The sequence below is a fragment of the Monodon monoceros genome, unplaced genomic scaffold (assembly GCF_005190385.1).
Source record: "Monodon monoceros isolate NGI ecotype Baffin Bay Population unplaced genomic scaffold, NGI_Narwhal_1 Super_Scaffold_21, whole genome shotgun sequence".
Classification (NCBI taxonomy): domain Eukaryota; kingdom Metazoa; phylum Chordata; class Mammalia; order Artiodactyla; family Monodontidae; genus Monodon; species Monodon monoceros.
This window is the reverse complement of record NW_021703778.1, coordinates 44,595,987-44,668,075: the sequence shown is the minus strand read 5'-3', so window position 1 is coordinate 44,668,075 and position 72,089 is coordinate 44,595,987. Positions and strand designations below refer to the sequence as shown.

Here is a 72,089-nt window from a genome sequence, read left to right as displayed (position 1 = left end):
CTCTTCCCGCTATAATCTTGCACTTTATTTACTGCTTATCTCTGCCCGGTCACTTTTTTTTCTCATCTATTAATGAGCCTGCATCTACTGGGCACCGAGTCTGTGCCCTGCAAGGCGTTGGGCGCTTTAAAAGGAGATGTTCTGGTAAGATCCCTGCCCTCTGGGAGGTCAGGAACTCACAAGACACCAACACCACCCCCACGAAACAGCTTTGAAATTAGATACAAGAGAGTTAAAAGAAACCCGCTAATTGAGTGTTGGACAGACCTGCCAGGCCGTTCTGTAGGTAATTGTGTTAAACCAGCTACTTCACTTGATGTCTCTGAATTTCAACTCTCCCCTCCCCCAAAAAACAAAAACAAAAACAAAACAAAAACAAAAACAAAAAAACCTGGGATTAAAATAATAAGCTGTTGCACAGATTCTGAGAAATAATTAATTTACATAAATTAGTAGTAGAATCAGAGAAACTGGAGGTAGATGGCAAATCTGGGCTTTTTTCCACTGTGCTCTCCCTGCTGCTACATCCCCTACCTGAGAGAGCAGAGGTAACGGAAAATAAAGCAGCAAAAAAAGAGGAGGAGCATTGGGTAGGAGAAATAGCAACCACACCTTTAAAGCCGACCAAGGATACAACTGAATTAAAATAGTAAATGAACCCACACAAAAAAGCTTTTTGCTTCTAACTCCTGCCGCAGTGGAGTTCCTGTTCTGTGGGTCCTGCAGCCTAACCACAGGTTGCAAATGACCAACAGCATTTTTCGGTCATTAAATGCTGCAGAAAGTGAAACATCGAAAGATCACAGAAATCTAAGCTCATCCCTCCTCTCCTCCCTCTCATGACAATACCTTCTTCTGTCCATCTTCCTTGTTTGTTTGTTTTTTTAATTGCCCAGACATGTTACCTGCTTCTTTGTAATATGTTCCACATGTAATATGTTTAACCAGTTTAACTTCACTGTATAACCACAAGCAGCACTTAGAACAGCAGCTAGACTCATATAGGTGGCTGATAAATTTTCAATACACTGTTGTTACATTTAAAAAGGGTTTGAACCAAGTCTTATGGGCACTGTCAGTGACGTCTCGCCTTCTTAATTCACATGAGCAACGAGATATTTGGCCTCTGAAGAAACAACCCTATTGTCAATATGATAATTGAGCATATGCTTGGTTGCATGGCAATGTAATAATTTCAATGTTTAAAATTTGAAATGGCAGATGTGTCTTCTAGGGGTCCGATGTGCTTTTTTGCTGTCACAGCTAATGTACCTGTCGTGCCTTCAGAAGCACTGCCATAGAGGTATATTAGCAACTGTGGTGCCTGTTTAAATGAGTCAGAGCAATTTAAACAGGACAAGTTACAATGTTTGTAGTCACCTGAAATCTCTGCTCAGGGGATTAAAGGAGTCTTCTGTAGAAGAGAGAAAACCCATCTGTAAGTGCAGAGGAGCAAGAACTCCAGCTCCTTTCTGGTCCTAGGAAATCAGGACAGACCTCCTTGTGTCATCCTAGCAGAGCTGGCCAGGCAGTCAGACCAGTCCAGCTCGAGTTGAAGGACTCAAGGCTAATCTTAGGAGTACCACTCCCTTGAATGTCCAAGAAAAAGGTTAGTTCTGCTAACGAAGGTATTAAGGGCTTGGCGCCTAGCATATCTCATCTTCATTAGTGCTTCTTATCATTTTTGGGCCAATAAAAGCTAAAGTAGAAAATCAATTGAGATAGAAACATAAATCTAGAACTATTAGGAGGTGAAACCAATGCCATGGTTAAGGCAAAATTTACTTCATGAGTCACGTGGCAAATGTTTAGTGTGCGATGTAAGGAAGAAGCATGTGTACTTTGTTACGTGGCATTGAGAAAATGGCATTTCTTTTATTGTCAGTGCAAATAGGCTTTGTCATTATATCTACTTGGTTAGGGATTTTTTTTCCCATCTTTTAATTGTCGTGGCAGATTATAGAAAGCATATTCCCTTTTCATAGTGGCAGTTGTGGAGAGACCAAATTTAGTGACTCACACCATACCCCAGCTCTGCCACTTAACTAGATGTGTGTTTTCCTGCAGGTGGCTAGTAGGGTTTCAGTTTCTTGAGCAAAGGAGTGACCCCAACAGAAAAGGAGTGTTACTTTCTAATTACTCAGAAAGAAGACTTATTATAAAACCTTTCTTTGGAAACCAAGTATTTAATTGTCTTATTAATAATAATCCTATGTAGCAAATTATTTAAAATACCTAAGCATATATTTAATACAAGCTGATTAGCTAGAAATATGCACAGGTACTAAGTTGCTAAAAGTTACACTTTTATGGATATTATGCTTTCTACAAGTGAGAATTTCTATGACCAGGATGAACATATGCTAATAGTTGCTTTTAAAAAGTTAAAATTATTAGAGACATGGAGGGTAGATCTTAAAAGCTTTAATCCCCTGTTCATCTGATGGGTTAAGCAGACCCAAATTTACCGCTTTCAGGTGAAGCTTGACCTGGCTCAAGGGTTCTCGCTTATCACCAACACGTCTGGTGATGTGAATTCCATCCATCTAGCTAAGTGCTTAGACCTTCTTCCAAAGTAAACCAGATCAGGAATGCATTTCACACTGTACATCATTGCTGTGGCTCCCTGTGGAATCACTTTTCTAGAATGTGCTCTACTGTGTTTCTACTGGTGATAGTGAAGAGCATCTTAGGATCAGCCCTGAGAAGTGGGTTGTTGAATTTACACTGAAAATGTTAGTCAGGGTCATTGTTTTTAAAATTACAGTGATCAAGCTAGAAGTTGTCCCTCATCTCAGGAATGCTAATCTAGACTTTCCCACAGCAGTCAGTCTGTTTGCATCCTCTGGGTTCCATAAGTAACTCAAGTGAATTTGTTTTCCTCTCTAATTTGACTGTGAGAATGCTCAGGGTGACCTATCTCTGTCAAATGTTCAGAAATGCTTTTTCATATGTTGTATAATAGAGTTATATTTTTCTAACTTACTGTCCTTAGTCTGAGATGAAACGAAAGGAATTTTCAAGGCCAGAGTATTAAGATAATAATTGATTTTTCCATGCAATAAGATGTACATCCATCGACACATTTGTCTGCATAACATCCACTGAGCAGCGACACCCAGGGCCACACACTAGCATGCTTACAGGGGCCAGGCTGGTGAGATCAATGTGTGACTGTGGCTACATTCAAGAAAATAGAGACTGTCAAAACCTGCAGAGCACATGCCCACCTAAAGGCATTCACATTCTATTCTTGTTAACTTCTCTGCTGACCAAAGCAAGCAGGTGGCCAGATGCCAGGTAGCCATTTGTGTCCCCTGATCAACAATGTGTCCGAGCTCTAAGATAAACACTGTGGATATAAGATAAATAAAATATGATAGCTTCTGCCCTCCAGGGATTCACATTTTGCTGTGGGAAAAGATATGTAAACAAATAAGCAGGACAGATTTTCAGAGGGAAAAGTCTCAGACAGCAGCACCTGCAGGGCCCAGGGAGTAAAGTACAGTGTCAGGTGCAGGAGACCAGGTAGAAAATATATAAGAGAATTAGCAGGAGCGGTGACTCCATGCAGCCCCAAGGGCTGAGAAAGGAGATCCTGATGGGTGAAGCCTAGCTCACAGTACTGGGATGAGCCCATACTCAACAGGCAAGAGAAGATCAATTCAGGGAATGAAGCCAGACCTGCTCAGCAATATTTCCATAATTGTTCACTCAAGTAATCAGAAAATTTAAATATAGATACGTAGAGAGAAATAATAACAACACTTTTGGTTGAAGACATTAACAAGTTTTGGACTTGAAGCCTCCAGTCTGTCTTTGTGACCTCCTGGGACATATAATTTGAATTAAGTTTTAATTCAGCCTCCAGTTACTGGCTGTTATGATGACCTACAAAGAAAATACAGAATCACTAATGAATGGATTGAAGAGTACTTAGGAAACACATGGGGCTTTATTACGTGCATAATAACACTATTTTCAAGCTGGCTTGGTATACAATTACCTGCTTTACTGATGTTTTAGGTACATCTATAGAATGACTATTGTTGCCACTTCCTGAAAAAATCTGGGCCCAAAATAGAGAATAAAACAGTAAGAAATTTGATCTCAAAATTAATTTCTTAGTTTCCAGTATACAGGTGTTAATTCTTTTTTATTATTGGGAAATACCTAACTATACTAAAAAATTATACATTCTATAAAGGACTTATTCTTTTGAAAAATAGCTTTGCTTAGTTTGAACTTACTATTAGGTTGATTTTAAAATGAAGAACGGGAAGGATAAAACCCTATCTGGTTCAACACAAAATATATTTTAGATCATTTAAAAGCCTGCCGATGCAGGGGACGCGGGTTCGTGCCGCGGTCTGGGAGGATCGCACATGCCGCGGAGCGGCTGGGCCCGTGAGCCATGGCCGCTGAGCCTGCGAGTCCGGAGCCTGTGCTTCGCAACGGAAGAGGCCACAACAGTGAGAGGCCCGCGTACCGCAAAAAATAAAAGAGTTCTTTGCAAGAATTAATGTTTTTTGTTAACATGCAGTATCTTTATAACATGAGCCCAAGATGGAAGTTACAATTATCTGTGTACAAAAAAGCATCTTTTTGTTCCATCGATGTATTTTTCTCACACAACATTCTGCTCATGGTTTCCTATACAGACCCCTTGATTCCCCATCTCTCCCATTACCTGACTGATTCTTTCCCTCTGAGTCTTAAACTCCTTGTGGCCAAATTCTATCCCCCTCAAAGCTCACATAAAATATTATCTCCTCTGTAAAGAATCCCCTCATTTCTCAACCCAAAACAATCCCTCTCTCCGGAAAACTCGCATAGCAATATCCTTATCAATCTTATAATGCTTCAATCAGGAACAATTGCCTCAGGGCTTCCCTGGTGGCGCAGTGGTTAAGAATCCGCCTTCTCATGCAGGGGACATGACTTTGAGACCTGGTCCGGGAAGATCCCACGTGCCGCAGAGCAGCTAAGCCCATGCGCCACAACTACTGAAGTCCACACACCTAGAGCCCGTGTTCCGCAACAAGAGAAGCCACTGCAATGAGAAGCCTGCACACCACAACGAATAGCCCCTGCTCGCCACAACTAGAGAAAGCCCGCGCACAGCAACAAAGACCCAACAGACAAAAATAAATAAATAAATAAATAAAATTTATATTTAAAAAAAAGAAAAACAATTGCCTCTATCTTTATAAAATACTTATTTTGGGTACCTGTCTTATCTTTCAAACATTCATTTGTTTCACAGATATTTCTGGAATATCTACTTTGTGTGAGGATAATCTATAGAATATAAGTTTTTATTTCCAATTCGTATATATACCCAATGTATTAGTTATCTATCGATGTGTAACAAATTACCCCAAAACTCAGTGGCTGAAAGCAAAAGACATTTATTGTTGCAGAGTTTCTATAGGACAGGAATCCTGACGTGGCTTAGATAGGTGTTTCTGGTTCAGGATCTCTCATGAGGCTGCAGTCAGGCTGTCTGCCAGGGATGCAGTCCCCTCAAGGCTGAAATGGGGCTGGAGAATTTCCTTCAAAACTCACTCACATGGTTGCAGGCAGACCATAATCCCTCGCCGTATGAGCTACTTCCTGGTAGCTGTGTGTCCCCCTGTCAAGGCAATTGGTAATCAAAGAGAGAAAGAAACAGACCAAGATGGAAACCATCATCGTTTCATAACCTAGTCTTGGAAATGGCATCTCATCACTTCTGCCACGCTCTCTACATTAGATACAAAAGTTCATCACATATACAGGGGGAAGGGATTACACAAGGGCATGAACACCAGGAAGTCAAGTTTATAAATTCAGAGGCTGCCTATCACGCCTAATTAGCACAACAAATATACAGTAAGTGTCTGATGAATAATCTATCTAGGGTTTGTTGAGATTCTTCAACTTGAAAGTTATAGTTGTCATCAAATTTGGATATGATGAAAATTTTTCAGTCATTATTTCTTAAAACATTTTTATGACCCTATTTCTTTTTTTTTGGAACATCCGTTCCATTCATGTGAGGCCACTTAATATTCTCCCACAGCTCACAAATGATCTGTTCATTTCTTTCTTCTTTAGGCTTCTATTCTCTGTATGTTTCATTTTGGATAGTTTCCATTTCTATACGGTCAGGCTAATTAATAATTTTTCCTGCAATTGTCTTATCTGCTGTAAATTCTATCCAATGTATTTTTCATCACAGATATTTTACATTTCATCTTGAGAATTTGTATTTTCATCTTTTGTATGCCTTTTATGTTTCTTATTATCATGCTTTCTGCTACTTTGTTGAATGTAGAGCATATGTTAATAATACTGTTTTATCCTACTTATCTACTAATCCTTATTTTCTGTTTCATTTCTGGGTTTTTTCCTATTGATTAATTTTCCTATCTGTTATGGGTTTTTTTTTCCCTGGCTTCTCTGCATGCCTAATAAATCTTGATTCAATGTCATGCAGTATGAATTTTATGTTGTTGAGTGCTGAATTTTTAAAATATTATTCCTTTGAATATCTGGGTACTTTTTTCTGAAATGAAGATGAGTTACTTAGAAATACGTTTATTCCCTTGAGGGTTTTTTTTCAAGCTTTGTTGGATGGATCCAGAACAGTCTCTAGAGTTATCCTCTCTGAGGATTCTAGCCCAGGTGTTAGGACAACTTTCCTTACTGTCTTAGGGTAACTTGACTATTCCTGGCCCTGTATTAGCTGCAAGGGTTGCTCCACCTACGCCTTCTGGTGGCTCTTTCCTGTTCTTGGCAGTTTCCTTATGCACATGAGCTAATCAGTGTTTGGCCAAATGCTTGAAGGGAATCCTTTGTAGATCCCTGTGTCTCTCCTGTCTTTCTCTTTTTCTCTTTCCCTATAGATCTTTCCTCTGTAAATTCCCCCCGTAAATGATGGCCACCTTGGCCTTCCTAATCTCGCCTTAAATCAGAGAAGCTCCAGGGCTCTGCTTGATCTCCCGTCCCTGGGCTGTGACCTGGAAACTCTCCAGACAGTAAGCGGGGACAATAAGAGGGCTTACCTCATTTATATCCTTTTCCTCAGGGATCATGGTACTGTGCTGTTTGTTGTCCAATGCCTGAAAAACGTTGTTTCATATATTTTGGTGGTTCTTTTTTTTCCAGGTATAGGAGAACAAATCTAGTTTCCTTTATTCCATCGTGGCCAGAAGCTGAAGTCCAGTCCTATAGAAACTTGATTTGATCTCAAACATATAACCTCTCAGTGACCTGTATGATATTTATTCTATACAAGAGAAGAAACTTGACTAAACATTTTTTATGGAAAATTTTATTCAAGACAAATTGAGGATTATAACCTGAGAACAGCCTCCAGGAAAGCTCTGAGAATAATTCCAGAAACTGGACTAAAATTTTAAAAAACTGACACTAGGAGTCAGAATATCTGAGTTGATAATTCTTCACCAAATTATAGTGTCATTTTTTTGATCAGTCAAATGCTTGAAGAAATTGGACCAGATCAAAGTTCTTAGTACTTTCACCCCAAAGTTTACTGTGTTACTATTAATTATTTTCAATTTGGTTACAATGAATATCTTACTGATTGCTCTGATAAGCGGGTCCAGCCCTCTTGTAAATGTCTGATGAACAATCTGTGTAGGGTTTGTTGAGCTTCTTAAACCTGAGAGTCCATCAGCACCCAGTCAGAGAGCAGATAGCCATGACATCAGTGTTGATTCACTGAGTTGATCCAATTTCAGCCAAAAGCAAGGAAGCAACATCTTAGCCTATACAGTCTCATTATGGGAAATAGTGTCTCTTTAAATGTAAGCCTTTATGAGTCTAGGGCTCAAATCTTATCAATCTTTGCCTCAGTTACTAAATAGTATCTTTACTTCTAACTAGGGTTCTTTTTTTTTTTATTTTTTTATTTCAGACTTCACTCAAGGCTTGCCACTCTGAATACTGGCCAATCTTTTCAATGTCAATCGGGCACATTTCCAGGTCCCAGTGACACCTAGCAAAACTTCTAGGTCAGGACCCTGCTTCTTATCCTCTTTGAAATATACCAAGAACATGCTGATTTTTTCTCAAGACACTTGGACAAGATCTCATTGCATTCTAGATTAATGTAACCTAAAGTAATTTGACCACCAAGTGTGAAGTCACTGAGCGACTTTGCCTTTCAAGGTAACTGGCAGATAATCAAAGATATGACTCACGCTCCAAAGCACTCACGCATCTTTCATTTGTAAGCCAAACAAAGGTGGAAATATATCATCAAAAGTTTTCTATAGAAGTGGCAGGTTCCTATTACTGTACTCAAATGAGTAACTCCAGTACATTCAAGCTGTCTTTGGCTAACAGTGTTCCTTTCCTTCCCAAATCCAGTCCAGTGGCTCCTGTTACACAACTGGACTTCACCACTTCTAAAGCCATTTGCAACTTAATATCAGTCACGCACATTTTCATTTCAAATTAGCTCTTTGTCTTGATTTATCCGTATATTTCCATGGAATTATTACTCAAGTTGATCATTCCTTTTTCTGTTTACCCAATATTTCCTATAATCTGAATGACAAAATTTCAAATTTGAGTCTCTAGAACCTTGTATTCTAACTTAGTTGTTTTTTTGACCCACTGTGGTCAATAACAATAGACTTATGCAATATACATAAGCAATAGAGAACAAAAACAATAATAAGCAAATAACAAATAGAAAATACTGGTATAAAATATAATCTTAAGTTCAGCTACTTATCAGCTAGTGACTTTGAGCAAATTAATTTCCCTTATGTGTGTTGGAATTACTGTCTACATCAGACTAGTGTAAAGGTAATAAATATTTTGAATATATCAGAGCCAAAGCAGATTCTCAATAAATTGAATATTTGGATATTATCATGATAATGATGATGAAGATGATAAAGCTCATTCTGTGTAATTCTTTTTTTCCTCAAATTCATTGTTTTTTTTCAACATTTTATTATGAAAATTTTCAAACATACAACATACCTGTAAGACTTACCATGAAAACCTGTGTATCTACCACCTAGATTCCACTACACATTTTGTTACACATCTATACAACTGTATCTCTCTGCCCATAGACCAATCTGTTTAGTTTTGGACACATTTCAAAATAAACTGCAGACATCCTTACACATTCCCTGCCATGTGTACTTTTAACTAGAGTTCTTTTTACTTTGACTAGAATTTTTTCTTTTGATATAAATCTTATATACATTCAAGTGTATAAGTATTGAGTACATTTCCTGAGGTTTTTTTTTTTTTTTTTTTTTTGCTGTACGTGAGCCTCTCACTGTTGTGGCCTCTCCCGCTGCGGAGCACAGGCTCCGGATGCGCAGGCTCAGCGGCCATGGCTCATGGGCCCAGCCGCTCCGCGGGATGTGGGATCTTCCCGGACCGGGGCACGAACCCGTGTCCCCTGCATCGGCAGGCGGACTCTCAACCACTGCGCCACCAGGGAAGCCCATTTCCTGAGTTTTGATTAATAACTACATCTCTGCAACCAAGATATAGGACATCTCCTTCACCCTCCAAAATTACTTCATGTCCCTCCCCAGTCAGTACTTCCCTCTCCACACACACACATGCATACACAAACACATATGCTTACACATACACACACACACACAAACATGCACAGACAGGCTGCCTTGGCTCTACCGTTTTCTTCATCACCAATTAGTTTTGCCTATTGTCTAGATACAGCAGTCCCCAACCTTGTTGGCACCAGGGACTGGTTTCGTGGAAGACAATTTTTCCACTGACGGGGGTGAGGGGGGATGGCGGTAATGCGGTAATGCGAGCAATGGGGAGTGATGGTGAGCGACAGGTGAAGCTTCGCTCACTCGCCCGCAGCTCACCTCCTGCTGTGTGGCTTGGTTCCTAACAGGCTGCGGACCAGTACCAGTCAGCGGCCCGGGGGTTGGGGATCCCCGGTCTACAACATCAAATAAATGAGATGATACATTTGTACTCTTTTGTGTAAAGGTCTTTTTTCACTCATAGTTTATGAGATTTCATCCACCCTGCCATGTGTTTCAGTAGTTAATCCTTTTGTTGCTGAGTAATATTCTATTGCACAAATACGTCACACATGTTTATCCATTCTATCAGTGGATATCTGACTGTCTCCAGATTGAGGCTTTTCTGAGAAAAGTTTCCATGAACTTGTTTGAATAAGCCTTTCAGTGGACATATATGTTTCTTTATTAGGTTCTTAGTTCGTAGGGATTAGATGTTGTTCCTTTCTATTTTATTCCCCAAATACCTACCGTAATGCTGAACAGAGAAGCGTACACACACACACACACTTAATTGCAAGACTAAAAGAAGAAAAGAAAAGGTGACTAGTTCTTTTGCTCCTCTATCCAAGGAAGGTCTTTTGTGAGCTAACAAGTATATAAATGTCAGATTTTTAATTTCTATAATTTTGTGAAAAATTACAGTCTTAACCCTGTAATGAATGGGTAAGCATACCCCCCCGTTTTTATTGAACATGATGATCCAGTATCATTGCTTAGTTAATAAATTTTATAAAAACACAGTTGACCTAATTGACAAGGATCCAAGAAGTCAACTAGCTGAAGCCATTAAAGTCAGAGGCCTTGTGCAAAATTTTAGGAACCTCAGGTTCAGAATGCTGGTCTCAGGTGCAATGCTAATGACACCCAGGTCCTCCTAAACTCAAAGTTGCATCATGCTTTTTTGTATTTTTCTTTAAAGTGCTCTGATGGGCTGTTTGAAGCAGAAAGCTGCCCTGATGCCATCCAGCTGGGACATGGAGTTGGTGCAGGATTTCAGAAAGAGTTCTGAGTCTGGAGGGTGGGAGTCTAAGTTTTAAAAGCAAGTCTGATATGCTTTTAACATGCCACTTTGGGAAAGCCCCTCAGCAACTCCCAGCAGCTTCAGTTTTCCAGTAGTAAATGAGGGCAGGGGGCTGAATGATCATTGAACTATGATGGTGATTAATGAAGGCAATTTTAGAATGTTATCACAAATGAACTAACTACACTCCATCCTGTCTTCTCTTTTGAATTGCCTTGGGATTTTTGATTACAACTTTATCTCAGTTCTCCAGTAATTGTAATGTAAGAGTTACTTTTATTGAGTGATACTGTGTGCTCGACCCAGGTTGCCATGCAAATTGCTCTCCCGGTCCCATGATCATGTAGGCAATACATGCAGGAGTTTGAACCTAGTCCAGTCTGAACCTAAAATCTGTGCTCTTAAGCATTACCTTTGGGTAATGCTTCACATAGGCCTTTGGGGACAGCATGACTGTTTGGATAGTTAGCAGGTATGCATTAAGGATTACTATTGCTAACGGTAAACTACCTCCGCTACAGCCTTCTCAGCATCCTTTAAATGGCAATGATTGCTTCTGGCTCTGTAGCCGCAAAGTAGCTACATTTCCTCCTAAGCAAAGACTGTCTGGGTTCTGGCTCTTAATGGATAAGGCCACAGCTGCCTCCCACAGGAAAATGCTGCTGACCTTACATTGGAACTTTCATCCTTCTTTACAGCTCTATGAAGACCTTCAGTAGGCAGCCCAATGTCTTTGTTGAATTTCATCTCAGTTTGCAAGATTTCTTCCTTGCATTTTTGAAATGCAGTGTCAATTTTATCTGATGAACATTTACTACACATCTTAAATCAGGATAGGCATTGGGAATGCAAAGATGAGTAAAATAATACGCACATTCTTATTAAAGGATAATTTTCCCCAAATGGTAAAATTGTGACTCCTATATAGATGTCAAGTGAACATGTGTTCAGAGATTTTATTTAAACCCTTATTAATGAGAGGAACCTGCTAAAATGTTACCACCAGTTCAAAGAGGAAAATAAAACAAAATAATTTATATGGGTGTTGGTTTGCAAACTGGACCCCATACACGGAGGGCAGGGAGCGATGGAAGAATGAGGCAGACTACACCAGATCGCTAGCAATTTTAATAAGCAAGAGAAGTTACACCGGAGGCTTGTCTTGGGAGGCTACAGAACCAGTATAGTATCTCCTTACCTGCCTGCCAGAATATTTAAAGTTTATATAGAGACTTTAATGGGACTCAGATAGTCTCAGCAACACCTTATTCTCTCAAGGCTACATCCTTGAAAATGTTTCCCACTGTGGGAAAGGTGGACAGAGCGTACATTCCAAAAACAGGGAAGGTATGAGGAGCCTCTCTTTGCCCAGGTCCAGCTCGAGGGTGACCTTGCAGTCACATCCACTCAATGACCTCCTCCAACAATGGAGTAAAAGAATATTGAAATGAATTTGCCAATGGATGCAAAACCACCTTTTCCAAAGGTAGAGAGGAGAGTGGTCCCTCCGCAAGACGGAATTAATTTGCACAACTATACAGAAGGATTATTTTGCATTGCTATGAATTATCTAAAAATAATCAAGTTATAAAGTAGTTTAAGGGCAATGAGAGGCTAAAATCAGATCTTCTGGAAGGATTTGCTCTAGGCAATGTATAATTTTCCATGGAAACACACCTTTTTCTCTGCACCTTAATGAAAAAAGATAGTAACATTTATTGAGTACCTGTGAAATGCTCCCAGGAACTTTGGAAGAGATTAGTTAGCAGTACCTAATTTGATTAAAGCACAGCTTAGAGAAATGTTTAGAGCCCCTGCTAGTAAGTTGGAAAGCTGAGATTTATTTATACTATATCTGATGATTCTAAAGACTACTTTTTAATTTATAGACTACTGCCTCACAAGGAAATCAAGGTGTAATGGACGGGACAGTTGCATAAAGAGTAATTATATGCTGTGTGTTACATTGGATATGTGTTTGCACAAGCAGGGGGCACAAAAAAAATCCAGTGTTACCTTTTCCCTTGTGTAGCTCTTTATGTCCCATAGATTTGGGAACTTACATTTTTCTAAAGACTTTCTTTTTTTTAATTCAAATTACTTGTTAGTTTCACCTGACTTTCCAACTTTTTTTTTTTTGGAAGCCAACAATGAAATTTAGAGCAAAAAAGGCCAAGATTTAAGAACATCATATGCTTAGATAAGTTTACCTATTTCATTTATTTACCCATCATCCTTGTCAGCTATAAATTTTCTTTTTAGATACTTGTTTCAACAAGGTACAAACATCCTTTTTCAGAATAATTTTTGAGCTTTTCTAATAACCTTTCTGTTTTAGGGTAATTTTAGATTAACAGAAAAATTGCAAAGATAGTACAGAGTTCCTGAACACCCTTCATCCTGGTTCCCTCATTGGTAACGTCATAAAATACTATGATACATTTGTCACAGTTAAAGAACTGACATTGGTAGTTACTATCTGCTAAACACCAGAGTTTAAATTTCAGCAATTTTTCCATTAATGGGCTGTTTCTGTTCCAGGATCTAGTCCAGGGTACCACACTACATTTAGCCGTCACCTCTCCCAGTCTCCTCTGATCTGTGACAGTTTCCTGGTTTTGACCTTGACAGCCTTGAGGAGTACTGGCCAGGTGTACTTAGAATGTCCTCCAATCTGGGTTGGTCTTTTTTTTTTCTTCTTTTGATTAGACTGGGGTCTAGCTGTTTTTGTTTGTTTTTTGTTTTTGGTGTTGTTTGTTTGTTTCTGGCACAAGTATCACCTAGGTGAAGTACCTTTATTGTCACATCTTATCAGGAGGTGTACAGTGTAGGGTGCATGATATCCAAATGACATCACTGGTGTTGTTAACCTTTATCGTACTGTAATTTCTCAGAACTTTTAAGAATAATTTTGGATCTTGTTTGAGGACTTCATCACTAGTATGAAGAGCACGAAGTTTAGGAGGTGGATATGGTTCTCTGCTACACGAGTCAACGACCTGGCATGCTCTACTGTCAATATCCTTCTCCAAACGGTAAAGGACAAGAAAAATCACCAGCCCTATTAAGTGGTGCTGGGTTTATCCTTGCACAACCCAGAGCAGGAGGAACACAGGCTTCCAGTCATCTGCAAAGAAGCTCTGCTAAGTCATGCCTCGTCCCTCCTATGGCAAGCCCTGTAAAGTGTGAGGGCATTTCTTACGCAAAGGCACAGCCCCATCACAATGACATAAAAGGCCTAGGTAAGTTTCAAAATTAAGGAGACCCAGCTGTGTCTCAGAGACTCAGCCTCCCCCAGTCCTTCTGGACTTATCCTGTGGTTTTTGATAGGTTTTATAGAAGTTTCTGTTGCCCTCTTTTCAAGAATAAAAGGATCACATCTCAGACAGACCCTCCTCCATGAATTCATATGGCAAAGGTATTTTCTAAAATACACGTACAATGGACTAAAAATAACCTCTTTCTTTTTAAGTCTTATCTTTTTTTCTTATATGGCTATACATAGGCAGTTTTGTTTATAGAGATGCCAGATTTTAAGGAAATAAATCTCTGTATGCATGGGTCTTTTCATATAAAACAGAGCTCTTTTATTTTTAGGTGAGTTTGAGAGGGGATAAGGAACAAAGAGAAGTAAACATATATTTTTATTTGCTTATTTTATGGGTGGGTTAAAATAGGCTATGCCTACTTCCACTTAGGACAAGTGCTAAAGGAGAGTGAATGCACCATATTAAAGGAATACACTTGAATAAATAAAGTTTGGCATTAGCCTGCTGTCTCCTACTTCCACTTCTCACAGGCTGAAGCCCAGGGGAGGGAGAGGAACAAGGATTTGCAAATGACAAGGATTTGTTGTCAGGGATTACAACTTAACTATGGAACACAAATCTCAGTGGTATCTATAGATGGGCTTTTGTTGTGTTTGCTGTTTTAATTGGAGAGTAGGAAGACTTGTACACATAGAACCATTTAACTAAATCTTAAAAAAAAAAAATGTTTAATGAGTCTACTAACTGGTTGAATTCCATTTCAGTTAGAGAGACTAACTGAGAAGGAATTGTCAAAGCACTCTTTCTCAGGACATTGTAAACTTTAAAATCAATTTTGTTCAACTGTATTAAATGTGTCATTATTAGAAATGGATACTACACTAGTATTTGTTGTAACTCTTACTTGAAAAAAATTGAGGTATGGTTGACCTGTAATACATACTATTAAGTATACCTATTAAGGTGTACAATTTAATAAGTTTTGATTTATTTATACATCCATAAAACCATCACCACAATCAAGGCAGTGAACATATCAATCACCCGCAATAGTTTCCATGTGCCCCTTTGCAATCCCTTCCTTGCTTTCTATAACTATAGATTAATTTACATTTCTTAGAGTTTATGTAAATGGAGTCATACAGAATTTTTATCTGGCTTCTTTCACTCAGTATTATTACTGCAAGATTCATCCAGGTTGAAGTGTATACCGATGGCTAATTTATTATTGCTGAGTTGTTTCCATGGTATGGATACACTATACTTTGTTTATCTAATTATTTGGTGATGGACATTTGAGTTCTTTCCATCTTACAGCAATTACAAATAAAGCTGCTATGAATATTTGTGTACAAATATCTGAAAGAATGTGGGCTTTCTTTTCTCTTGAGCAAATAACTAGGAGTAGAATGAATGGCTCGTATACCTGTATGTTTAATTTTTAAAGTAATTGCCAATTATTTTCCAAAGTGGATGTACCATTTTACATTCCCAATGGCAGTATATGAGCACTCCAATTTCTCCAACTACTTGCCAGCACTTGGTATGGTTTTAAATTTTAGCCATTCCAGTAGGTATGCAGTGGCATTAATTTGCATAGTCTTAATGATTTGTGATGTTTAGCATGTTTGCATGTACTAATTGGCCATTCATATATCTACCATGATAAAGTGTTTGAGAAATCTTTTGCCCGCTTACAAAATTGTGTTGTTTGTTATTGTTGGGTTTTAAGAATTCTTTATGTACATGTATTCTGGATTCAAGTGCTTTATCAGATCTAGGCTTTACAAATATCCTCCCAGTCTGTGGCTTGTATTTTTATTCACCCAACAGAGCAGACATTTCAAAACTTTGATGAAGTCAATTAAAAAATCATTTACTTATAATCATACTTTGATGGTGTATCTAAAAAAAAAGTATTTGCCTAATCCTAGGTCACAAAGACTTTCTCCTATGTTTGCTTCTCAAAGTTTCATAGTTTTAGGTTTTACATTTAGATCCATGATTAATTTTGTCTCAGGTTTTTAGTATGTGTTATGGACCAAAGTTATTTTTTTGTTTTTAATTTCACATACGTATATCCAATTTTTTCAGACTTTCCTTTCTCCACTGAATTGCTTTTGCAGCTTTGTCAAAAACCAATGCTGATCAACTATACTCCAATAAAAATTAAAAATTAAATAAAATAAATTAAAATAGGAAAAAATCAGTGGTGCATATATGTGTCCATATATCTATTTCTGGACTCTATTCTGTTCCATTGATCTATTGATCAACTTGTTTATCTTAATCTATTTGTTTATCTTGACACTAATATGGCAGTCTTGATTTCTGCAGCTTATAATGAGTTTTAAAGTCCCGTGGTGTTAGTGCTGCAAATTAGTTTTTCTTTTCCAAAGCTGTTTTAGATGTCTAGGTTCTTTGCATTTGCATATGAGTTTTAGAAGCAGCTTGTCCTTTTTCACAAAGAAGTTTGTGGAAATTTTGATTGGAATTGTGTTAATCTATAGATCAATTGGGGGAGAACAATAGCTTAAAAGTATTGAGTCTTCCAACACATAAATAAGAAAATATATCTCCATTTTTTTAGGCCTCCTTTAATTTCTCTCAACAAGGTTTTATGGTTTTCATGATACAGATATTATACATCTTTGGTTAGATTTATAACTAAATAGTTCTTTTTTTTTTTTTTTTTTTTTTTTGCGGTAAGCAGGCCTCTCACTGTCGTAGCCTTTCCCGTTGCGGAGCACAGGCTCCGGACACACAGGCTCAGAGGCCATGGCTCACGGGCCTAGCTGCTCTGCGGCATGTGGGATCTTCCCGGACCGGGGCACGAACCCGTGTCCCCTGCATCGGCAGGCGGGCTCTCAACCACTGCGCCACCAGGGAAGCCCTAAATAGTTCATTTTTAAATAATTGTAGATGCTATTGTTTTATAAATTTCAATTTTTGATTGTTTGTTGTCAGTATATATATACATATATATATACACACATTATATATATATATATATATATATATATATATATATATACACACACACATATAGAGTCAATTAAATTTTCCACATAGATGATCATACCATCCAGGAATAAAAACTGTTTGTTTTTCTGTTTTCCTTTTAAATTGGCTAGATTTTATTTCTCTTCTGGTTTTGCTGCACTGGAAAGAGCCCCCTGTTCACTGTTGAATATAAGTGGTGAGAGCAGTCATCTTTGCGTTTTCCCAGTCTTAAGGGAACAGCATTTAGTATTTCACCATTAAGTGTGATGTTAACTATAGAGTATCAGGTTGAAGATGTTCACTTCTGTTCCTGGTTTGCTGAAGTTTTCTTAAGCCAAGAATGGATTTTGAATTTTGTCAGATGCTTTTTCTGCATTTGTTGAGATTGTTCTGTTTTTTCTTTTTAAATTGGTTAACATGGCTATGTTAACCAACCAGTGCATTCCTGGGTAAACCCTCTTGGTCATGGTAGATTATCCTTTTTATATATTGTTAGATTCAATTTGCTAAACCTTGTTTTGAATTTTTGCATCACTGAGCATGAAGGATATTAATCGATTACCTTCCTTTCTTGTAATGCCTTTGTCTGGTTCTACTATCAGGGTAATGCTGACTTCATAGAATGAGTTGGGAAGTATTAGTTTTCTTTTGCTGCATACGAAATAAGTGCATGTTTCCTGGCTTAAAACAATACAATTTATTAGCTCAGCATCCCATTGTGGGCTGGCTGCATACTCTGCTCAGCATATCATGAGGCTGGAAGCAAGATATGGCTGGACTGGGATCTTACCCAGAGGCTTGGGGGGAAACCTCCACTTCCAAGCTCATTCTTGTTCATACGATTTAGTTCCTTGCAGTTGTAGGACTGATGTCTCTGCTTCCTTGCTAGCTGTCAGGCCACTCTCATCTCCTAGGGTCTCCTCATATTCCTTGCCACACACCCCCCTCTGTCTTCAAGCCAGCAACAGTGCATCAGATCCAATTTCTGTTTCAAGTCTTTCTCCTTTCCTCCTCTGTGACTTGCCTGAGAAAAAGCTCTACTTCTAAAGACCTGCCCAGATAATCTCCCCACCTTAAAGTCAACTAATCTGGGATGTTAATTGCATTCTGTCACAGTAATACCTGGATTATTTTTTGGTTGAATGACTGAGAGAAGGTGTGTGTACACCAGGCGCTGGAAATTTATAGGGCCACCTTGAAATTCTGCCTACTACAGACAGTTTGTGTTTATTTGTGCATTATTTCTTCCTTAAATATTTGCTAGAATGTACCAGTGAAGCCACTTGGGCTTGGAGTTTCCTTTGAAGAAAGGTTTTTAACTAAAATTTCAATTTTTCAAATAGTCAAATGATATATTTCTTCTTGCATGAGGTTTATTAGTTTGTGTCTTTCAAGAAATTTGTCTAGTTAATCTATATTGTTGGATTTATTGGCATAGTTATTTATGAATTTTCCTTGATATGCATTAAGGTCTGTAGAATCAGTTGTGATAAAATCTGACCCATTTGTCTCTTCTCTCTTTTTTTCACATCAAGTCTGACTGGTTTATCAATATTATATGCTCTTGATCTTCTCAAATAATTTCAGTTTCATTTATTTTCTCTATTTTCTATTTCACTGAGTTCTATTTTTATCTTTATTATTTTTTTCCTACTTACTTTGAGTTTAATGTGGTCCCCCTTTTTTCCTAGATTCTTAAAGAAGAAACATAGGTCACTGACTTAAGAAAGTTGTTCTGTTTAATAGAATTGTTTAGTACTATAAATATCACCCTAATGATATTTTATGGTATTCAACAAATTCTACTATGCTGTGTTTTCATTTTCTTTTACCATTTAAAATGTTTCCTAATTATCCTTTTAATTGCTTCTTTGACACATGGATTACTTAGATGTGTGTTACTTAGTTTCCATATTTTAGGGGTTTTCAAGAGATCTTTCTGTGTCTGAATTCTAAATTTATCATAGAACATGCTTTGCATGATTTGAATCTTTTTTAATTAATTGAAACTTGTTTTCTGGCCCAAATTATATCTTTATAAATGTTCCATGTGTGGTTGAAAAGAATGTGTATTCTGATGTTTTGAAGTGGATTGTTCTACATGTGTAAAATAAGTCAAGTTTGTCGATAATTTTGTTCAACTTTTTTACATCCTTGTTGATTTTGTGCCTGCTTATTCTATCAATTATTGAGGAAGGCATATGAAAATCTCTGATTATATTTTTTAATTTGTCTCTTTCTCTGCAATTTCAGTAGATTTTTACCTCGTGAATTTTATTTTATTTATGGATTTATTTTTTGGTTGCACCGCATGGCTTGCAGGATCTTAGTTCCCTGAACCCGGGCACTCGGCAGTGAAAGGGCAGAGTCCTAACCACTGGAACGCCAGGGAATTCTCTGAATTTTAAAGCTTAGTTAGATACATAAACATTTCATATTTTTTGTCCTCTTGATTGACATTTTTATCATTACAAAGTTACCTTATTTATTGCTACTAATATTCTTTGAAATTTACTTTGTGGGATATTAATATACCCACTCACTTTTTTTTAGTGAATGTGTAGTTTATCTTTTCCATTATTTTATTTCTAAACTATTTGCATCCTTTATAAAGTTAACTTCTCTTAGACAGCATATAGGTGGATCTTGCTTTTTTATCTAATCTAACATTTTGCTTTTTAATTGGAACGTTTGAGCTATTTACATTTACTGTGATTATAGATATAATTAGACTTAAATCTATTATCTTGCTATTGGTTTTCTATTTGTCCCATCTGTTCATTGTTCCCTTTCTCTCTTTTTCTACCTTCTTTGGGATTAATTGAATATATTGTGATTCTATTTTGTCTCCTTTTGAGTCATTAGCTGTACTATTTGTTTTGTTATTTCAGTCATCGCTTTAGGGTTTGTCTTGAACCTATCAACCACAGTCTACCTTCAAGTGATGTCACACCACTTTATATGTAGTGTAAAACCTATAATAACACACTTCCATTTCTAGCCTCCTGCCTTTTGTGCTATTTTTATACATTTTACTTAATAATAAAACTGAACAAAGGAAAAGGTAAGAAGGAAGAAGGGAGGGAGCCAGGGAAGGAGGGAGGAAGGAAGAAGGGAGGGGGAAAGGAGAGTGAGAGGGAGGGAGGGAGGGAGGGAGGGAAGGGAAAAGGAAAAAAGGAAGAACGGGGTGGGGAGAGAGAAAAAAAACAGAACTGTAATCACTTATCTATAATTACAAAACCCAAGAAGCTCTTCAAACCAGAAGATTTTCACAATACATTTTATAGCACTATCTGACCTAATCTTTGGTGGCAAAACCTGACCTGAAGTGACATGAGGCTAATTATGGCCTTTATCACTGTTAGTGTAATTATTCATACATCTTGCCACAGAAAGTTGTGTGGAAAGAGTTAACATGGCAGGCCTGAGACTGCTCTCCTTAGAAAGGCCTGCATGCAAGGTTCCCACTTTCCTGGGAACTTGGATTCAGGGGGTTGCTTCCATTCCATCACATATGAGTGACTCACTGTGCTAAACCATTCATAGAAACCATGTGGTATATGCCAAAAACCTGTCTTTTTCTTCCAGGAGTCTTGAATTTTGGTATGTACTAGGCTGAGGGTGTTTATGTGCCGAGTCCCCAGTAAAAACTCTGGTCACTGAATCTCTAATGAGCTTCTGTGGCAGACAACATTTCACATGTGTTGTCACAATTTGTAGCTGGAGAAATTAAGCACATCCTGTGTGTCTCTTCTGGGAGAAGATTCTTGGAGGCTTATGCCTGGTTTCCTCTGGACTTTGCCTCTTGAACCTTTTATCATTGCTGATTGTGCTTTGTGTCCTTTTGTTGTAATAAATCATAGCCATGAGCACAACCATATGCTGAGTTCTGTGAATCTTACTAGCAAATCGCTAGTCCTAGAGGTGTTCTTGGGAACACCTGACATGAAAGTGAATCTGATTGATTATGGAGTGCTTCTCTAGAATTTGCTGGGATTGTTATGTAGCATATGCTATATTGTCTGTATAATTTATCTAAAATCCGCAAATTCCAAATTCTGAATTCCAGTGTATGTGACCTGTGATTTTGGATAAAATGATTGTATAACCATGTCCACAAACACATATACAATAAAATATAAATAGTTTGCATATATAGTTGAGATAACCTACTGGTCCTTTCCAGGTAGAATAAACCATTATACCTTAAGCAGGGATGATGATTATAAAAGTGCTAGTGATGTAATAATAATAATAATAATAGCAACAACAACAGCTAATAGTTTTTAAGCTTTCATGCCCAAAGTCAGACACTGTTTACAACCTCCACAATAACTCAGCAAAGTACATATTATTATGATTCCTTGTTTTTTCTGTTGCAAATAAACTAAGGCTCAAAGAGGTTATAAAATGTGACCAATATCAAAAATTCACAAGGTTTGGAGACTGGATTTCAACCCAGGTTCGTCTGGCTGGGTGTCTGAGCCCTAATCACAATGCCACAGGAAGCGACTAGGCACTCTACAGAGTTCATTTCTTTATTTCCTTTCATTAGCTCTGTCTCCATCGCTCACAGACTCCCTTCTGGGATTTCCACTAGCCTGTGCCTCGAGCTTACTGACAGCATTACACACAGATCATTTGCTTTCCTCGGTGCTGCTCGTTGGCAGCAGAAAATGTGCTTTTGTGTTCCCTCACTGGGCTTTGTTCCTTCACCAGGTAATCACCACCATATGTCACATACCCTTTCACACAAGTGACCTTATGCTGTATTAAATAATTTCCTGAGTGCAGATAAAGGCAAAGTTGATCAAGCCCACTTAGAGGGAAAGAAATCAAGTCACATAACAGAGGAGAAAAGTAAGGGAATTAGAATGGAATCTAGAACTCAGGTCTTAAACGAGGCTAGGACTTGGCTGGCCAGAGGGATGGGTTTAAAATTGAGCTGCCTTCTGCATGCTGTGTACTTAATGTCCTGGGCTCATAGCTCTTTGGGAAGGTCATCTGTAGCTGGTGTGAAAAACATAACCATGGACTTATGGTGAAAGGCTCACAGAAGAGGAGACACTGAATTAAGAATCAAGAGATGTAGGTCCCGTCAGTGAAATTCTACTTCCTTTTGGTGTGACATGGGGCATGTCACGTAGCTTTACCACTGACAACAAAATAATGTTCTTCCAATTGACCTCTCAAGTCTCCTCCCACTCAAAAACTCTCTGATCATCCTAAATAAACTTTCTGGGTCAAAATAAGTCTCATAAGAGGCATCTGAAGAAAGAAAGGCTATTTTGTCAGTTGGATATTCTTCTTAAAGGACTATTATTAAAGTCAATATCTGGGGCAGGATTCCTAAGGGCCTCTCTATCCCCATGCTCTGAGGCTTGTGTTTTCTTCAAATGTCCTCCAATCTTTATGAGGTTTCAGAGGGTCTGAGAGAACAGTGTCAGAGTCTTAATGTTCTAGGAGACAGCAAGTTTGGTCTTGATTGCATCACTTAGAAAACAACAGACAGGAAATAAATCTGATTTCATTTTCTTTGGGGAATAAATTATTTTGTCCTTAGTAAGGACACTTTGATAAATATTTCAATATTTAAAACCGCATAAGGCTTTTTGTTTAATGGCTGCACCGGGGATTATCACCAAAGACACAGGAGGCAATAAATTACAGCTAAGAAAGCACTAGACTTGGAGAAAATGAGAGGGTTTGGATGCTCACAACATGGCTTATGAACTATGTGACATGAGGTGGTGACTTACCACCCTGAGTGACCCCATGCTCAGGTGAAGTCAGGGTGGAAGGGCCAGCTTTGCCCATCTTGCCGAGTTGTTGAGATGGATGAAGTGGGGTGTTCCATGGGACCTAAGTGTGGGTGCAGCCCACAGAGTGGGTCCCAAGAGGTTCAATTCTAATGTCTAAGTGCTACTTGGAAAGACCTTGAGGACAGGAATTATCACTGTTCTCATTTTTCTGCCTACAAGGTTACCTGTTTCAGTTTGGACACTGTGATGGTTAGTTTAATGCATCAATTTGACTGGCCATGGGATGCCCAGGTATCTGATTACACACTATTTCTGGGTATGTCTGTGAGGGTGTTTCCAGAAAAGATAAGCATTTGAATTGGTGAACTGAGTAAAGCAGATCACCCTCCCCAACATAGGAGAGCATCATTCAATCCTCTGAGATTCCGAATGGAACAAAAAGAGGAAGTTTGAATTCATTCATTGCCTGACTGTTGAGCTGGGATGTTGATCTTCTCTTGCCCTCAGAACTCCTGCTTCTCAGACCTTCAGGCCCAAACTGGAATCTATACCGTCAGCTCTCAGGTCTTCAAATTATACCACTGGCTTTCCTGGATCTCCAGCTTGTAGATTTAAGCCTCCATAATCACATAAGCCAATTCCTTATAATAACTCATATATATATCTATGTACATAAATTATATCTATCTATCTATCTATCTATCTATCTATCTATCTATTCCTCTATGGGTTCTCTTTCTCTGGAGAACCCTGACTAATACAGATGCTAAGCAGGAAGAAAAAGTCCAGAATAATCGATAATCAGCCAAGTAATGATTCAAGGAATTATTAATAATGCTGATGTTAATAACAGCAACAGCAAGTTAAATGCATTGAATGCTTACAACATGCATCCTGGCTCTTAGTCCTTTGGATACATTAATGTTTTAAACTTATTACAGTAACATAGGAGGTAGGTTACTACCTCTGCTAGTATCTGCATTGAACAGAGGAGGATACTGAAGTCCAAAGGGGTTGAACCCACAGCAGTAAGTGATAGAGCTACATTTCCAACTGAGGTCTGATTTTAGAGTCCATTTTGACAAACAAAGCAAGGAGCTAGACCCATAGCAAGAACAGGTATGGGAAGGAATCATACTCAGAAATAAGTAGGTAAAAACTTGATATTTAAAAATGTGAGAATTGAGAGAGTCTATAGTCCCACAAATTATCCTGATGTGAGGAAGCTAAATCCCAGGGCAAAGAGAATTTAGACAAAAAGGAGAATTGTACGGAGAACAAAATAGCAACCCTTCTCTTGGTCTTTCTGGTTAAGAGTTATTACCTTCTTGTTAGGGAGGGAATAAATATCTGTATCAGAACTTCACCATGGGGGGGACCTTCAAGATGGCGGGGAAGTAAGACGTGGAGATCACCTTCCTCCCCACAGGTACATCAAAAATACATCTACATGTGGAACAATTCCTACAGAACACCAACTGACGCTGGCAGAAGACCTCAGACTTCCCAAAAGGTGGGAAACAGACGCTCTTAGGTGACCTACATGCAGAGGCAGGACGAGATCCAAAGCTGAACACCAGGAGCTGTGTGAACAAAGAAGAGAAAGGGAAATTTCTCCCAGCAGCCTCGGGAGCAGCACAATCAACACAATCAACTCCACAATCAGCTTGATGTACCTGCATCTGTGGAATACCTGAATGGACAATGAATCATCCCAAATTTGAGGAGGTGGACTTTCGGAGCAACTGTAGACTTGGGGTTTGTTTCTGCATCTAATTTGTTTCTGGTTTTATGTTTATCTTAGTTTAGTATTTAGAGCTTATTATCATTGGTAGATTTGTTTATTGATTTGGTTGCTCTCTTCCTTTTCATATATATATATATATATATATATATATATTTCCTTTTTCCCGTTTTGTGAGTGTGTGTGTGTATGCTTCTTTGTGTGATTTTGTCTGTAGAGCTTTGCTTTTACCATTTGTCCTAGGGTTCTGTCTATCTGGTTTTTTGGGTTTTTTTCAGTATAGTTTGTAGCACTTGTTATCATTGGTGGATTTGTTTATTGGTTTGGTTGCTCTCTTCTTTCTTTTTTTATTACTTTTTTATTTTTTAAATTTTAATAATATATATTTTTTCTTTTAATAACTTTATTTTATTTATTTTATTCTTTCTTTCTTTTTTATCTCCCTTTTCTTCTGAGCCTTGTGGCTGATAGGGTCTTGGTGCTCTGGCCAGCTGTCAGGCCTGAGCTTCTAACGTGGGAGAGCTGAGTTCAGAACATTGGTCCACACCAATGGACATTGGTCCAGGACCAAATGGTGAAATATCAAATGGCAGAAGGTATCCCAGAGATCTCCATCTCAACGCTAAGATCCAGCTCCACTCAATGACCAGCAAGCTACAGTGCTGGATACCCCATGCCAAGCACCTAGCAAGACAGGAACACAATCCCACCCATTGGCAGAGAGGCTGCCTAAAATCATAATAAGTTCACAGACACCCCAAAACACACCACGGGACGCAGTCCTGTGCACCAGAAAGACAAGCTCCAGCCTCATCCACCAGAACACAGGCACCAGTCCCGTCCACCAGGAAGCCTACACAACCCACTGAAACAACCGTACCCAATGGGGCCAGACACCAAGAATAGTGTGAACTACGAACCTGCAGGCTGGGAAAAGGAGACCTCAAATGCAGTAAGTTAAGCAAAATGAGAAGACAGAGAAATACACAGCAGTTGAAGGAGCAAAGTAAAAACCCACCAGACCAAACAAATGAAGAGGAAATAGGCAGTCTACGTGAAAAAGAATTCACAGTAATGATAGTAAGATGATGGAAAATCTTGGAAATAGAATGGAGAAAATACAAGAAATGTTTAACAAGGACCTAGAAGAACTAACGAACAGGCAAACAATGATGAACCACAAAATAAATGAAATTAAAAATTCTCTACAAGGAAACAATAGCAGAATAACTGAGGCAGAAGAACGGATAAGTGACCTGGAAGATAAAAGAGTGGAAATAACTACCACAGAGCAGAATAAAGAAAAAAGAAGGAAAAGAATTGAGGACAGCCTCAGAGACCTCTGGGACAACATTAAATGCACCAACATTCGAATTATAGGGGCCCCAGAAGAAGAAGAGAAAAAGAAAGGGACTGAGAAAATATTTGAAGAGTTATACTTGAAAACTTTGCTAATATGGGAAAGGAAATAGTTAATGAAGTCCAGGAAGCACAGAGTCCCATTCAGTATAAATCCAGGGATAAACACACCAAGACACACATTAATCAAACTATCAAAAATTAAATACAAAGAAAAAATATTAAAAGCAGCATGGATATAGCAACAAAAATCATACAAGGGAATTCCTATAAGGTTAACAGCTCATCTTGCAGCAGAAACTCTGCAAGCCAGAAGGGAGTGACAGGACATATTTTAAGTGATGAAATGGAAAAACTTACAAACAAGATTACTCTACCCACCAAGGATCTCATTGAGATTAGACAGAGAAATTAAAACCTTCACAGACAAGCAAAAGCTAAGAGAATTCAGCACCACCAAACCAACTTTACAACATATGCTAAAGGAACTTCTCTAGGCAGCAAACACAAGAGAAGGAAAAGACCTACAGTAACAAACCAAAATCAAGTAAGAAAATGGTAATAGGGAAATAAATATCGATAATTACCTTAAATGTAAATGGATTAAATGCTCCAACCAAAAGACATAGGAACCCTCTTGCATTGTTGGTGGGAATGTAAATTGATACAGTCACTATGGAGAACAGTATGGAGGTTCCTTCAAAAACTAAAAATAGAACTACCATATGACCCAGCAATCCCACTTCTGGGCATATACCCTGAGAAAACCATAATTCAAAAAGAGTTATGTACAACAATGTTCATTGAAACACTATTTACAATAGCCAGGACATGGAAGCAACCTAAATGTCCACTGACAGATGAATGGATAAAGAAGATGTAGCACCTATATACAATGGAATATTACTCAGCCATAAAAAGAAATGAAATTGAGTTATTTGTAGTGAGGTGGTTGGACCTAGAGTCTGTCATACAGAGTGAAGTAAGTCAGAAAGAGAAAAACAAATACCATATGCTAACACATATATATGGAATCTAAAAGAAAAAAGGGTCCTGAAGAACCTAGGGGCAAGACAGTAATAAAGCTGCAGACGTAGAGAATGGACTTGAGGACATGGGGAGGGGGAAGGGTAAGGTGGGACAAAGTGAGAGAGTGGCATGGATATATGTACACTACCAAATGTAAAATAGATAGCTAGTGGGAAGTAGCTGCATAGCACAGGGAGATTAGCTCGGTGCTTTGTGTCCAGCTAGAGGGGTGGGATAGGGAGGTTGGGAAGGTGATGCAAGAGGGAGGAGATATGGGGGTATATGTATACGTATAGCTGATTCACTTTATTATACAGCAGAAACTAACACACGATTGTAAAGCAATTATACTCCAATAAAGATGTTAAAAAAAACCCCAAAACTTCACCTGTGCAGGCACACTTTATTTTGTGCTTCACTTTATTGTGCTTTGCAGATAATGCATTTTTTGCAAATTCAAGTTTTGTAGCCACCGTGGGTCAAGCAAGTCTATTGGTGCCATTTTCTGGACAGCTTGTGCTCACTTCCTGTCCTTGTCTCACATTTTGGTAATTCTCACAATATTTCATACCGTTTCAGTATTTTTTTATATGTTATGATGATCTGTGATCAGTGATCTTTGATGTTACTATTGCAAAAAGATCACAACTAGCTGAAGTCTCAGTTGATAGTTAGCATTTTTTAGCAATAAAATTAAGGTATATATGCTTTTTTTAGACATAATGCTATCGCACGCTCAATAGACTACTTTTACATGCACTGGGAAACAAAAGAAATATGACTCATTTTATTGCAATATTCATTTTATTGCAATGATTTGGAATGGAACCCGCAGTATCTCTGAGGCGTGCCTGTAAAGCCACTTTATGCTAGTCAATCTATAGTGAAGTATGTATGGTACCTAGTTCAGATGTGGGTTCGGTCATCCCTAATGAATCCTTTAGCTATCTTTGCACACAGCTCCTCTTCAAGATCTCCTCCAGGTTATGTGTAGATCCGGAGTTGGCATACTTTTACTGTAAAGGGCAAAATAGTAAATATGTTCAGCTTTGCAGGCCATGCAGTCTCTCTCACAACCACTCAACTCTTCCAGTGCAATGTGAAATCAACCACAGACAATATGTAAATGAATGGCTATGGCTGTGTTCCAATAAAACTTTATCTACAAAAGATAAGCAGCAGGTTGTTTGCCAACCCTTGGTATATGACGGGTATTTGTACTAGGTAAGGTGACCAACTCATCCCATTTTGCTCAGGACTGTTTCAGGTTTAGCAATGAAATTCCTATGTTCCATGAAATCCCTCATTCTGAGACAAAGCAGGAAGGTTGGTTAACATGGACTATTAGGTGGGTTCTATTTGTAATTTATAATTAAGTCGAGACGTAGAATACAGCAAATGTGATAAGAATCACTCTTTTTTCCCTAAAAAATGTTTTGGCTAAGCTTATATCTGTCAGCATAAATTTATAAATTACAAGTGCATTCTGTAACCCCCCACATATTATGTACATATGAGGACAGGCACCAGATCACAATATTCCTTTCTTCCACTTCTGTACAGGGATTTCCCACTTCCTCTCATAGTTAGTCCCATCTTCAGACAAAGCCGCAATCTGAGTGTTGGCAAGGTGTCTGAACATCTCAGGAGATAAAAGTGAAGTTATAATAGAATTGTCATTCTTGAACTAATTATAATATTATTGTTCCATGTTAGAGCAAGCCCCAGAGAGTCTGCTGAACTTTGGGGGATAAACAAGAGAGCATCTTCAGCGATTGAGGGAATACAGAGAAAAAGCAACCCCAGAGCACTAATGGACTGTCTCCAGCTATGCTAGTGGGTGTGCCTATTTCTTCTTTAATAGAGATGTCCAGGAGTTTTAGTTGTACTTAGTGAGAGGAACAGGGAAAAATACATCTAGTCTATCTTCCCCAAAGTGGAAATACCCCTTTCCACTGTTCTTATAATTGAAAAATAACTCCTGGTCTAGAGAATAGAAGCCTAATTTGAATCAAAATGTCATGACTCACTGCTTAATTCCCAGACTGAGTTTCCCTTGAGGACAGGTTTTGGAAAAAAAGAGTAAGAAGTACACATATTGGATCTTTCAGGCAACTTTCCTGAAGCTATTTATCAGGGTTATTTTTCCCTTAGGAAAGTGAGATACTCAGACTTTTTGAGGATCACTGGACACTAGCTATATGTTACACCAATTCTTGGGAACTCCATGGAACATGGTTTTCCACTGGTCAGAATATCGTCTTACAGGGGTCCATGGAGGTTTGATCCACAAATGCCTCTCATAGTTCTAGTCGGTCACAAACCCTTTTTGTCATCAATTATCTGGTTCATGAGCATAGAGTTGCTACATACATCCTCTATCCTGGATAAACATGCTTTCTATATTTAATATAAGGTCTATTAAGGTAGGAAGAGCCAAGTTGAGGCTCCTGAAGCTCTCTAGCTACAAAAATAATAATGCAAATGTATTACAATTTCTGTGGAGAAATTCCTACTATAAAAATTCTTGAAAGATACAGGGATAGTGATTACTGTTTTATTTTTACTTAACTCTCAAATTTGGCCAGAGTCAGTTGGTCTTGGACTGGTCTTAGAGAATGAAAATTAACCTAAGCTTAGCAGGTGGTGACATCAATCGCGTCTACTATTTGGAAGTACTCTTTTTCCAAGAGCAAATCAATAAAAGTCCTCCTATTGAGCCACTGGAATACAGTTTATTTTACCTAGCTAGATACCTTGCATTGTGTCATCACCATCTTAGCTCAGAATTATTTCAACTGTTTGGCACTTGCCACAATTTAATATACAGAGACATGACTAGCTTACCTTCTCATAAGATATCACATAGGTCAAATATATTGGTGACATGAGCTCCTAGAATCCAAAGAGAAGCAGGTTCTTTGGCCTTAATAAAACTCATGTATATCATGGAGTAGGAGATTAATTCTGTGAAAATATAACAGCCTTCTATTTCATGGTCAGAGATAGGTTGGAATATTTTTTTTCCAAAGTAAAGGACACATTATTTCACCTTGAACTGTGTACTATTAAGAACATATACTTTATTTGGATGGATATTTAAAGCTAATAATTGAATAATCAGAAAGATTTCTGTAAGTTGATTGAAACCCCATGTCCTAAACCCCAGGACCTATGAATGTGACCTTATTTGGAAAAAGGGTCTTTGTAGATGTAATTAAGTCAAGGATCTTGAGATGAGATCATCCTGGATTTAGGGCATGCCCTAAATCTAAGGACAGTGTCCTTATGAGAAAAGGGAAAGATATAAGCAGACACAGAGGGGAAAGCAGCATGAAGACAGAAGCAGATATTGGAGTGATATATCTACAAACCAAGGAATGCCCAGGACTGCTGCAACCACCAGAAGTTAGAGAAAAGCATGGAGTGGATTCTCCCTCAGAGCCTCCAGGAGGAACCAACCCTGCTGACACTTTGATTTTTGACTCTGGCCTCCAGAAATGGGAGGGAATAAATTCCTATTGTCAAGCAACCAAGGCTGTGGTAACTTGTTACAACAGCTGTAGGAAACTAATACAATGTCCCAATCTGAATTGGGCCCAGAACAAAAGAAGTTTCCCTAGACAGTCCAGATTGTAGTTTAATCAGATCCAGTGGATGGTACTTAAAATTTTGGAAGTAGATCAAGGTATTATATGAGACTATGACAATCTCCAGTAGGGGAATCTCAGACCACTGGGGTTTTGTAGAGTTATTCTTCAGCAAGAAGTTATTCTCCTTTACAGAAAGAGCTTTTGTTTTGCTATTGAGCCTTGATAAAAATTTATCTGGTTATACAAAACCAGCTGACCATAGGCCCTGAGTTACTCATTAGGATCTGTGTGTTTATTCCACTTAGCAAAACAGCGTCATGTAGAATTACACAAAGGTTAGGTCTCAGCAGGCCCTGAAGGCACAGTTAAGTTGTATCAGGATATGACTCATATCTCTCATATACCTACTTTTGCCATACCATATTAAGCCAAATTCTCAATTGGTCAATGTTTAGGCCAAAAGAGTAAGTGACTTCTTCAATTTGCAGAAGCTACTAAACACTCCCATCCAAAGCTGTGTCATAGAGATGAAAACAAATCCTGATTCAGCACAGCCTAAAGTGACAGGAGAAAGCACACATTCTCCTGAGACACAGAAAAAGGAGCCCATGATTTTGTTTTTGCTTGTAAACTGGATTACAGTGAGGGTGCCAGCACAATGCTGAAAAAAATTCAACCAACAGCACAGAAAAATATAGAACATCAGAGAGTATAAGTGAAGAATGTCATGAGAGAAAAAGATCAAAGGGAGGAAGGAAAGGATAAAGAAGGCTTGAGAAGAATGTGAGAGGTCCCAATGGGAGAAAAAATAAAAATGACATTCTATGTACCTCAACATAATACAGACCATATATGACAAGCCCACAGCTAACATCATACTCAGTGATGAAAAACTGAAATCTTTTCCTCTAAGATAGAAACAAGACAAGGATGCCCCCTTTCACCACCTTTATTTGACATAGTATCGAACACAGTATTAGAAGTCCTAGCCAGAGCAATTAGGCAAGAAAAAGAAATAAGAGGCATCCAAATCAGAAAGGCAGAAGTAAAACTGCCATTATTTGCAGATGACATCACAAATAGAAAACTCTAAAGACTCTACCAAAAGACTATTAGAACTAATAAACAAATTCAGTAAATGTGGAGGATACAAAATCAATATGCAAAAATCTGTTGCATTTCTATACAATAACAGCCAACTATCAGAAAGAGAAATTAAGAAAATGATCTCATTTATAATTGCAGCTCAGTTAACTCATTCCAGGTGGCTTTCTTGGGGGAATGCCTGATAATTTTTCTGAAGGAATTCCTGGAGTAGAAGGGGGCATGGTAGAAATGATAGGAGTGTCTAGGCTTAATAAAAATAGTGATGCTGAAGTTCTTAAAGCTATGCCAGCTCCAGAAGTTATGAAGACCTTCCAGGATATGGCCCAGAACCTTACAGAGAAATTGAAATAACAAAATAATCCAATGATTACCATAATGTATAATATTGGTATTCCCACCAGATCTCCTTGGTTCCTTTAATTCTACGGTTTGGAGTCAGGGCTTTAAGGAGATTTTGCTCTCAATAACCAGCACCTGTACCTCTTTTTTCAACAGACTGTCCTTGGTAGGTTCTGGGAATTTCCTTGCCTCTAAGCCAATGACTGATGATTTTGGGAGTTGGAAAGCTCTATGGCCCTTGCCTTGGGTCAAGCCAGGGCTGAGGTGCAAATTGCACCCCAGAGATCTTTGGGATAAACTGAACTGATTCTCTGTAACACTTTGCCTGAAACTATGTCCTTATTTGGCTTCCTCCCCTTCCTTTTCCTTCTTTCATCACTTTTCCACAAGTTTTCCGTTGGGATTACTTCATAAATCTCCTGTACTATGCTGACTTAGAGTCATATTTTGGGGTGGTTGACCTAAGACACTTATCAATATGTTCAGTAAATGGCCAGTTAAATTTGGAAGTCAAGCCTAATGCCCTTAATCAAATAAAGCTATTGCTGAAAGAAAAACAACCCAGATCACTTAAATTAAGTTCAGAATAATACAAACAGCAAATATTTGGCCTTCTAATCAAGTAAGTTGGGAGACTTTGAAGATGACCCTTACAGCCTGCCCCAAAGCTGCAGGAACATTTTAAAACTGATTTGCCATTGGGCTTTTCAAGTATGCTTTCTTACTAAGAATTATAAAATTTATACAATTATGATATGTGAAAAATATTTAAAACACCAATGAATGCAGATGGTAATTCACAGATTTTTTTCTTTACTGATGATTTTGTTGGTTTCTTTAAATCGGTTGCTGTATGAGTTTTCTAGGGCTATCATAACAAAGTACCACCGAGTGGGTGGATTAAACAATAGAAATTTATTTTTTCATAGTTCTGGAGGCTGGAAGTCCAAGGCCAAGCTATCAACAGGTTTGACTTTTTCTAAGGCTCCTCTCCTTGGCTTGCAGGTAGCTGTCTTCTCACTGTGCCGGCAAGTCCTTGGTGTTTCTTTGTGTGTTCAAATTTCCTCTTCTTATAAGGACATCAGTCATATTGTATTAGGCCCACCCTAACTGCTTCATTTTAGCTTACTCACTCTTTAAAAGGCCTTATCTCCAAATACATTCACATTCTGAGGTATTGGGGGTTAGGACTTCAACATAAGAATGAGGGGCACAATTTAGTCCATAACCATTGCCTATGGCATAAGAATTCGAGTGTGAAATATTTCTTGTTCTACTTTGAATAGAAAATGGTTTAATCAGAGAGAGGCATCTATTATTCATTATTTACATAGGTAAAGCCAAAGTTTGGCTTAAGGCTCTGGAGTTATTTTGATTTGTTATTAAACATTATTTTGTTAAAAATATTTATTTTGATAATAAACAGTAGGGGTCCCTTGTGTAGGATTTGAGTGGGGATTTAAATTACCTGGTGGGAATACAGCCATCTTTTTATTATTTTATATTACATAAGCCTCCATGAAGAAATCAGGAATAGGCTGGCTGATAATTAAAATCTTACCATGTGGTAAAGGGTATCACTTTATAGTTATACAGTAGGGTTGATTTACTATCAAGTAATATCATCTCTGTTTCTAGCCAAAATATAACTGAAGCATTTTTTAAAAAAGAACAAGAAAGTTAGTGAGAGACAGTTGAAAGACTGTTGTAACTCTACACATGCAGGACCACCAGGCGCTAAAATACTCATGTATGACATTTTGGGTCGCCCCAATGATTAAGCACCCCGCAGTTACCTAAGTGTGGCAGAAAGCAAAGAAGACGTGGAGTAGTGGGCTGTGGTGTGGTAAGCCATCAATATTACCTACAGTCCAGGCCTGTTGCAAAGAAAATGACTAGAGCCATTACCCAGAATTTTCTTCCTCATTGTTCCACATAAATGTTTTAACTAACTTCCTTATTTTTCTGTTTCCACCAACATTGCATATGCATTTGTAATGTCAACTGAAAAAAAACCGCACAACCTAAGAATTGAGAATTATGTTCTATTTGGTGGACAAAAGTGAGGACTTAAGTCTGTGTCAGTCTGAAGAGGTAAGGGAGGAGCCAGGATATATAGGACTTTTTGCAACAAAAACCAAGTAGTCAGATCACCAAAAGGTTACTGTTAATTAAAGAAAACCAGACATCTCAAGTCAATGAATTTAGCACTTTTCTGTGCATGGGAAGATACAATAGTCTGGGCTCATTGAAATCATTCCTCTGATATGCACCTCAGCTATATGGGGCCAGTATCCTGTGTTTTTCCCATCCTGAGTCTCTTCAGGGTGCACCATTAAGGAGTGGCTACAGTGGCTGATGGCTTGATGGCAGGCATCCTGTTTCTATCCTGAGTTCCTTCAGGGTGCACCGTCAGGCCACTGTAATGTGATGGCTTGATGACTGCAACATCTTTTGTTTACTGATGTGGCAGGCAACATTTTTTCACTCACAGTAATTATTTTGTGGTTTTTCAATGTATCAGAATAAAATTGCTACAAAACCAAAAAACGAAAACAGGAATAGATGTTAGCCACAGGTCTTGGGAGCTTGATTAAAAAGGAGAGGTTTTACTGCCATGGTCTGGGGAGTAGAATATTTTTCGTTGTAAAAGGGTGAGTTGTTTTTAAGTTAGGCAGAAGCCTTTTGCCTTTGTGCATTTTGTTTTGCTTTTGTTTTTGAAGTGCAGGTCTGGGAAATGGTAAGGCGGGATGTGGTGGATATGTTTCTCTTGTTTTGGCTACTCATGATTGTAAGAACCTTACATTTTGAGGGAATTTCACACTGGGTGTCCTGGTAGGACACCAAGTATGTCTCAGCTCTGCCTGCCAAAGCAGAAGGGTCAAGTACATTTGAAAGTCATGGCAGTGAGGGAGTGGGCAGGTGATCGAGCTTTAGCCAATAAGATACATGCCACCAGGCTTTTGAATCTTGGCAGCACAGTTGCGGGTTTCAGAGTTTTGAGTTGACAGTACCTGTGGAAGGATAACACTTGTACTGTCAGTTTGCATGTCCAAGTGGCAGCCGTGCCAGTAGCAGTGGTCTAACCTAACTTCATCCTATGGTTTGAACTTGCATGTATTTTTTTTTTTTTTTTTTTTTTTTACGGTATGCGGGCCTCTCACTGTTGTGGCCTCTCCCGCTGTGGAGCACAGGCTCCGGACGCACAGGCTCAGCGGCCGTGGCTCACGGGCCTAGCTGCTCCGCGGCATGTGGGAGCTTCCCGGACCGGGGCACAAACCCATGTCCCCTGCATCGGCAGGCGGACTCTCAACCACTGCGCCACCAGGGAAGCCCCCTGCATGTATTTTTTGAACTCAGTGTTACTTGGTTTAGCCCTTTTCTGAGCCTGGCTATCTGGTCTTCCTATGAATTTTGATAGTTGCTCCAAATCCTTCCAAATACATTGCTGTTTGCATGAGTTAGCTAAATTCTTCTGCTATGGTTTCTAGCAATATATTTGACTAATAAACTCTCTTTTAACATTCATTCTCTCATCTTTCCCTCCTATTATACCAAGTAGGAATAATTGGCTAATTCTCCCATCCGGGCCTAGAAATCTTTCTTTTCTACCTTTTCTGGAATTTTCTCACTTTGAGTGTCCTCCCTCCCATACACGTTAGCAAGTGTTGATGCTAACCAACACCTCCTGTTGGTGCTTTCCTCTGCCCTTTGGTATAGGGCAGTCTTTTGGCCCACCCTCTGTGTCTTTGACCTCATTCCTCTGTCTTCATCACTTCCTCATCCTTCCTGTTTACACCCATCTCAGGGCTTCTTCTTCCTTATTCACAAACTCCCTTGTTTATTAAATTGTATATCATCTAAAGCACCTGTTCCAAATGTGATGTCTTTGGCTAACTGCAGCCCTGCTCCAAGGCTCAGCCCAAGACTGGCTGTTCCTCTGTCTCAAAACTCCATCCGAAACCATTCTGTCTCATCAAGATGTCTCTTTAGCTCTGGACCCAACCTCTCTCTTGTGTATTTCAACATAGTTACCATCCTTTCTACAAATATTGATTGTATCATTGTTACCCTAATCCATTTGTACTGAAGTCTCAGAAGCACCTTTGGTACATTCCTAATGCCCACCAAGCTTCACCTTCAACATTTCTCATCTCTATTCCTTCCTTTTCATCTCTCTATCACTTCCTTCTTTCAGACCATCTTCATTTGACATTAGGATAATTTCTAAAACAATTATCTTTCTTTTAATGACCTTTGCTCTAGTTTTTCTTGCACACAGACAATAAAGATTAACGATCAAAAATACAATGAACACAATATGAATATTTAATAATTAGGTACTCATTTACCTTAAGATAAACATTACCCTTTTTCAAATTATCATCATGTTATTCCAGCATGAATTACTTTGTGAGAAGCTGATCGCTAAGCACCAAGTGTGAATTGATTCTCTCTCTGATACTATTGGGCATAGTAGAGGGATTTTTTGGAAGTCAAAATTTTGTTCTATAGAGAACTTTGTCTTATTCAGAGTCAATGGCTAAGACATGCCCCCATAGCTATGCAGCTGGAGTTTAGAATTGGAAAGGACCTTGAAGATTATTTAGGTCAATTGCCTCAATAAGTAAGAAAACTGAAACATAAAAATGGTAAAGTCATTTGTCAAAAGCAGAGCTACGGGAGGAGGCAGGGAAGGACGCGAGCGGCGCGCCGCGGCGGGCTGGGCGCTCGGAGGCCTTGGAGCCCGGCGCGGAGCCCAAAGTTTGCGCGCAGCCGCCGGGCGGCGGTGCGCGGGGGCCGGGACAGCCCTGCGCGCCGCCCTCGCCCCGCTGGCACCGCCCCGCCGCGCCGAGGGTCGCGGGCGGCCAGGCGGAGGCGGCCGGGAGCGGCGCTGCGGCAGCTTTGGAGTTGGGCGCCATGCTGAGCCCGAGGAGGTGGCTGCTGGGGACGACGGCCCCGTGACCGTGACCGGCCGCCGCTTCTCACCTGGGTCCTCTCGGTCCAGCCAGGCGGCCACCAGACACCCAGAGCCCCAGAAAATCCCCGACAGGTGCCGCGGCCCAGTCTACGCGATTTGAAGACGGCAGGAAGGAACCGATGGCTTTAGCGGTCGGCCCAGATTCCTTTCTGCACCATCCATACTACCAGGACCAGGTGGAGCAGACATCTCCTCGCCGTCCTGGAAATCTGGCAGGACCCGGCTTCCCAGCGCCGCCTCACCGGCTGGCGAATCACCAAGGCGTCTGCAGCAGGAGGACCAGCAGTTGAGGACGTCGTCTCCGCCGGCCATCCCCGACCCCTTCCCCGAGCTCTGCGGCCCCGGGAGCCCCCCCACTCCCCACCCCTGCGCTCACGCCGGGCTCCTTACCTCCTGGCCCGGCTGCTGCAAAGCAGGATGTTAAAGTCTTTAGCGAAGAGGGGACGAGCAAAGTGGTGGAGATTCTGGCGGACACGACAGCCAGGGACCTGTGCCAGTTGCTGGTTTACAGAAGTCACTGTGTGGACGACAACAGCTGGACTCTGGTGGAGCACCACCCGCACCTGGGATCAGAAAGGTGCTTGGAAGACCATGAGCTTGTGGTCCAGGTAGAGAGCAGCATGGCAAGTGAAAGTAAAGTTTTATTCAGGAAGAATTATGCAAAATACGAATTTTAAAAAAATACCACGAATTTCTTCTCAGAACAGATGGTTACCTGGTGCCAGCAGTCAAACGGCAGTCAGACCCAGCTTTTGCAGAATTTTTTAAACTCCAGTAGTTGTCCTGAGATTCAAGGGTTTTTGCACGTGAAGGAGCTGGGAAGGAAGTCGTGGAAGAAGCTGTACGTGTGTTTGCGGCGATCCGGCCTCTATTGCTCCACAAAGGGAGCTTCAAAGGAGCCCAGACACTTGCAGCTGCTGGCCAACTTGGAGGACAGCCGCATCTTCTCCCTGATGGCCGGCAGGAAGCAGTACGGTGCCCCCACAGACTACGGCTTCTGCATAAAGCCAAACAGAGTCAGGAACGAGGCCAAGGAGCTGCAGTTGCTCTGTGCCGAGGACGAGCAGAGCGGACGTGCTGGATGACGGCCTTCAGGCTCCTCAAGTATGGAATGCTCCTTTACCAGAACTACAGAATCCCTCATCAGAGGAAGGCCGTGCTGTCCCCCTTCTCAACTCCAGTGCACAGTGTCTCTGATAACTCCCTTGTGGCCATGGATTTTTCTGGGCAAACGGGAAGAGTGATCGAGAATCCGGCTGAGGCTCGGAGTGCAGCCCTGGAAGAAGGCCACGCCTGGAGGAAGCGAAGCAAGCGGATGAATATCCTCGAGACCCAAAGCCCCCTCCACCCTTCCAGCCTAAGTACAGTGATTCACAGGACGCAGCACTGGTTTCACGGCAGGATCTCCAGGGAGGAGTCACGCCGGATCGTTAAGCAGCAGGGGCTCGTGGGTGGGCTTTTTCTCCTCCGTGACAGCCAGAGTAATCCAAAGGCATTTGTTGGGCTTCCCTGGTGGCGCAGTGGTTGAAAGTCCGCTTGCCAACACAGGGGACACAGGTTCGTGTCCCGGTCCAGGAAGATCCCACATGCTGCGGAGTGGCTGGGCCCGTGAGCCATGGCTGCTGAGCCTGCGTGTCCGGAGCCTGTGCTCTGCAACGGGAGAGGCCACAGCAGTGAGAGGCCCGCGTACCACAAAAACAAACAAACAAAAAAACACAAAGGCATTTGTCCTCACATTGTGTCATCATCAGAAAATTAAAAATGTCCAGATCTTACCTTGCGAGGATGACAGGCAGACCTTCTTCAGGCTTGACGACGGGAACACCAAATTCTCTGACCTGATCCAGCTTGTTGACTTTTACCAGCTGCACAAAGGGGTCCTGCCTTGCAGACTGAAGCACCACTGCATCGGCGTAGCCTTATGACCTCAGGTCTACCTTGGCTGCAGGCTGGAGGACGCTGACACTGGAGTGAAGAGGTCTGTGCATCATTCAGAACACACGTCTGTCTGCACCTTGGGGCTCGAAGCAAGATGGGTGTGTTCGGCGCTGACCGACCAAGATCGACTGGTTTGTTGGACTTGACGATGATTTGCTGCTGCAGGTCCAGCAGGGCCGCGCCCCTCTCGCTGGCCTCATCGGGGAGGTTGGAAGACAGCAGACTCGAGAATAAACTGGAATGATGTTCTTGGCTGGGCCATGGAGGAACACAAGCTGGAGAGAAGTGATTGGAAATAAACTCTCGCCCTGGAATAATCTTGACAATTAAAACTTATATGTTAAAAAAAAAAAAAAAAAGCAGAGCTAAAATTTAACTCCCCGCCAGTTGCCTCCCATTCCTTTATTTATTTTTATTGTTTAAATTGTGTTTTAAAAACACATAACATAAAACTACTTTTTGTCTGTTTCTCTTTTTTCTGTTTTTTGATTCTATTTGTTCATTTTTAATTGAATGAAAGATTCTTTAGGTTCTATAGTGCTTTACAATTTTCAAAAGTCTCACACACATGATTTCATATAGTCCCATAATAATCCTTCTTTTTTCCCCCTACCCCTATATTGCCCCTTCCCCCTTCCCTCTCCCCACTGGTAACCACTAGTTTGTTCTCTATGTCTGTGAGTCTGCTTTTTTTTGTTTTATTCACTAGTTGTATTTATTAGATTCTACATATAAGTGATATCATACAGTATTTGTCTTTCTCTACCTGACTTATTATACCTAGTATAATGCCCTCCAAGTCCACGCATGTTGCCAAAAATGGTAAAATTTCATTCTTTTTATGGCTGAGTAGTATTCCATTGTATATGTATATACATATATATGTGATATGTACATACATATATATGTGATACATATATGTGATATATATATGTATATATATCACATCATCTTTATCCATTCATCAGTTGATGGACACTTAGGTTGCTTCCTTACCCTGGCAATTATAAATAATGCTGCTATAAACATTGTGGTGTATGTATCTTTCCGAATTAGTGGTTTTGTTTCTTTCAGATATATACCCAGGAGTGGAATTCCTGGGTCATATGGTATTCTATTTTTAGGTTTTTGAGAAAACTCCATACTGTTTTCCACAGTGACTGTACCAATTTACATTCTCACCAACAGTGTACGAGGATTCTCTTTTCTCCACATCCTACCAACATTTGTTATTTGTGTTTTATTTTAAGATAGCCATTCTGACTGGTGTGAGGTAATATCTCATTGTGGTTTTGATTTGCATTTCCCTGATGAGTAGCGATATTGAACATCTTTTCACATGCCTGTTGTCCATCTGCATTTCCTTTTTTGGAAAAACATCCATTCAATTCTTCTGCCCATTTTTTATCGGGTTGTTTGGGTTTTTTTTGATGTTGAGTTGTATGAGCCATTTATATATGTTGGATATTAACCCCTTAACCATCAAATCATTTGCAAAGATTTTCTCCCATTCAGTAAGTTGTTTCCTTTGCTGTGCAAAAGCTTTTAAGTTTAATTTGGTCCCATTTGTTTAGTTTTGCTTTTATTTCCTTTACTTGGATCCAGAGAGATATTGCTGTGATTTATGTCTAAGAGTGTTCTGCCTATGTTTATCTCTAGTTTTATAGTACCTAGTCTTACATTTAGGTATTTAATCAATTTTTAGCTTATTTTTGCATATGGTGTTAAAGAATGTTCTAGTTTCATTCTTTTACATGTAATTGTCCAGTTTTCCTGGCACCAGTTATTGAGAAAACTGTCTTTTCCCCATTGTATGTTCTTGCTTCCTTTGTCGTAGATTAATTGAGCATAAATATGTGGGTTTATTTCTGGGCTCTCTATTCTGTTCCATTGATCTATGTGTCTGTTTTTTTTTGCCAATACCATAATGTGTTGATTACTGTAGCTTTGTAGTATACACTGAAGTCAGGGAGCGAGTGATTCTTCCAGCTTTGTTCTTCTTTCTCAAGGTTGTTTTGGCTATTTGGGGTCTTTTGGGTTTCTATACAAATTTTTAAATTATTTGTTCTAGTCCTTTGAAAAGTGTCATTGGTATTTTGATAAGCATTCCATTAATCTGTAGATTGCCTTGGGTAGTATAGTCATTTTGACAAATGATTCTTCCAATCCAAGAACATGGTATATCTTTCCATGTTTGTGTAGTCTTCAATTTCTTTCATCAGTGTCTTATTGTTTTCCAAGTACATGTCTTTTGCCTCCTTAGGTAGGTTTATTCCTAGGCATTTTATTCTTGTTGATGCAATGGTAAATGGGATTGTTTCCTTAATTTCTCTTTCTGCTAGTGTTGTTAATGTATAGAAATGCAACAGATTTCTGTGTATTAATTTTGTATCCTGCAACTTTACTGCATTCACTGATGAGCTCTAGTAGTTTTCTGGTGGCATCTTTAGGATTCTCTATGTATAGTATCATGTCATCTGCAAACAGTGACTGTTTTACTTCTTCCTTTCCAGTTTGGGTTTATTTTATTTGTTTTTCTTCTCTGATTGCTGTGGCTAGGATTTCCAAAACTGTTGAATAAAAGTGGTGAGAGTGGACATCCCTGTCTTGTTCCTGATCTTAGAGAAAATGCTTTCAGCTTTTCACTGTTGATTATGATGTTATCTGTGGGTTTGTCATATATGGCCTTTATTACATTGAGGTATGTTCCTTCTGTGCCCACTTTCTGGAGAGTTTTTATCATAAATTAATATTGAACTTTATCAAAACTTTTTATGCATCTATTGAGATGCTCATATAGTTTTTATTCTTCAGTTTGTTGATGTGGTGTATTGAATTGGTTTATTTGTGGATATTGAAAAATCCTTGCATCCCTGGGATAAATTCTACTTGATCATGGTGTATGATCTTTTTAATGTATTGTTGCATTCAATTTGCTAGTATTTTGTTGAGGATTTTTGCATCTATATTCATCAGTGATATTGGCCTGTAATTTCTTTTTTTGTGGTATCTTTGTCTGGTTTTGTTATCCAGTGATGCTTATCTCATAGAATAAGTTCAGAAATGTTCCTTCCTCTGCAATTTTTTGGACTATTTTCAGAAGGATAGGTGTTAACTCTTCTCTAAATGTTTGGTAGAATTCACCTGTGAAGCCATTTGGTCCTGGACTTTTGTTTTTTGGGAGTTTTTAAAATTACTGATTCAGTTTCGCTACTGGTTATTGGTCTGTTCACATTTTCTGTTTCTTCCCAGTTCAGTTTTGGGAGATTATACTTTTCTAAGAATTTACCTGTTTCTTCTAGGTTGTCCATTTTATTGGCATATAGTTGTTCATAGTAGTCTCTTATCCTCCTTTGTATTTCTGTGGTATCGGTGGGGACTTCTTTTTAATTTTGATTTTATTGATTTGGGCCCTCTCCCTTTTTTTTTTCTTGATGCATCTGCTAGAGGTTTATCAATTTTCTTTATCTTTTCAAGGAACCAGCTTTTAGTTTTATTGATATTTTCTATTGTTTTTCAGGTCTCTATTTCATTTATTTCTACTCTGATCTTCATGATTTCTTTCCTTGTGCTAACGTTGGGTTTTGTTTGTTCTTCTTTCTCTAGTTTCTTTAGGTATAAGATTAGGTTGTTTAAGTTGAAAAACAGCCAGGAGAATAATACTTCCCTGGTTGTTTTAAGAATTGAAAAAGCATATAAAATATCTTCTCAAGCTATTTTACTATAAAGTGATGTGGATCACAAGACCAAATTAAGTTAGAAAAAAATCAACTAAAATGAGTTTGTCATTTGTCTGTAAGCATGGCTGTATGGAAGAAATAGAGGCCAGAATAAAATCGGAAAAAAGAGAGGGAAGGATTCATTTACTCAGCTGTATAGATTTATTTCAAGTAAACTTCTAGGACAGTGCTTTTCAAACTTTAGTATGCATCACCTGAAGGGATTGTTAAAACACAGATATTTATCACCCTCCTCTCCACCTTTCTGATTCTATAGTTTGGTGTTGGTGCCAGGATTTTTCATTTCAAAGAAGATGAGAGTAATGTTGAGACTGATGATCATAGTACCAAAATCTGGGAACCACTGCCATGACAGTGATTCTCAATGTTGATTGTACCTTGGGATCACCTGGGGAGCCTTAAAAGATACTGGTGCCTGGGCCCCACCCTCAGAGCTTCCGATTTCATGATCTGAATATCAGGAGTTTTAAAAGTTTCCCAGGTGATTTTAATGTGCAAAAGTTAAAAATAACTTCCCCAGGGAATATCAGTTCTGATATATATTTTAGAAAAGAGGCATTCAATTATTCATACAATAAATATCAATTGAATATTCACTATAACCCCAGCCCTATGCTAGGTGCTTGGGATACAGACATAAATAAGGCAGGGAGAAATACTGCCACCATGATACCTAATGAAACGACCAGCTATCAATGAACGTACGCACAGACAGTTGCTAAGGACTGTATGTGGAGGGCAATGAGGTTTAAGTGAGAAAAGGCTTAAGGACCAGAACTTAGTTTTGAAGAATGAGCATGTTCTATGGGCAGAGAACAGGGGTAAGAACATTTCAAGGAGATTCCTGGTTTGGGAATGGACACTGTGTTCACAGGTGTACTCAGGTAGCCAGAGCCTGGCATAAGTGGTAGGTAAGGAAGTAAGGGAAGTGGTCTAGAATCAGGTTTACATGCTCAGACTTCATTCTATGGGCCTTGGAGAGGTAGCTGAAGATTCTAGGAAGAAAGTTATACAAATAGATTTGATCACCAGCTACATCAAGAGGCTGGAAGATCTACCTGAGAAATGTATTCCAGATAGAATAATCTCTATTTTGAGATTATATCTAGAATATTCTCCAGATAGACATAATCAAGACACCAGAACATCCTAGAAAAATAGAATGATCAAGGCACCGCTTCCTTCTCTTTAGCTGACGTCCAAACTTCTGATTTGACTTTTGAAGGAAAAGAAGGATGCTTTTGTTTCCCTTCCAAGTCTACCTGTTTTGGACTTTGAAAATATGGGTAGAAAAAGAGTTAATGGGGAGAAAGAAGACACCAGAAAACAGGAAAAGAGAGGGAAATGGGACAGAAATGATACTGATGTTTGAACCAGCACAGAAGTGGTTGATTAAAATTAATGCTGTGAAAACAAGTTTCCCATCTGTTCCTGGTCCTCCTTTGAAACCCGTACCCCAGGACGGCCAAAGGCCATATCCAGTGGCCTGCACTGCCCCCTTCAGGCAGAAGTGCTGAAACAGTGACAGTGACTCTCCGCCTGAATTTTATCCTTGGCTTTGGACATAACCAGAATATGCCTTGTATCCCATCTGCTTGACCTCAAGGTGGGCCATCATATTATTTCTTAGTTCTTTATATGTCCATCTAGCTTTTAAATGACTATTTTTCATGAATCTTAAAAGGTACTTCTTTCCCCTACATTTTTACATTTCTGAAATCAGAATGTGTCTTGGAATTGTCAGTTTAATTGGCAGATTTATTTTCCTTTGTGATACATGAAGGTGCATCTTACAATTGATGTCATCTTATACTTGGAGAAATGTGGCAATATTTAGTTTGCATATATCAGAGTTGAGGCCAGGTGGAAAAGATGTGGTTTTCTGAGTGTGAAAGATCTGCTGTCACCTTGAATCTCTAATATTTCCTCTTTCTTAAGTTCTGTATCTCTACTATTTACTAGTTATTGGATTTTTGGCAAGTTAATTATCTCTTTGAGTCTCGATGTCTTCATCCTTAATATTATGTATCTTATATGGTTTTGTGAGAATTAAATGAAATAGTATATACAGTCCTTGAATGGTTTCTACCTAGTACATTAAAGTACTCAATAAATAACTATTATCATTTCCAAATTAAATTCTCAAAAACCAATAACTGCTCCTGCTACTATTGAAAAGTATCCAGACAAAAACACTGTTCATTCTCAGAATGTGCTATTGAATCCCAAATGCAATCTGTGTGGTTTAATCCTTGGAATTTATGAGAACTACTGCTGAGCAGCTTGCTTTATGTTGATAACAAAAGGCATGAGAGTGCAGATGGAGTCTATGGGGGCATTCATTTTAAATGCACGGATTTGGATGTTTAAAGTCTTAAGCTGAACTTGGCTATCTTTGCCCACTATAATTCAAAACCTCTTGCCACCAAACTGTGTTTTTCCCTGTGCCCTTAAAACTAACCCACCTGATTTCTGCTTTATTCTGATAAATCTGGAAGTGCAGAGCCCAGACTTTTAAGTAAAACTGCTTTTCCAGCATTTAAGGCAGCCGAACAAATGAAATAGAAATTGACAATGATAGCAGGTGATGCTATCACTGTCTGCTGGATGCTGTTTGTAGCTTTCCCTAGCAATCACAGGATAAAATAAAGCCCTGCGTTGGAAGGCAGCTTCTCTAATTGCTGCCACGGGACACAAGCAGCCTGGTCGTGAAGCCTCCGTTAGCTCTGCAGGAGGGCAGCTCTGCGGAGCACCCCGATGGGGACAGAGCTTATAAAGATGTCTTGGAACAGGCTCTCATGTTTGCCAAGTGGCTGCCCCTTGAACTGTCTAATATCTCTTCTTTCTTAAATGATATGAAATTGTACAGTTCAGGCTCTTAGCACAAGTCCCAAGGAGAGAGAAGCAGCAATAGAAAGGGGAAGAAATCAAAGCTTTTCATGGTGGCTGTCCCACGCTTTCTCTTCCTGGTACATCATTGCATTCCCGCAGCTTGTGTTTGGAGGAGGAACTGAAGGGGGAAAGATGGGGATTGTCAAATTCTCCCCCTGCCCAGTCCTGCATCTCTATGTCAACCTGCGTCTATTCCTGGCCATTGTGCAATTTTATATCCACAACTTTTTAATGTAGGTATTAAGCTCATTTTATACATTGGAGTCTCAGATAGATTAAGAATCTTGCTAGTATGTAATAAAGTCATGGTTTTAATCCAGCTTGATGGGACATCAACACCTGTGTATGTGTGTGTGTGCTTTTTTCCTTAATTGAACAGTCCTGTCTTACACTTTCCCACTCCAAACAGAAACCACACCTGCATCCATATCCACCCTCCCCTGTAGGCATTTTTGCAGATAGAATACATGTTTATACTATTAAATTAATTATGTTAACATCTGCTAATTTATTTATGCTCTGGAACGGCCTGGTGAGATAAAACCATTGGGCCCATTTATAAATGACCCCAAAGGAGTGAAGAAACTTGTTCAAGGTTAGAGAGATCATACATAGGGAAGCTCATATCCTAGCCCAGATTTTACAGTGACAAGTCCCACATGTCACTAATAAGGCACAACATTCTAATTTTCATGCATAAAAGGAACACACAAACATATAATTTCTAGGAATACCATATTTTGGTGGCCAAAAAGGCTAATATTTTAAGGTTCCTTAAAGGTTTATAATAAGCAAGGATGAATTGGTGAGTGGAGAGAGATGGTGATAATTATTTAATAAACTTTGAAATTCCTTTTCACCCAATTTGTGTTCCGATTTAGCAATTTATTTACACCTCTCTGAATGTTTTCCTTCATCTGGATTAAAAATTATGAAAATTTTAATTAAGTACTCCATGAAATTTTGATGGGGCATCTAACAGGTCCCTGAGGTCTTGTGGGACTCTCTTTTCCCATCTGCTATGATAATGAAATCATAGAAACAGCTGGAAAATGTGTTTAATATACTGCCCTGATCAAGGCTGCTGGGGTATCAGGAGGAGAAAATTTATCATGGCGTTTTTTTGTAGATGTTTATGACAGGGGCAAATCACTATGTTCTTATACTCTCTGAAATACCGATGTGGGCAGTAAAAAATGACATTACCTAATGGCCTCCTACTACCATGTTCTTCAAGGAGAGGCCAAGAGTGTCATGGGAAGAGCTGGAAGAAGGATGGGCAGTCAGAGACCTAGCATTGAATTCCAGTGTGTCCTCTAACTGGGATCGTGAGGTCTGGTACTTTCTCTTCTCGTTGGTAAAGCCAGTCCAATGGTCTTGACATTGTAGAACAGTTGTGAATATGAAATGAGATAATATTTGGGACAAGCTAGAGCATTTATTCTTCAGAACAACCCCACTTATCATCCCCATTATACAGAAGAGGATAGAAGAGGCTCGGGGAGAATAAAGTCTCTGCTAAAGGCCACATGACTCTAAGTACTGGAACAAAAATTAGAACCTGGACATGGTGGCTTAATGCCCATGCCATTTCCATGCTCCGTGCTAGTTGAAATGCCCCATCCGTCCTTTGATATTCTTTGCTCTCTTGGAAAATTCTGATTCCTAATGAGGTCTTCGGAGCAGATTTTCCATCGAGACGTGGTGGGTGACCCATGCTGGTTACCCGGCCAAATGCAGTACCCACAGCAACTGAGTACATTGGCATTTGCATTTATGTTTCAGCCTCTCCCGAGTATGGCAAGTGTAAATGACAGCCCCAACCTCAACATCTCTGGCAAAGCTTATAGTATCTAGTGGTTGAACCAAAAAACTGAAGACAAGTCCTAGGGGACCCATACTGAGCTCTTCCATGTATGTTTCCCATGACAGAACTGACGCCGGCTCTTGAAGCATCCACAGTCATCCCACTGGCACTTAACAGGCAGAAATGTGTTACAGACGATGGCAGGAGATAGCTGTTCCATTTGGTTTGAGAAACATTTATCTTTTGTTTGCATTAGATTACATAAATATTCTTAAGTATGAACTAATATTAAGGCAAATTATGCAAATCCTTTGTGGCAGAAGGCAGTGTAATATTACGTAAATAAATATATTTACGTAATGAATTCTATTGTCTAGCATCATATCATCTATTGATCCAGTTATGCACACGTATTTTATATATGGTTGTCTAGTATCATAATCTAATAGACACGTATGCACACAGAGACAGACACAGACACACACACACATAGGTGCCGATGAGGCTTGTTATCTGTTTGATTTATAACAGAACTAGAAACCAAAACAAAATTGTCCTTCCTCTTTCATGAACTGTGTGACTTCCTGGAAATGAGCCTCAGAGGTTTCTGCAGCATAGATAAGCAAAGCAGCAGATCCTGTAAATAAAGGGACTGCTGGAAATTGGGGTCCCCTGAGCAGCATGGACATGGGGCCTGAGTGAGAGTCTGGGCTCCCTGACACTAAGATCCTAAGGGGATGCTGAGGGAGACCATGGGCCTTAAGGGTCCCTGAGGCTGGGACTTCTCAGGGGCACAGGGGCTTACTCCAGGAGCCTCAGTGGGAGGTGGACAATGCCTCTGCTTCCACTCTACTAGCCTGTGGGGCAGGGTGGCGAGACACTGCATCATCTCCCATCCATCCTAGAGCCCTTGCCACATGGGGACTTGAAAGGGGGTACCTGAGTCACAGAATGCTGACACAGAAACATTGCAAACCATCTTAGGAGCAGCCAGGGGGAGGAAGACAAGAAAAAATAAAGAATGCAAGTTGAAAATACGTATCAGATAAAGTCACAACTTAAAGACAAAAATCAAAGATAGATACAAGATTTAAATTTAAATTTAAATGCTTATATATTGGGAAGCTACTGGAACTTGAGCTTCAGCCCCTAACTTGAACGTAAGCCCCTCTCTTGCATGGGCTGCTTCTAACTCCCTAGGAAAGACCCCACCATTGTGCCCATAGGGTCATAAAGCAAAGTTTTTTTTTAACCACCAACAGTTAAGTCCACTCTCTCTTCTCCCCTACAGCAAGCAGCCCGCCCATTTGCCCAGGAGGGACTGAAGCTGAATCCAGCCTCTGTACCCTGACACCGAATTAAATCTCAGAGACAGAGTTTTGGGTGAAGTAGAAAAGAATAGCCTTATTGCTTCGCCAGGCAAAGGGGCCACAGCAGGCTAATGCCCTTAAAACTGTGTGTCCTGACCTGGAGGGGGTAGTGAGGAGTTTTATAGTAATGGTTCAAAGAGGGCGTGATCAGCTCGCGGACATGCTTCTGATTGGTTGGTGGTGAGGTAAGTGGGCGTGAGCATCACCAACCTTCTGGTTCCAACTAGTCTGTGGTCTATGTGCTTGTGGGCAGCGCACAGTTAACTTCTCCTACCTGGCGGGGGATTCAGTATCTGCAAAACAGCTCAAAGATATTGTTATGTGTATCCCTTGAGGGGGAACCAGGACCCTGCCCAAGGCTGCACTATTGTTTCTTTTGACTGTTGCTCGCTTGTCTCCGCATCCCCTCCCTTCCCTTATTAGCAACTGTTTGAACCTTCCCCATTGGAACTCAGGGAAGGTCATGGAGGCTGAATGAAGCTTATTTCCCCCTAATCAAGAAATGGGGGACACAGAAAGGCTTTTGTACCCAGGAGTCCAACAGGGTCCTGCCTGATATCAGGACTGAAAGAGCTACAGGGACCTGGACATTTCAGTGCTAAAATCAGCAAAGTTCCTGGCAAACTGGGACGAGTTGGTCACTATATTTTTCACTCTTCCTTTTCTTTCTACATCTTTCTTATCAGATGGCACTGGGAAAAAAAAAAACAAAACACAATGGTTTATGGGATCTGGCAGAGGGGAGTTTGAATAGGTTGAAGTTTATTTAGTTTAGGCTTAGTGGGATGTATGTCTGTGATTTGTAATTATTTTGTGTTAAGTTATTGGTAATCGGCCCAATGTAGGTAGGACCAGCCTCCAGGAAGCTAACACTGCCTACCACACTGACCCTCTCAGCATTTTCTCACTAGACACGGGACCACGGCTTGTACCACACTCTAATCACATCCCACTGTGCCTGGCAACAAAGAACAAGGGGAGTGGAGGAGAAACAAGGTTTGGAATATATGGAGCCAGAACTCGATGTGTGGAAACTTCTTCAAATCATCAAACATCAGTATACAATTGATGGTGGAAGACGGGATTTTCACTGAAATATCAAATATAGTCAAAATGATAGTTCTCTCTTCTCAAGCGTTGACAGGAGAATACAGTGTATATGATTACAAAGGCACCGTATTTTTTTTAATCATTGCTAGAATTGAATGAAATGCGTTTTTTCAGATTTTCTGTTTGAAATCACAGCCATGCAGTGGTCCTATAGTGAGGATACTTGTGTCTGAATTCATGTGGTTTACATATCTCAGCTATCAGTAATAAAACAATTTTTGATCGACTCTACTAACAGGAAGACTAACTTTCCTTTTTATTCTCTCTGTAAAAAATATTATACAATGACAATAATATTGAGAGGTGATCAGAAAATGTGAAGAAAATATGTAAGAAAATAAAAACACTATAGAGAAATGTTAAGCAGTCAGTTACTATTGTCACCTTTCTGGATTTGGGGAATGTTTGAGGAATTTGTCAACATATTAAAATTTTTATTCTGTTGTGATTTCTTTTCAGGTTTTGAACAAATATTCAACTTTGTATCTAATTTCATGTTTATGTTTGCATTTTTTCTTAAAAAGTCTTTTAACAGTTAAAATTATACGAAATTTATTCTTCAAACCTGGCTCTTACCCTGACAAAAATGTATAAAAACCCTTCAAGAACATATAGGAGGAACTTCCCTGGTGGCGCAGTGGTTAAGAATCCAACTGCCAATGCAGGGGACATGGGTTCAAGCCCTGGTCCAGGAAGATCCCACATGCTGTGGAGCAGCTAAGCCCACGTGCCACAACTACTGAAGTCCACGCGCCTAGAGCCCATGCTCTGCAACAAGAGAAGCCACCACAATAAGAAGCCTGCCCACTGCAACGAAGAGTAGCCCCTGCTCACTGCAACTAGAGAAAGCCCGTGAGCAGCAACAGAGACTCAGCACAGCCAAAAATAAATATAAAAAATAAAAGAAAGAACGTACAGGAGTCTGTGTACATTTAAGGTGCTAGAATCCTTTTTGGGCAATATAGAATCCTAAAAGTATTAAAAGAAAAGATAAGCAAATTTCCCTCTATAAATATTAAGTAAAAACATTTATATGGTAAAAGATGATTTCAACAAAGTCAATAGAAAAATAATAGATTTGGAAAAATATGTTTGCAACCCAGATAGCAGAGAGAGTGTTAATATCCCATCTATACAAACAGATGTTGAAATTGATAAGAAGGGAGTACACAGACTAGTAGGAAAAAAATGTCAGAGGATATAAAGAAACTGTGCTTTTTTTAATCACATGTATTAGGCCAGAAAACACATTTCAGCAATTAATACAGCTTTAATATCATACAGCCCCCAATGTCTGATAACAATAAGAATTAGAAAATGATGACAGAATAACCAAAAGAACCTATGTACCTGGAAACACGAAACACACATCTAAATGTTACTGAGTCCAAGCTTGGTCTGCTCACTGCACCACAGACCAATAAATCGGGGGGCGAGTTGTTGAGGCAAGGAATAGCAACTTTATTCAGAAAGCCAGACTTCTAAGAAGATGGCAGACTAGAGTCCTAGAGTATCATCTTATCAGGGTCTGGATGCTAGTTTCTTTTATAGAACAGAGAGGGGAAGGAGGTGAGGAAGTAAAGTAAAAAGGTCATAAGTCTTACAAAATAACTTCTGGTTTGGCCAGCCTCAGGGAGGGGATGCGTTAATTCTTCTTTCCTGCAGCCATTCACAGGTGGACAGGGTCAGGATGTTTCCCTGTGAGCTGAACAACGGCACTTTGATTTAACATTCAGGCAGAGGGGCAAGGTTCCCCAAGGCAGACCATTTCGTATGCTTATAGCTACAGACAGCATCCTTTTAGTGATTATATAACAAAAGCAATGAAAAGCAAAGGTTAAAGTAAAAGAAAGGGATCCAACATGGAGTCCGATTTTGTTTTTCCCTGTTACATAAATAGCTCATGGGTCAAAGATTTTATCATGGAAATTAAGCAATTATTTAGAAATGGGCAATAATGAAAATACCTCATATTAAAAGTTGTGGGAATGTACATAAAGGTAGAATCTTTATTGGAAAAGTAAGACAGAATGAATGAGCTAAGTGTCTACCTCAAGGAAAATTTTAAAGGATAACTTACCCAAAGAGATCAGAAGGCAGAAAAAAAATATGAGTACAAATTAATAAAATAGAACACAAAGATAATTGTTCAAAATTCAAAGGTGCTTTATTACTTTACATTGATTAATAGAATGGAAAATTCTGATGCAACTGAGCAACAAAAGAAAGAAAAGGTACTATTAAACAGTATTAGGAACTAGGGAGGGGTCACAATTAGATACAATTCAGGTAATAGTAAGAGCACACTATGAATTAATTTATAATAATTAAAAACTGAGATAAATGTATTACTCTTTAGAAATTATCTATTTCTTGTTATATTTATCCAATTTTCTAGTTATATATAAAATTTACAAAAAATGTGATTCAAGAAGAAGTAGAAACCAGAATTGATGTTTAACCATTAAAATTTTTTAAATTCAGTAAATAAAACTTTATCCCCCAAATAATAAAAGTCGATCTGCTGGGTCAGATGTTTCAGCAGGTAATTTCTGCAAAAATCAAGAAATAAATTATCCCCATTCTATACATAATATTTCAGAGAGTAGAGAAAAGAAGGAAGGCTCCTGAACTCATTTTCTGAAGGTAATAATAACTTTGACACCAAGCTATAAAGAACAGCGGTAAATCTGTTTGCCAATATGGTAGTCTCAGGTTATGTCTAGAAACCAAATACCTTAATTAAAAAGACATTGTACACCAATAGAGCATTCAGCTTACATGCAGTACTGAAGTTACCTTAGCTCAGGATTGGCAAACACGTTTCTTTCTTTTGCCAACTCTGATCTGTTTATTGTGGGCTGCCTGGTGTGTAGTGATGAGAACAGATCTCACTTGGGAAGAGCACAGTTACTGAGGTTTGTAGCAGGTTTGTATCAGGTGGGAACCCTTCCACAGATATGTGCCATATTTCTCCTGATTTCTCACCTTGAACGTTTTCCTATGGTATGCTAAATGTCCTGAGAACTGAAAATACAAATGCAAAATCTCATCTTAAAAACTGTCTATTTAGTAATGAGTGAGAAAAGAGGTATCTATTCATAAATAATTGAATGCATACCACATGGCAGGAACTTACATAGGTATTAAAAATTCAGATATGAAGAAAGCAAGAAAAATGTCCTCGTTTGTATAGTTTAATCCTGGGAGTGAGGAGTGGGGAAAGACTCAAAAAATAAACACCAAAACTAAATACACTATATTGTGTATTAGAAGATGTTAAGTGCAGATGGAAAAAAAATAAAACAGCAGATAGGGATTCTGTGTGTGTGGGTGGGGAGAGGATTGAAACTAACCAGGATAAAAAACTAGGGGTCAGAATACTCAGAATACTCCATTTAGAAACGGAATAGTTATACACCTGAACCCCCCATCCTTTGTTTTACATGACACCTCCATCACGGTGCATTTTCATGGCCTCTCAGAGGTCCAAAGTCACTGAAAGTATCCCTCTCCATCCCCAGAATAAATTAACATGTAAAATACCTGGTCTTTTTTTTTTTTTTTTTTTTTTTTTTTGCGGTACGCGGGCCTCTCGTCACTGCGGCCTCTCCCGCCGCGGAGCACAGGCTCCGGACGCCCAGGCTCAGCGGCCATGGCTCACGGGCCCAGCTGCTCCGCGGCACGCGAGATCCTCCCGGACCGGGGCACAAACCCGTGTCCCCTGCATCGGCAGGCGGACCCTCAACCACTGCGCCACCAGGGAAGCCCTACCTGGTCATTTTTAAAGAAAATCCGTATGGGCCACAGATTCTAACCAATTAAAGAACCTACAAACAAAAACACAGCAATTAAATCCCTGCTTTCCAGATGCAAAGTTATTCACCTGCTGGGTTGCAATCTTTCCAGACTAGCAAAACTGGGAAAGTATCCCAGGGCTACCACCTGACACTCAGGAGACCGCTCACCCAGAGAACCTCAGGGGAATCCAGTGGAGAAGGGCTGAGATGCAAGGTAATGCAACTCAAATCCCAAACTCGGACTGTTGAATGGGGGAGAATTGAAGACAATTTCTCCAACAAAAGGACATAAAATAAGAGAAACTGTTCTCTCCAAGCAGAACAGACAGTATGAAAAAAAAGGGAACGTTCCCCAGAAATGCCTTACATTCAGCAGGTGCCCACAGAATTCACTTAATTTCAATAAAATGTAATCAATTGGTTACAATTACTCTCCTGAGGCAGGTTTTTGCCTAGCTCAAATAGCTCAAGCCCAAAATAGAACAGAAATCCTTCAGGAAATTTTTGTCACCTAAAAATTGCCTTCTAAATCAGGGTCATGGTGAGGATTCTAAGAATAAATGTTAAAATGAGGAAAACTACTCTTTTAAAAAGCAAAGTGTGAATACAAAGAGGTGGATGGGATTTTTGTGCCTGGAATAAGATAGATTGCTTTTTGTAATGGGCTTCTTTGTGATTCAGTGTTTTGGGTTCATGGTTAACTTAATAAAATAGATATAAATTAAAATGTCCACAATAGTTCTATGCCGCTCACATGGCAATGGTCAGAATTTGACTGAAGACTGTCTTCATCTCCAATTTCTAGTGATGAGTCAAGTGCGAACCATATCAAAGTTGGTCTAAATAACTAACAATAACTAAGAAGATGACCCACCGGGTACACCTATTAGTAATGTTCTTTTACCTAGTTAGTGTACCTCACAATCTTTTTTGATCTCTACAATGATCTTTCAATGTAAATGAACTCATGAACTTCTGAAGGGAAAATGAGTCCTTTTGCTCAAGAGGCAAGTTCGTAAAATTGTCATTTATTTAGCAAAGGAAAGTCCTGGGATCAGAGGCCAGGTCTGTTGGTCTCTGTCTTGAACTGTGTGAGCAAAGGGCTCTATTTCTTTGTCTGATGTCATTGTCCCCAAGAGCAGCGGTGCAGACTATTGTATGACCAGGATGAATCTGCAACAAAATGAGAGGAAAAAAATTCTACATAATGCCAACTATTTTTTAAACTATTTTTTTTTAATTCTGATATTTTTATCCTGAAATTAAAGAAATAGTAGCAAGTAAGAGGGTTTTTAATGTGAGTGTATGTCTGTACTTGACACAATTTGAATCTGCCTCTTATTTTCATCCTCTAGGGTTTTTTTTTTTTTTAACATATTTTACTGACAAAATCCAAAGTTTAGGAACAACTGACCTAAAAACATTCATCTCATTCTTTGTTCTCCTTTCAGAACACTAGACCAGACCTCAACTATGAATGATCTAAGTTTTGCAGAAAGTCCCCCCAAAATTAGTAGGATGAAAGATCAAATAACACATCAAAAAGTCCAGTTACATCAGTGTGTCAGAGTTTTAAAAAGTTGACTTATATCCAGTGAGAGGTGTGCTTTTCCACTAGTCTATTTCCAGGGCAGGATTGAAATTCTCAACTTAGAGAAAGTAAAAGATCTGTAGGGAAATGGTGAAGAATTTGTCATTGCTCAAATCTGGTGCTCAGCCTTGGACTGAATTTAATATTAATCTTGATAGAGGCATGTTTGCAGAGGGACAGAGAATACGAGAAATGCACCAAGGATTTATTGAGCCTGCTGTAAAAAATCCATTTTTGTAGCGCTATTTTTCTTCTGCAATAAATGATTAGGGGAGGAAAAAAAGAAAAGCTTAAAATTGGTGTCAAGCTCTTTATTCCATCCATTGGGGATCAGCTGGAAGATAAATATATCTGTTTATAATGCATCACTTTTGATGACGTTGAAAAGGTGGAGAGGAAAAAAGTATCAAGCAGGCTGGGGTTTGTGAGGATTTAGCTCGAGTCCTTACACTAAACTTTGTCAAATAGTAACAGACTATCAATGAATTTTTACTGACTGAATTGGATATACAAGCTGAGTACAGTCCCTAACCAATTCTATGAGGAAATAAATGTTACAACATGAGAATATATCACTCCTTCCTGCCTAAGATTTACAGATAAATGTATTTTTCTCATCTGTTTATGAAACTTATGATACTAGAAAACATTGATCTTTGTCAAATTTGGGGGCTTGTGCTAAACTGCAGTTGTGAAATTAGACTAGCAGGCTATTTCTCCCTGTTACCACATTAATTAAAGGCCATTGTACTACACACGTTTTTTAAAAAACAGAGGCTTCAAAAATTGTCCATTGTTCTACCAAGCACTGTGTTGAATCAAGAGGTGTAAATTGAGACAAGATGGTAGCCTAGTGATATTTGCCTCCTTTCAAACTCCTTTCTAATTGTCCCCAGGATAGTCCCCTTCTTGTTAGTTGTGGGTGTTTAGTGCTTATCTCTTTGCTTTGCACATGTTAATGCTGGCCTCAGGCAAACCTGTGCATTCAGTGTTGGTGAACTTCTAACAGGGAAGTTACAAGAGAAGAGGAGAGTAGTGGAAGGGGAAATATGTGTTCAAGGTCTTGTTTGGTCCTGGGTGTTATGAATATATTATTGGTAATATTTCCCATCCCCCTGAAACATTCCAGTTTATGTTGCCCCAATAGCACCAATAGACCAGATATATGACGTTACAGATGATGTGAGACCCTGTTTGACCACCTCCTCCTCCCCCTTCCCCTTCCCCTTCCCCTCCTTCTCCTCCCCTCCCCCTTCCCCTTCCCCTCCCCCTTCTTCTCCCTCCTCTTGTTTTTGTTCTCGTTCTTCCTCTTCTTCTCCTTCTTATTCTTTAGAGGGAAGAGAAAAAAACTGTATTCAGGTATAAAATGAAGTAAAACAAAAACTGACTATTAACTGCTTGACTTTTTTGAGCCATGAAAACAATTTTTTTCACACTTTCCTACACATTAGTGTTTTTAATTTGCATAAATATTTCTGGCCTACTCTTATTTTCATAAATCATCCCTGTACTGTATCTATAACAGAGTCTTTTGAATCCTTTAAGCATCCAGCCTTTAAATTGATGGTGGCTCTGTATTTATCCCACAAAGTCCAATGGTTTCCTCTCTATTCCTTTCCATTTAGTTCTTTTTTATTTTATTTTTAATTTTCTTTTTATTTTTTGTGGTAAGCGGGCCTCTTACTCTTGTGGCCTCCCCCGTTGCGGAGCATAGGCTCTGGACGCGCAGGCTCAGCGGCCATGGCTCACAGGCCCAGCCGCTCCGCGGTATGTGGGATCTTCCCAGACCGGGGCACGAACCCGTGTCCCCTGCATCGGTAGGCGGACTCTCAACCACTGCGCAACCAGGGAAGCCCCCTTTCCATTTAGTTCTTAATGTCTTTTTCAGATTTACCAGAACAACTTCCGTACAGGGAAGATGCTATATATTTAATCATCGCTTTCCAAATCAAGTTCTTTGGAAGCTGGAAGAGCACGTAGAAAATACTTGTTTCCTGAGGTCTATATTAAGTAAATCCATTACTTTTAAGGACTCAGTCTGTTACACACTTATTTATTCCTAAACTTCCAGCCTAGGTCAGTCTAACTTGAATGGTTAGTCAATGAATTTGCATAAACTCATCTGGATCATTGAGCAGCGTCCTTCATTATATCTCCTTAGAGCACTGATGCTTTTAGAAACTATGGTTTATAGTCTGTGGCATTGTTTGCCCAGCTCCTTCCTAAGCACTCAACTGTTCAAATCAAAACACTATCAGCATCTTACAGAATATAACATATATTACAGACATTCCCCAAGAGTGTTAGTGTCCAGTGTCTTGAACATTGCCCCCCACCCTAATGTTTCTTGATTGAGGACCCCTTTTTATAAAAAAAAAATATTTATTTGTTTTTTTAATTTATTTACTATTTTTTATTTTGGTTGTGCCGAGTCATAGTTGTGGCACGTGGGATCTTCACTGTAGCACGTGGGATCTTCGCTGCAGCACGTGGGATCTTTTAGTTGTAGCATGGGACTTCTTAGTTGAGGCTTGTGAACTCTTAGCTGTGGCATGCATGTGAGATCTAGTTCTCCAACCAGGGATCAAACCCGTGCCCCCTGCATTGGGAGTGCAGAGTCTTACCCACTGGACCACCAGGGAAGTCCTGAGGACCCCATTTTAACGTCAAATATTTCACATGATTTAAGCTATTACCTATTAAGGAGTTTATCAGTTTCTATGATAATACGCTTTTCTTAGCTCTGAGGTTGAAAATACATCATGTGGTTCATATAGTCAGAGGAAATTTCTAGAAGCAATAGATTTTATGACCCTTTCCCCATCCCCACATACGTTCAAACACACACACATGCACTGTTTAAAAGTCTCCCAGACTTCAAAAATGTAGTGCTAGAAAGGGACCTTACCGAATTCTTTCTGAATCTGTAGTAAATATAGCAGAAATTATCTGAGTCCAGCAGTTGATTTTAAAGTGTTGGAAGAAGGCAGGAGCTATACTTAAGGAGAATTACAATAGAAGGGGTAGGGGAGAAATAAGAGATATTAATGTTATAAGAACAATATTTTCCACTTAGTGTTACTCTGATGATTTGTGTATCTTCTTTTATCATATTCCAAATTTTCTCAATTATAGGTAGTAATTTGGGATTAACTCAAGATTATTAATTCCATCACAATCTGGTTTAAAATTCCATCTCAGGCTTTCCCTCTCTTGTCTTCTTTCTGACTCCAAACTGGATTTGCAGTAGCAAGGCAGAAACAAGAGAATCCCTTTGTTCTTATCACAGGCATCACTCACAAGCAGGCTAGCCTCTTGCCTCCAGCAATTAAGGTTTCAAGGAAAGATATTCTTGGAATACATTCTGAGCCAAAAGATCTAAACAAGATCTATGGGGTGAAAAAAAAAAAAAAAGATCTATGGGGTGTTGGGCTGAACCTTCTAGGGTCCATGCTGGTATTTATATGTTATGCCCCACCTGCCATTTCAATTGTTCCCCATATTCCCAGTGGCACTGTTAGTGTCTCAGAGACTTCTGCTCTCAAACTTTGTGTGGGATACAGGGCATTTATGCCTCTCACTGTCAACACATCTAAGATCTCCAGAGCTCATCCTTCATTCTCTCTTGTCCCTGCTCTGCCAGGGGGTGAGAGCAAACTGCCAAGTCTCCTACTTTCCTGATGCTACTTCTTCTTCCCTTTCCTTTGTCTCCCTTCACTGCATGTCCACCCTCAGCCCAAAGATCCTTTTGCAGAAGGGAGTGATAAAAGCAAGCCCACTGTAAAACCTGTGGACCTTCAAATCTCAATCTCACCCCTGAAACCCTGACTTGCTACTGTAGAAACTGAGACTCTCCATGTACTGGTCACTGCATTAAGAAACTGAGGACCTAATTTCTGGGCAGAGGAAGAAATAATGCATACTGTGGGATGCTCCAGATTTAAACAGACATAAGAGAGTAGTTGATAGGATAACATGTGGATATCAAGTAACTCAGTTCAAATCTTAGCTCTGCTATCTACAAGTGGTACTTTATCCAATTTTTAATGTATCTAATTCGCCAGTGCCTCAGTGTCCCCATCTGTAAAATAAGAATGATAATGGTTCCTACTTCCTAGGATGCTTTTGAAGATTAAGCACATTTTTATACACAAGACTTTTAGCCAAGAGCAAGTGATGCATAATAAGTGTTCAGTAATTCTTAGCAATTGTGATTCATCAGTTTTATTACCAACTCATATATCATTCTGCCACACAGCTTTACCTTTGTAGCACAAAGCATACCAAGTATTTCAAGTTGAAAGGCCAAATGCCATTTAGCAAATCTCAGCATGGACTTAGGTTCCCAACAACATGTATAAGGAGTACAAATAAATGTAGTATGGATTAGATGTGTAGTATGTGTGGTGTCTTCACATAAGACTGAGAGGACAGTGCCACTGGCCTGCCCTCCAGGACATGAGCATCACTCCATAGTCACAGCTGGTCTTTTATATAAAACTGCTGACTGCCTGGCAATCTAGAAATTCCTAAAGTTCAGTGGCAGGTATGTTCTTTTGTGAATATTATTTATCCAAACAACTATTTGAAACTTATAAAAAATTGTAGGGGTGGGAGAAAAACTGGAAAGATTTAAGCAAGTAAGGGCATACCAGTACAAATTCATGGAAGTGCAATTTAGCAATTGATCTAAATTTATACCTATGTCCACACACTAAGCATTCACTTTTTGAAAATCTTAAGCCAACCATTCATTTGGAACCAAAGAATAAATTGCAAAGAGGGAATACATTGCAAAGAGATAACTGTCCCGGATCATCAGCTTTTCCATTGTCAAAATTTATATGAAGAACATTAGAATTTAAATGAATACGCAGAATATTAGAGCTAAAGGGCAGATTGTGTCATACCGGTAAGTCTATTAGCTTTGGTAGGACATCTTGGCACAAAGATCAAGACTTGACAAAACTCTAATTTGAAAAGATACACGCACCCCAGTGTTCATAGCAGCACTATTTACAATAGTCAAGACATGGAAACAGCATAAATGTTCATCAACAGATGAATGGATAAGGAAGATGTGTTACACACACACACACACACACACACACACACTAGAATATTACTCAGCCATCAAAAACAATGAAATAATGCCATTTACAGCAACATGGATGGACCTAGAGATTATCATACTAAGTGAGGTTAGTCAAAAAGAGAAGGACAAATACCATATGATATCATTTATATTTGGAATCTAAAATATGACACAAATGAACTTATTTACAAAACAGAAACAGACTCACAGACATAGAGAACAGACTTGTGGGATGCAAACTATTGTATATATGTATAACTGAATCACTTTGCTGTACACCAGAAACTAACACAACATTGTAAATCAACTATACTCAATAAAATAAAATTTAAAAAAAGACTTGTTTTGTAAGTAACATGAGCATTAGGCTTTGCAAGATAATCCGTCTTCAAGTTTAGGATCTACTCCATCTCTAACTTCCTTTCATAACTCAGGTGCTTTATTAAAGAAATTATATAAATTTGTACTAAATGTCTACTTTAAATCTAAGATTGAAAAGTCAACACTTAAAAATTAATTCCTATAAAATTGTATAATTGTAAATAAAATTTTATAAAAAAGGTAAAGCAGTGATCATCACATAATGCATTTCTTCAAAGAAATCTTTTTTTGCCCTCTTTTTCTCTTGTCTTCCCCCTTCTTCTCTTTCTCCCATGTCAGCCTGTCTTCCCCTCCCCTTCCCATATCTCCTTATCCAGGGAACCCGTGCTAACAAAACACATGCCCCTCCATGACTTTCTTCTACGTAATATACAGATATGTGTACACATATCCACATATTTAAAAAATTGTATTCACATGTCTGTATTCCCATTTAATGCCTCAAAACAAGCCCTTAAACTCAAGTGGCATAAGTACCCTTTTGAAAGGCAGTGTACTAGTTCATCACGTGGTTATACCATAATTTATTCAGCCCTAGCCTTATTAACTGAAAGACATTTACTCTGTTTTTAAAATTTTGCTCCTATAGATGGTGCTACTATAAACATCTTAGTGCATGTACCATAAGAACAATGCAAAAAGAGTAATTATTTTTCCCATTTTACAAATGATGAAACTATAGCTAAGAAAAGTGCGAATGGTCACATCATCTGTCTTGTTTGACTCTAATCTCATGTTTCACTAAACCATGTGAAACTATTTTGTTCTTATTCTGACTTTTTTAAAAAAGATTTATTTATTATTTATTTATTTATTTTATTTAGTTTTGTCCGTGTCAGGTCTTAGTTGCGGCAGGAGGGATCTTCGTTGAGGCATGTGGGATCTTCAATGTGGTGCGTGGGCTCTTTGTTGTGGAGTGCAGACTTCTCTGTAGTTGTGGCATGCGAGTTTTCTCTCTCTAGTTGTGGCACACAGGCTTCAGGGTGCGTGGGCTCTGTAGTTGTGGTGTGCGGGGTCCAGAGAGCGTGGGCTCTGTAGTTTGTGACATGAGGGCTCTAGTTGAGGTGTGCGAGCTCAGTAGTTGTGGCACGTGGGCTTAGTCGCCCCACGGCATGTGGGATCCCCGGTCAGGGATCAAACCTGTGTCCCTTGCATTGCAAGGTGGATTCTTTACCACTGGACCACCAGGGAAGTGGTGACTTTTTAAAAATTATAGGTTATTAAATGAAAACACGTGTGACTTCAAGAGAGTCAAGCACCTGGCAGTTAAATAGAACTTTGAAATTTAAGGAGAAAAGATGATTTTACATTTATTTTTATAAGGGGGTCTCTTTGAGTACGATGGTTTATTACAAATTTAGGTTTGGGGGTGGAAGTATGGCAAACTAGAATTTTAAAGAAACAGTTTCCAATACAGGATACTTCCAGTTGCCAGATAAAACATGCCGAGCATCGCACATTTCTGGTTCTGGGACAGATGGATGATTTCTAATGGGACTAAAACTCTCATTGACAACTCCATACGAAACAACTCTTGGAGCTCAAGGAAGAGAGACTAACAGAAGCAGGACTAGTACGACTTTGATCTCTGGGAAGAGAGATGCACACAGGAGGCTCCACATTTATCCTGGCTTTTTCCATGAAGGCATTTTCCCAATTTTCTGTGGAGGAAAACAGAGGCCAAGCAGAAAGTGGCTATCTGACTAAAGTAAAGATAGGAAGTCAGGATTCCAAGCTGACACACCAGCTGGGATCTCAAGGGCAAAATCCTGGAGAATGGGGAAGTACAGAGAAACTCCCCAGACTTCTAACGCTTATCAAGTCATTGGCTGATTCTTCAGCTAAATATGGCAGGCCATATGGTTAAGATTAGGCATTAATTATATATTGATCACTCCCCTCAAAAGTCTTTATTTTTGAACATTATAAAAGAAAAAAAACAGTATGTACTATGTATCTAGGAATAAAGGAAGTGGGTTAAAAATAATAAGTAATGTAATTTATTATAACTAATTTGAAAAATGAATTTTTCAAATTATAATACCAAATCCAGTCAGTATGCAGATTATTGAGATAAGTTATTAGGAAATGCCATAAAGAGAAAAGAACAAGTAATATGAAACATGAAAATAATTGCTTACTTCATTTATATATATATATATATTTTTTTTGATTATTTATTTATTTTTTTAAAACATCTTTTTGGAGTATAATTGCTTTACAATGGTGTGTTAGTTTCTGCTTTATAACAAAGTGAATCAGTTATACATATACATATATCCCCATATCGCCTTCCTCTTGTGTCTCCCTCCCACCCTCCCTAACCCACATTTATATTTTTAAAAGGCACAAAGCTTCCAAGGTAAGCACAAAATCAGTCTCAGCAAAGATGATATTAACCTAATAACAAAGTTTTCAAATCAGGATCAGAGTTTCCAAATTAATCTAAGAAGAGTTTAAACTGTGATTTTAAACTGTCAGAAGAAATGTGAGAGACCATCTAAGGGAATTAGTAATTGGGATGTTGCAGATAAACAGATTAATAATGTACAGTGAATGCTCTGAAATTAGTGAACAAACTGATGTTTCAAGTTATTCTTATTTCATGAGGAAATTTCTTTATCTAAATATAAGGTGGTAGCAATGCTTTCAATTGTTAGAGATATAGAAGCTATTATTCACTTTTAGAAGAAAATCGTCTGGGTAATACATCCACAAGAAAAAAGAATATGGCAGAGCAAGAGTCCAAAAGTCCAGCAAACTAAGCATCTGGGAGGCCAAATGGAGCAGCAGAGATTTCAGCAACTCCCTGTTGTTGGAGGGACTATGTTTGGAGTCCAATTCCTGACGTTTGGAGGGACTTTAAAATATAGTCCAGGCTTTCAGTTGTGATTCCAAAAGAGCCATGAACTAGGAATAAATGCCACAAACTCAGAATAAAGACCACACCTTAGGAGACAGAGCCATGGCTTAGGAATAATCACAAAACTGAAATATAATCACCCCAAACAGTAAAATCAAACATCAACTAAACTACAGTGATCTGCAGTCCCTACGGTCTCCCCAGGAGAAAACCTAACCCTTGTTAGAGGGAGAGGACATCATATATAGACTCTGTAGTGTGTCATCTACACTGTCAGAGATCCATTAAAAATTACCAGGAGAATTAACACCCAGGACCAACCAAAACAATTCTTTTTCAACCATAGAAGCAAACTCAAAAGAAGTTCAGCTAATTGACTTAAGAGAACCATAATTAAAATGCTTTAAAAAATGGAGATAAAGATGGAGAATTTCACCAGAGAATGAGTCTTTAAAATTCTAGAACTGAAAAATACTATATCTGACAGCAAGACATTAATTTATGGTTTTAATAGACAGACACAGCAGAACAGATGACTAGCAAACTGCAAGACAGGTCAGTACAAAATATCACGATTGAGAGAAAGAAAGAAAAGATTTTTTTTAAAAAGAAAAAAGATAAAACATATGGGACATGTGTCTAACTAACATAGCCCTATAAGGAACACACTTTAATTAAAAAGAAGAAAATGGGTTAAAATGATGGGAAAAGATATTCCATGCCAACCTTCATCAAGGTTATGCTGAAATGGCTATATTAATACAAGACAAACTAGATTTCAGAGCAAAGGTACCAGGGGTAAAGAAAGCCATTTTACAGTGATAAAAAGGTCAAGTCATCAAGAAGGTTTAACAGTCCTAAGTATCTTTGCACTTAATAATGGAGCTTCAAAATATACGAAGCAAAAACTGATAGAGCTGCAAAGAGAAATACACATAGAGGGGAAGAGAGAGAGAGAGAGATTTAATCTCTGTGTGTGTGTGTGTGTGTGTGTGTGTGTCTTCCTCTCTCTCTCGCTCCTTCTCTCTCTACGTACATTATAGGACAGGTAGATAGAAAAATCACCAAGAATACAGAAGACTTGTCAACCAACCTGACCTAATTGACCTAATTTATAAAACATTCCAATGAAAAAATAGCAGAATTCACTTTTTGTATGTGCACATGGACCATTCACCAAAACATACCAAAATTCTGTGCCGTAAAGCAAGTCTCAATGTATTTAAAAGGGGTAAGATATACAAAGTATCAATTCATTATTCGATCACAATGGAATTTAATTAGAAATCAATTACCAAACAAAATATCTGAAAGAGCCCCACATATTTGGAAACTAAACTACATACTTCTACATAAACCATGGAACAGAAGAAAAATGAAAGGGAATTTAGAAAGTATTTTGATTTGAACGAAAACAGAAATGCAAATTCTGGTTTCAGCTCTGACATGTAAAGGGCTAGGCAGATGTCATTTGCATCCTTACAACAGAAAAAGCTGAACAAACTCCATATCAATGACTTTTCTTGGACTAATCACAGATCTGAGGTTGAAAGACGAACTGCCACCCCCAACAGTGGGGAGAAAGGCAAATCCCAAGAGTCACAGCTGAGATATACATACCTGGAGCAGAAGCCGCAGGAGCCGTAAACTCGTAGGAACACTTAAAGGGTAATTTGGATGAATGTCTGGGGGCTGGGTGTGGACTAGTGTAAGGGAAAAACTCCTTGGGGCTGCAGGCTTGGGGGAAATCCTAAGACTTACCTCCAGGAACTCCACCAGATTTTCACAGTGAAAAGCCATGCAAGTCCCCTTTGTGACTCTAGCAGGGAAAGGAGAAGAGTAATCATTGTGAATATGTGCAGGAAGTGCTCCCTAAAAAAGCCCTGCTTACCAGGGGAAGAAACTTTACGGAGTCTTGCCTTACCTCAGGTGGAGAAATTCATTTCTCCTATTCCAACTCCCTCTTGGCTTTTTGTCTCACCAAGGGTGTGTGAAATGGGAAGGAGGAAACTAGACTTCTGAACAAACGACTGTTTGTCAGAACATCACAGCCCAGAGAAGCAGGTCCACCAAAAGGCTGAAAAGTAGTCATGATTATAAAATGTCTCAACTATAGTTGGAGATTTTAACACTCCCCTCTCAGTGATTGATAGAACAAGCAGACAGAAACAAATGAAGATACAGAAGGCTTGAATAATTCAACATATATAGAAAAATATTTTCTTGCTCTTTTAAAATTTTTTTATTTTTTATACAATTTTTAAAGGTTACTCTCCACTTACAGTTATTACAAAGTATTGGCTATTTCCCCTGTGTTGTGCAATACATCCTTGTAGCCAGTCTTATACCCAGTAGTTTGTACCTCCCTATCCCCCACCTCTGCATTTTCCCTCCACCCCTTCCACTGGTAACCACTAGTTTGTTCTCTATATCTGTGAGTCTACTTCTTTTTTGTTATATTTACTAATTTGTGGTAATTTTGATTCCACATATGAGTGATATCATACAGTTTTGCCTTTCTCTGATTTATTTCACTTAGCATAATACTCTCCAAGTCCATCCTCTTTGCTGCAAATGGCAAATTTTCATTCTTTTTTATGGCTGAGTAGTATTTGACAATAAATAGAACACTTTAACAATCAAACTAAAACCACAAGGAGGTACCAGTATACAACAACTAGAATGGCTAAAATTAAAAACAAAACAAAACCTTGCCAGAAGTTGTTGGTGAGGACGCTGAAGCAACTAGAACTCTTATTTATTACCTCTGGGAATGAAAGATAGTATAACCAACTTGGAAATCACTTTGGCAGTTTTTTATATAAAGCGAAATATAGACATAAACATATGACCCAGCCATCTCCTACCTATTTATTTACCCAAGGAAATGAAAGTGATGTCCACATAAAAACTTGTGTGAGAATTTTCATAGCAGCTTTATTCAAAATAACCCAAACTGGAATATCAAAGATGTCTAACAAAAAGTGAATAGGTTAAAAATTGTGATATATTCATACATCGGAATGTGGTTCAACAATAAAAGAGCACAGAGTACCGACACATACAACAACATAGATGAACCTTAAAAACATTATGCTGAGCCAGAGAAGTTAGACATAAAATTGTCCATATTGTATGTTTCTATTTACATGATATTCTGGAAAAGACCAAACTAAGTTATTGTGACAGAAAGTGGATCAGTGGGCACCTGGGGCTGGGGTGTCTGAGAGGAACAAAGGCAAAGGCAAATGGGGAAATATTTTTGGTGTTGATGTCCTATATCTTGATATTTTTGGTGTTCACATAAGTATATATCTATTTGTCATAACTTATTGGACTGTACACTTAAAATGGGTGCATTTCATTGACTGTAAACTAAACCTCAATATAAAGAAAGACAAACATTCATCACGAATAGAAAGTAAAATTTAAAAACTGTATATCCCCCCCAAAGGGTACAAAGAGGCAACAATGAGTATAAGTGCTCACAACTACACACCATAATAGGGATGAGTCTTACAAACAAAATATTGAGAGATAGTAGCCAGACACAGAAGAGTTAGTATTTTGGGATTTCAATTATATAAAGTTCAAAAATTTTAAATTGAATTTCTGCTGTTAGAAGTCAGGATCGTGTTTACCTTTGAGTGCTGGGTGGTATTAGGAAGAGGACCCTAGCAGGGATTTGAGGCGCTGATAATATTTCTGAATCTGCAGTGTCAAATGCTGGCATAAAATGAGATGTGGTGAAAGTGCTGGTGAGAAGGCAGAGGAGGAAGAACTCACAAGTGTTGCTGACAGAAATGCAAAATGGTGTCACTACTCTGGAAAAACCATTGTCAATGTCTAAATAGTTAACATACAATTACCATGCGACCCAGACATCGTACTTCTTGGTATGTATCCTAGAGAAATGAAACTTACATTCATTCAAATTCTATGCATGAATGTTTGTAGCAGCATTATTTATAATTGCTGATTCCTGGAAACAGCCCAAATATCTTTCAAGGGATAAAAGTATAAGCAGTCTGTGCTACATCCATACAATGAATTTTTTTTTTTTTTTTTTGCCTTTCAGCAATAAAGAAGACCTGAACAATGTGAATTAATCTCAGGTACACTGTGCTAGGTCAAGATTTCTCAACAGTGGGGTTTTTGACTTTGCCGGGCTGGATACTTTGTTGTGGGGCTGTCCTATGTACCGTAGTAATTTAGCAACATCCCTGGCCTCTATCCACTAGATGACAGTGGCACCTCCCAAAGTTATAACAACTAAAAGTGTCTTCAGACATTGCTAAATGTTCCTGATTGAGAACATCTGTGCTGAGGGAAATAACCTACTCTCAAAAGGTTACCTATGATTCCATTTATATGACATTCTGGAAAAGTGAAAAATATAAGAACAGACAATGGGTCAATGGCTGCCAGTGGTTGAGGGGTGGTAAGAGAAGCTGAATACAACAGGCAGAACAAGGGAATTCTTTGGGATGTTAGAATTGCTCTGTATCTTCTCTCTAGTATAGACTGATAAAATTCTGATCTATGATGTGTAAAAATACACACAATTCCATGTATGTAAATACAGTACATATGTAATTTTTAAAAACTGAAGAAATAAAAGCAAACAAAAATAAGTGTGGTATAGAGACTTCCTTCGGGGCGTGAGGTTAAGAATCTGCCTGCTAATGCAGGGGACACAGGTTCGAGCCCTGGTCCGGGAAGATCCCACATGCTGTGGAGCAATTAAGCCCGTGCACCACAACAATGAACCTGTGCTCTAGAGCCCGCAAGACACAACTACTGAAGCCTGCGCACCACAACTGCTGAAGCCTGCACGCCTAGAGTCCGTGTTCCGCAAGAGAAGCCACCACAATGAGGAGCCCATGGAGTTACAAAGAGTAAGCCTCACTCACCGCAACTAGAGAAAACCAGTGCACAGCAATGAAGACCAATCGCAGCCAAAAAAAAAAAAGAAAAAGTGTGGTAAAAATGGAAAAGTATATTTTGACTCGCTAATCAGAAGGTGATCTGGACAGAAGCATTTCCAGTGAGGTTAGTGAGAGTGGCAAGGATGAGTCGATTCTGTAGGGTGACTAGCAAGTTCAAGTTAAGAAGAGTGAAAGTAGAAGGGCATGCCCTTTTAAGAGTGCACAGTACTCCTATCCTAGACTCTTGCTTTATTGGGACAACAAAAGGATAGTAGAGATGTAAGCCAGCACTCCTAATAGAGCTGAATACAGGCGGGAGCAGGTAAATGCTCTTGTGCTAAGGAGGGGGCAGTCCCAGTGTGGGACTTGAGTAAATCAATGGGGACGTTCCCTATAGTAAAGGCATCTAGGAAAGTTCATCCTGTCCACAGTGCAACGTGCATCCTAGGTGTGTGCCCCAGTGTGGGACTCTAAGACAGGGCTATTGGGTTGGGTGTTAATGAGCTGTACTCTTCAGAGGTGCCTCCTTAGTTGGTCTCCCCACATTCCATAACCCCTATTTCAGGGTTGTTCCATAGAGCCATTTTTGGATATATGGATGTCCTGTGCTCTAAGTGTTGCAGAGGCTGTGATTGTTCTTGGACTATCTCTGTTCTGCTATCTGGACAGTAGCTATGTCTGTTCCAAGGCTTTCTAAAGGATCTTAAACTATAGATTGTTCTAGAGATATTGAGTTACATCAACCTTTCCAGGATCATGAAATATGGGCATATCTGATCTCCTGGGAGCAGAGAATGGTCTCTAGATTAGTTATTTCCTTAGATTCATGATGTTCTGTACTCCATTTCTTTTCTAGGAGACCACTTGGATATGCATAGGGCAGACAACATGCAGATTGAAACATGGAGCGAGGAGGAGAAAAAAAGAGATTGTATCATTTAGAGGATGGAGATGTCAAAGGTCAATGAGGTCTTCAATCAAAGGGCTAGAGGTAAAAAAACTAAACTGAGTAATGAAACCAGCCAAGTGTGAGAAGCAATGGAGGAATGGATATGGAGCATGCTCCTGATTCATTTTGCAGATAAAATTTTTGTTCTAAGACTGGGTCTTTACATAGCCCTAGCCTTTATCAGATTGGAGAAAGTGAGTCATCTGGAGATTTATGGACTGAATTGGACAGATGGACCCAGCTGGAGTTTAAGGTCTCATCCCAGGGACTCCTTTTAGCAGGGCACCACATATATCTGTATAGATTGTGACCTGTACAATTCCAATGGCATCGTTCACAAGAATGACACCTCAGGTGTGCTGTGATCAATTGTGGATTACTCCAGGGTCTCTTAGTAGCCAGGTGTCAAGAACATGGGAATACAGGTGTTAAACATCTTAAGTGATGGCAGGAAATACAGAGAGAGAAGGAGAGTTGGAAGTGGAGGAAAGGAGAAAGGAAGAGAGAGAGAAAAAGAAAGAGAGAGGAGGAGGAGGAGGAGAAGAAGAAGAAGAAGAAGAAGAAGAAGAAGAAGAAGAAGAAGAAGAAGAAGAAGAAGGAGAAAGAAGAAGGAGAAGAAGAAAGAGGAGGAGGAGTTGGGGGAGAGGGAGAGGGAGAAGAAGAAAGAGGAGGAGATAAAAGGAGATTTGAGTAATAGTTCCAGTGGTTACATAGTTTATTGTCAAAACTGGGATACTTCTGAAAGGAAAAGAGATGCTATCAAAACTACATAAGGACAGCATTTAAAACAAGATTATTTTTGGCAAACAGTAATTGTCCATTCACCCCAGAAATAGGGCAAAGTTCTCTTGGCTGCATTTGACCCAGAAGTTATTCTTTTTGCTACATCTAACCACAGATGGCTGTAAAATGTCACCCAAAGAGGAAGCAGAGGGCATCTGAGAAGCATGGCAGGGACATGGCTAGGATATACAACTCTAGCCCTTTCTGCATTGCACATATTTGTGGTAGAGCAATTCGTTCTCATTCCTTGTAGGTGCATCTTGTAGATTCTCCACCATCCCCTTGCTGCTTGGATGAGCTGCCATCCAGCAAGGCTTCTCAAAGTCTGATTCCAAGAGTATGTTTTCTTAATTGTCCTGCCCAGGAACAACCACAGATGGATTCTCTTCTCCATCCCTGGTATAATTAACATCATCATGAAGCTTTGGTGATATTTTGCCTTGTCTCCTCTTTTCTGATGTCTTAATGACTAGGATATATGACTGGCAAAAAGCCTTGCTCTTATTGACTTAATCATTCAAATGCTATTTTGGCTGGAGGTACTTCCTAGTGTGGGATTATCAGGGATATCTTTATTTACAATATCAATTAAGTGTTTTAATTTAATGAAACCCTTGCATACAGCATGGTACTAGATACATGTCAACTGACTGGCATATCACAGGGACTGTCGTGTTGAAGGTTACTTATCATCTGATATGCTATCAGGCTCAGTGTGCAGGAGACTTAAGGTGCTTGCTTGTCTGCAGGTGAGAGCCATTGAAATCATGTGCGAGGTCCTGAACAAAGGAGGGCTGTGACCCTCCAACGTGAGTGTGCATCCGAACTGCTTGGAGGGCTTGTTAAAAAGCAGATTGCTGAGCCCTGCCCCCAGAGCTCCTGATTCAATAGATCTGAGGAGGGGCTTAAGGGTTTATATTTCTAGCAACTTCCTAGGTGATACTGTTGCACTTTTTTAGAGATCTCACTTTGGGAACCACTGTCTTAAAATTACTGATTTAATAATGATGCAACCTACCCACCACAATCACTGTGATTTCTTCCCTCATTTGAAAATGTCAGCAGTTGTCATTCTTTTTTTGAGATAGCCAACTAAATGACAAATTAAACTTATTGCTACCAAAGGTAGGGTCTGGCTGCTCACCGCTTAAAAGCCAGTAAAGAAGCAAGGTTGGTGGAAAGGAAAATTTGCTTTATTTCAGGGGCCAGCAACTGGGGCCAGCACGGGGGATGGAGACAGACTCATGTCCAAAGGCCACCTCCACCCCCTACTGACAATCAGTGGGCAAGAGCTTTTATAGTTGGAAGGAGGGGGCTACAGGCATAAACAGCAGTCAGCTCTGACAATCATTTTGAAATTGGTCATGCGGTGATCTGACCTGTGTCATCTTGATTGTTATAAGTACAGTTAGTCTTCAGTTCCAGGGTCGGTTTGTTCCATTTCTTTGAGGCCAGGTCTCAGAATTGTGGCAGCTTACGTCTGGTCATAATGTAGTTAACTTCTTCCACCGGGTGGGGGCTTAAGTATCTTCAAAACAGCTCAAATGTTATGGCTCAGAATATTACCTATAACCCTTGAAAAGAAAAGAGAGGTCCTTGACTTTGTTTAATGACTAAACTATTATTATTTGGTCCTGTTTGTTTTCCTTTGCTTCTGCATTTTCTCACCTCTCTGATTAAACTTACTCTTTGACTAAAGTTTTTCTACAGACAAAAGGCAGGCTGAGGACATGGGGGGAAAGGACCATAAGGTCCTGCTCTTTTTCATTATCATTTAACATGGCACCAACTTAGTAGTGGCAAAAGCAATTCTC

General features: G+C 39.2%; 1 pseudogene; it reads left to right on the top strand.

Annotated features, from left to right (window-relative positions):
- Positions 1–36,696: 36,696 nt before the first annotated feature.
- LOC114903818 lies at positions 36,697–38,953 on the top strand (annotated as a pseudogene).
- The last annotated feature ends 33,136 nt before the right edge of the window (positions 38,954–72,089 follow it).